Here is a 64,498-nt window from a genome sequence, read left to right on the forward strand (position 1 = left end):
CCATATCTCAGTGTTATAGTACAGTAAACAGATATTAGAAATAAGCGCAAAGCAGTTATGGCTATGCTCTACACCTATGCAGTTCTTATTAAAAACAAATTATAAATTATAAATTTGTACGGGAGCCAACTTATGTACATTTGAGAATATGCCGACTCCATATCTCACCAATTAAGTGCAGAGTGAGGGCGCGTAATCCAATTGCAAACTAGGCAAAACGCGGAGTTGGTTATCTCTGCAGACATGCCGGGTATACGCAATACGCTACTAGTGTAAGGATGATGGATCCGGACGTTTCACACGATTTAAGCCCCATGAAACGTCATATGCAGGTCAATATAAAAACCCATCTAAGCCAAACTCACTAATTAAATACTTAATGTAATGAGTATGTAAATATCCGTTAACATTATGTGTACTGTGCACACACCATAATATAGTTACATTTAATTTAAAACACACAACATTTCACAATTTCACAATTTACTAACCACGCAGCAGCATTCGCGCAGCATTTTACATCTAAATTCGAGTTACACGCAAGAGCTAATATAAATGTGACTAAATGCGATTGTGTTACTACTGGCTTATCAACTTTCATTTAACAAAAGCTTACTTTAAATAACGCACAATAAAATTACGCATTTTCGGACATTTGCATTCACCGTATACGCAAACCGTTGCCATGGTATGAGCATTGGCTGTGTTGATTTTTATCATATGCTGAAATTATATAATGCATTACCAATAGGAACAAAAATGCAAAAATGTGTAGAAATCAGACACAATTAAGAGAAATCATACGATGTTATTGTTATTACTAGTGAAATAAATAATATATGTATGTTGCACAGTCTGGCAGTACATTCAGAATAAATCCCACTATTGCTCAATCGCAATCCTGCAATTGCTGATTGGCCGATAAAAAAGCTAAGAAAATGGGAGCAGTTTAGCAAAGCGGGAGCCGTGTGCGCAAAGAGGCATAACGTGAATAGAGGGCAGAGATAAGAATTATTTTTTTTTAATCTTTTCGTATAAAGTTAAATTTAATGAATAAATTCTTTACGGATTCTACAACAGAACTAATTTGTTAATCCTTTTGTATAGAGTTAAATTTAATGAATAAATTCTTTACGGATCCCAAAAAAATTTTGTTTTAATACACATACACTTAGCCCACAAAGTCTGCGTTCACCTCACTAAATATTATATGTTATATTAATATACAGCACTTATGTATTTTACAAAACAATGCTTTTCGTTTATTTATTCTCTACATATTCAGTTGCAAAACTGTGAAAAAATTGTTCAGATTCGTGCATGCATATGCGAGATAACGGCATTTGAATGTCGCGACAACTAAATACAACCGCCAAAAAGTCTGCGTTCAGTTTATTTGTTTAAATGATACCGTTAGTTTTAAGAATGCTTCTTGCTTTTTATTGCGCAGTTTTTATTATTTGCATATTAGTCAGTTGTTTAACGCACCCAATGCTGCATCTTGTTTACGGAAAGGATTAATTTTTAAGCATGGAGTCAAAAGGAAAAGAAATTAGTGTTGGAGAAAGAAAAATAATTATCAAATTATGGAAAGAAGGAAAATCCTTTCGAAAAATAGGCCAAACTGTTGGAAGAACGTATTCCTCTATACAACGCGTTATAAATAATTTTAAAGCAACTGGGATTTTAACATCTAAGCCGAGAAATGGTCGTCCAAAAAAATTATCTTTTCGAGAAGAACGCAAAATAATATGCATGGCGAAGACAAATCCGCGAACTACGTCCACAAAAATTGTTGAAAACGTGCAACAGACGTTCAATAAAAAAATTTGTGCGGAAACTGCAAGAAAAATTTTACATAAAGCTGGGTATCATAGTAGGGTAGCCCGTAAAAAACCATACATTTCACATGTCAATCGGCGTAAACGTATTGAGTTCGCTAACGCCTATATAAATAAGTCTCCAGAGTTCTGGAAACAAGTTATATTTTCAGATGAAAGTAAGTATTGCATTTTCGGCATTAAAGGACGTCAAATTGTTTGGCGGAAACCAGGAACAGCGCTGGAAAAACAAAACCTTGTAGGCACTGTCAAGCATGGTGGTGGTGGCATTATGGTGTGGGGTTGTATGGCAGCTGCTGGTGTGGGTAAACTGAGCTTTATTGAATCCACAATGGATAGGTGGGGGTATCTTAATATTTTAAAACAAAATTTAAAGCAAAGTGCAGAAAATCTTGGATTGTCATCAACGTTTTGGTTTCAACAAGACAATGACCCAAAGCACACAGCGGAGGTTGTACGACTTTGGCTATTGTATAATGCTCCAAGACAGCTTAAAACGCCCCCCCAATCACCCGACCTCAACCCCATAGAGCACCTTTGGGATTTACTAGAGAAAAAAATACGACAGCATGTAATAACTAGTAAAGAGTCCTTACGAAATGTTCTGCAGACAGAATGGGAGAAAATTACAACAGAAGAGACAGAGAAGTTGGTATATTCGATGCCAAACCGATTGGCGGAAGTTTTAAAACTACGGGGCTACCCAACTAGATATTAATTTTCTTTTTAAGATAATATTTTTCATATTTTTCATACTTGATGTAAAACTGAACGCAGACTTTTTGGTTATTTATTTCTTTTGTTATGGCACTTATGTCACGTTATATCAATATCGAGAAGATTAATATAATTATTGTTTCTGTTATTTAAACTTAAGAAAATAAGGAATAAACTTATGGCAATAATTTGATTTGAATTATAGATTTATGTTTTATTTTCACATTACACGCAAAAAGTCTAAGGTGAACGCAGACTTTGTGGGCTAAGTGTATATATGTAGGAGTAGAGGGACAAAACTATTGTCACTTGACTTCAAGAGAAGAGAAATATGAGAGTTGGAGTGAGTGGAAGACGAGCGCGCATAACGTGACGAAGACGAAGCGACGTGTTGTTCCTTTTGCAAAATTTCGTACAATACTTTGTAATTTAATTTCCATATTTCTTTGTACTTTAATTTCCATATTTCCGAGTAACTTCAACTTAAACAATCATTAAACGTTTCATTCAATCTAGTCGTAATAATGTGTATTTAATTCTCAGTAATAAAACGTGTATTTAATTCTCAGTAAAAACAGCGTGAGTAAAGCCGAGTACATCCTATATATACACTGAAGAGCAAAAGTGGAACAATAAAATTGAGTTTGAGATATACAGATATGTTTTGATTCTATCCGAAAATTTTCGCATAATTTTTTTCAAAATTTCAAATTTTTTTCGCATAATTTTTTTCATTTTCAAATTTCCATCAAAAATAGTTAAATTTAATATGGCAGCGCGGTCTAAAGCAGTTGGAAAAAAATAACTGCATTGTTCCAGTTTTGCTCGGATGAATTTTAAATCTCATTTGACATTTTCGTTAATGTGCGGTGATTTTTTTTTTTGCAAAACGTGTTAATTTTCCAAAATGCGTTCTCTTTGTGCAAATTAAAAAACATATGCTAGAATTTTTACGTGACGGCCAGTCTGCCCGTGATATTGCAAAAAAGCTGCAACTTAGCCATACCTCAGTTTTACGGCTTGGAAAAGCAAATAATGTCGAAAGGATCGGAGTCAGCAAAGGAGGCAGACCAAAAAAAATTACCATGCGCGATGTTAGACATATTGGTATGCTTCTAAATGCAAACAAATTGTCTTCGCCGAAGGAAGGGTTATCTCTTTTGCACCAAAAAGTAAGCGTGTGGACTTTACGACGGGCCTTAAGGCAAGCAGGATACAAAGCAAAAGAGAAACAAAAGAAGCCTGCTTTATCAGCTAAAAACATTTCTGCTAGAAAAGCCTTTTTAAGACGTCAAGAGCATTGGACAGTTGATGACTGGAAAAGAGTACGGACAAATTATTTTAATTTATAGGAGCTTTCTAATTTCACATATTTTTTTTTTTTTTAAGGTAATTTGGTCCGATGAGACTAAAATTAACCGTTTCCAGTCTGACGGGAGGTCCTGGTATTAGACAAATTCCAATGGACCACTTCAAGCACACCAAGTTAATCAAACGATTAAATTTGGAAGTGGTTGTTTGATGGTTTGGGGATGCATTACTCCCTTTGGAGTTGGTCCCATTATGAAAATCGACGGTAAAATGCACAAGGACCAATACTTAAGAATTTTGCAAACGAATTTGCCGGTTGCTGTCGATATGTTACGTATGCAAGAGAAGCGTGTTATTTTTCAACAGGACAATGATCCAAAACATTCGTCAAAAGTAGTGCAAAATTGGTTGAGATCCCAAGCTTTTCAGACATTGGAGTGGCCGCCACAAAGTCCAGACATGAATCCAATTGAAAACTTGTAGAGTTTTTTTAATCGGCAGTTGGCAAATTACGCAAACCCACCCAAAGGCACGCAAGAGCTTTGGGAGCGGATACAGGAGGAATGGTTCGCGATTCCACCAGACTATATACAGAACTTGTATGAAAGCATGCCTCGTCGACTCCATGACCTAAAAAAATCGAGAGGGTTGTGGACAAAATACTAAAACTTGTGGGGCATCTAGAAGTTTTCATCCAGTGCAAAACTGGAACAATCCAGTTAATTCCATATTCAAGCGATTTTTTTATTTTCATCTGTATACTTTACTCTTTATGTGAATTTATGACAAGAAATATATTAAAAAACCGAAATATAAAATTAAATTTGAAAAAAGTTAGTTAATAAAAACAATATACTACTTCGAAAAGAATTGTTTAATTTATTGTTCCACTTTTGCTCTTCAGTGTATAAGTTAACACCAGTAAAATTCAAATTCAATTTATTACTTTCCCATAGAATTCGAGTGAACTCGATACTAACAAAATTGTAAGCAGACATTAAGCGTGCCGAAAACGCCAAGGTATTCATATCGTATTTACCAACGGAAATGCAAACGTATTCGTATTGTATTTACTAATAAGTTTAATTAGACAAATACGTTGTAATAAGAAAGTATTGAAAGTGATAGTCAGTCTGAAGTTTGAAGTGAAATAAAGAAGAGCTAAAAGTTCTAACCATTTTTTAAAAACATCAAATTAATTATAATTTGAAAACTGCCGCCCGAGCAGGGACAAGTCGCGGTTCGTGAAAATCAAGAAGTGTAAGTCTGACATAGTCAGCCGCGTTCGTGAGTGAATAAACAAAAATTAAAGGAAAAAGGACTTTCCTGCAGTCAACATTCACACCATCATTCCGGAGGACTCCTGCAGCTGAAGCAGCAGCCGGTGTAACCACTAAGCGACTGGTGGCATCAAATAAGACTCTGTAGTGCCCGTCTGCAGAGCGCTCCGCAACACAAGTTCTGTCGTCAGGATCCTTAGTAGTACAACCAAAAAGGAGACATCCTAACAGCCGGCGGAGAAATAGAATGCTAGTCTTAAGCCTAATTCATTGGAATCAACCAATGCTAGAACATAGGCATGATCAACCCTCACCTATCCAACAATGGCAACGACAGCAAAATTGCAATACACGGCCACAAATATTTAACCAACAATGGCAACAAGTTTCTCCTTGACCTTTGCACCTAAACCATTACCAAAACCTGAACCAATGGATATTGACCAAAGTATCCAAACACGAAGAGTTAATTACATAAATCGACCAGCACCGAATGCCTTTTTAGGAAAACGTCCCCCCCATCCAACCCAACAACTACTTAAGCCCAACAAATTCCAAAGGAACTTCCACCTTGGTGGAACAAGGAGCTGGGGCCAAACAAACGCAGCGTTACAGTATTCTATAAGCTGGCTCGAGTAGCCGATATTGAATCCTGCTGAGAAGAGTATAATAATCTACGACGAACATACACCAAAAAGGTGCGTAGAGCCAAGAGAATGTCATGGAAAGACTTCTGTGGCAGTATAGAAAGTACAAAGCGGCTGGATTCAGGAAACTGTTATCAAAACACCCGACGAGGCCTAACTTAATACGTTTATCCAAAGGAGACTGGTCTGATAGTTTTGAAGAATCACTACAAGATCTATCTAGTCAGTACGCATTTTCCAGGATGCATAGACTACTTAGGTCAGGAGCCTGTAAGGAATAACGCAGTAAACATCCCGAAAGTCATTATTACAACGCAAAAAATAGAATGGGCAATAAGAACTTTTAACCCATTTAAATCACCAGGTTTAGACGGATTTTTTTCAACCATGCTCCAAAGGATGGGCAATCTGTTGGTACCCACGATGCCTGAAGTTTAATTAACTGTCAATACTCTGGAAAGAAACAAGGGATGTGTTTATACTGAAAGCAGGTAAAAGGAATATAGTATTCATTCGATAGAACTCTTTCTGTTCTCCAAAACTATGTATGTTAATTGTGTTTTTGAGTTATTTGATTTTTTACTAGGCTTAGAAATGGAATACCCAACATTTTCGACAACTGCTCTTCTTTGCTTTTCATCGATGTCAAAAAGCCGCCGAGTATACAGCACGGAAATGGTTTACAAAGTTCAAAAATGGCGACTTTGACGTCGATGACACGTATCGCAGGGGGAGGCCTTCTGAATTCGATAAAGAACGTCTCAAATCACTTTTGAAGGAGGACGGTCGCCAAACCAGTCGTGAATTGGCGAAAAAAATTAACTGCGATCATAAAACGATTCTCAATCACCTTCATTAAATGGGATTTACGGAAAAATTGGGAGCCTGGGTGCTACACGAGCTCAACGAAAAAAACGAAGAAGGTCAATTGCTTCTCAGCATCTCGCCCGCCATCGAGCAACACGCGGTCATAAACAGCGCCTTTTGTACCGAATCGTCATGGGAGATGAGAAATGGTGGGAAGAGGTTGTAAACAACAACGGCGAAAATATAATTGATTAACTTATTGATATAATTATTGTTTTTGGTTTAAATAAAAGTCTTGAGTAAAAACGCTTCGAACTTATTCCCCAACCCAATACATTGTGTTCATAGTTTCTGGAGTGTAAGAGTATTGATTTATGTACGAAATGTACGTAGAAATCTTATTTTTATAAGTATTTATTTTAAATAAATTGACGGCTGAGCGAAATTTGTGAAAAAGAAAATAAAGAAATAAAAAAATGTTTACCCAAAAAATTGTAATACGATTTCGGCAAATTTCTGCCCGCAACAGAGTTCACCGCTTTTAAAGCCGAATTAATTTCTACAATGCATAACCACTAATCAACACATTGCAAGGCATTCACATATACACTGTTTTGTATTTCTATCTAATTCAGTAGTGGCATAAGATTCGAAAGGGTATTCACGTTGGTTGTTGAGTTGCAAATCACTTTTTTATGTTATTTTTTTATTGTTTTTAATACCATTATCTATGTGCAGTAAAATTTTATTAACATTTGCAATTTGCACCATAAAATTTCACTAACTATAAATATGTAGCATATACGTATCTACATATTAACTTTTATTCAATTTTTTTTCTATATCTGAAATATGCACCACAGCAACGTGAATTTCCCCCGAACGCATAAATTGTTTTTGTGCGAGAACGTAAGTGTCTGCTGCTTAAGTAATTGTCTTTTGCTTGAAGTTTATAATCGTAAAGAATCAAGTAACTTTTCTTAGCTTATTTGAAAGTAATATTTAACGTAAATTATAATTTTTTCTTATTAACTAGTAATTAATTAAAGCGCACAATCAATGAACTTTTATCTATACATATACATTAAAATTTTGCTTTAAATTTTTGGTACCGCTTAATTGTACAATGCGTTTTTGTATTTAATACTAATTATAAATATTTACCGAACTTCAAAAAGCCGGCCGTTTTTTTTTTTTTGCTGTTTTTTGGTTTTTTTGTTGAGCTTTTCTTCGTCATCTTCTTGGCTTATAATAATTGAAACTAATAAATTTTTGGTTGATATATACGCAAAGCGCAAATGACTGATGGAGACGTGCGAAGAGTAAAAAAAGAAGAATCAACAATACATTGCTTAGTACTTTTTTCATTTTTTTTTTCAAACACTTTGACGTTTTTTCTCTTTCTGTTCGATATTTCTAAAGCCTTTGGCTTTCGTTAATTTACAGTAAATTTTGGTTTTGTTTTACAACTTAATACCATTGAAATTGTGAGGCTCTTCTGAAAGCCATCTAACCTAACCTACTTTCAATACTTTTTGTATATGTATTCTTGCATATATTCATACACACGTGTATGTATTTATGCTATGACTTACCTCACTGTGCAGCTACTACATTTAATACTCTTACTTTCCTCTTTAAACTTGCATTTTTCTGAATGGTTGACATATCCACACTTCTAATCCGTCATGAGTGTGCTTATGTGTGTGTGCGTACATATAATTATTTGCTACTTCGGTGCGTGCCATTTTTTGTTGCTTCTTATTTAAAGAAAATGCGTTAAATCTCATTCGTTGACATCCTCTTCGGATGATGAGCTAGCAGGGATTGTAGAAAACCATGGTTCACGATTGTTATTTTTGATTGGACTGAAGAGATAAAAATAAAGGTACAATTAAATTTCATACGAAACTATTTTTGAAAAGCGTCCAGTATTAAAAAGTGGCAATTTCCAAAGAGTTTATAAAAAATAAAAACTCATTCACTGCACGCTGCTTGATTTTTTCAAAGGCGAATCGATTAAAGGTGGTGCTGGTAAATCAGCTCAGATTTTTTCTTTCGCCGTGTTCATGTGGCTGTCAGCTCAGAATGAAACAAAGCGAATTCATTATTTGTTTTTAGTTTCTCAATACTTTGCTGTGACAATCAAACGTACAGAACACTGTTGTTGGTCTAGCGCCACTACCTTTAATGATTGCGCCTTGATTTTACGTTTTACGTTCATATGAAGAGCGTACCAACACACTCTTTTATCGAACCGCAAAACTTATTGAACAACATAGTATACAACTTTCAATAAAGACAATTCTCACTACACTCTCGAGATGTCATCGCATTCCAAAAATAGCATTGTTTGGTGTGATTGGCACTGTTTCAGTGATTTGGCCGTGTTTATATTGCCAAAGGAATAATTTCTAAGGCTGAATCTGACCCAGCATTCATCGGACGCATCATTACTGGAGACGAAATGTGGGTTTATGAGTACGACAAGCAATCCAGACATCAAGCGATTGAATAGAGAACTCTGAATGAATCATGACCATAAAAAAACGTCATTTTCAGTCAAAAAAGAAAGAGATGCTCACGGTTTTTATGGATTACAACATTATTGTACACCACGAGTTCTCGCCAAAAGCTCAGACAATTAATAAAGATGTACCGTCGTGCAGTACCATCATTATTCGTGAGTTTTTGATCAAGAACGAAACGAATACCATCCTACAGCGGACGAATTCAGGTGATATGGCTGCGATTTTTGTCTGTTTGATTGACTCAAAGAACCCCTACGAGTTACGGAGCACGCGTTTTAACAGCCGAAGGGAAGTAATGGAAAAAGCTCCGATGTCTATACTGAAAATATAGTTCCAGAAATGTTTTGAGAGCTGGATCGAACGTTGGCATAACTGCGTTACAGTTGATGGGGAGTTGAAGCGGATAATATGACTTTTGAGGAATAAACTTGTATTTTGAATTTTCTGAATATATTCCGGGAACTTTTTGATCAAGGTATTATAACATCGACATTCCCTCCACGGCCAGGTATAGCAAAATAATAAAAAAAAAAGTTTTTAGGGACTATTTTATGTTGTTAGAACGACAAACAAAAAAAATTTTTGAACATTTTAAAGCACTTTCTAATTTTAAGTGACGCAGTATTTATCTAGCATAGGTTTGAAACCATAAATAACACTCACGCATTCTTTTTAGGATTCGTTGGTAGTGTATGTGAAATACGATAATATGCTTGCTCTTGCTCGTCCTTATTGTCATCCATCGATTTACGTTGCAGTGTCATTGTCTCTTGCGGTGCTGCCTCCACTTCCTCAGCATTCAAATAATATTTGGCGCTCTGTGCTATTTTACAATTCTCACACTCACTTAAGTAATCATCATCCAAACTAGTGTCATTCGGTAGAAAATGCTCCTTCGGATTGAGGCAATTCTTAGAGGTGGTGCAGACAGGTAAATGCTTGGCAGATGATAATGTATTTCCATCAACAACGCTGGAATTGAATTGTGTTGTTGCATTGGCTGTTGTTGTTGTTGAACTTATGGTTTCTTTGGCATGGTGGCTAGTATACTGTTGTGGATAGGCGGGCATATTACATTGCGACACTGACGTTGTGGATACTGCCGCTTTTGTCGGTGCAGATGAAATGCTATTGGAAGGTGGTGACCTATTATTGATATTAATGCTGTTACTGTTGCAGTTGCTGCTATTACTAATGTCTTGCTGTTTTTTGGCACGCAATATCTTTGGCAACGTTGTGCTACGTCCATTTGCATTGACACCCCTCGATAATGATGCTGAAGTGTCATATTTGCTGTTCGTGGCACTTACATTATTACCACAGCCACTATTGTACTCATAGAGATCGACTTCGCCACCACCGATTGGAATACTGATCACCGAAGGCACCTTGCTCACCACACTTGCAATGGTGCTATTCAACGAAACTTTTCCACCGATGTGTTTTGGCAGTGTATAGGTCACGTGGCTATTTTGCATCGGGTAAAATGTGCTTGAATTTATTTTACTCGACTTCTCAGTAGAGTGCGAGTGCGAGCCAATAGCAGTGTTGGAGCTGACACCGTCGTTGCCATTGCTGTTAATTGCAGCACCAGTGCTACTTGCCATCGCAGGTGATAGCGGCAATGTGAGTGATGGCGGTGAATTCTTGCTGGTACTGCTGGTTCCGCCGCTGTTGCTTATTGGCTCGTAGTTATTATGATGCTCCTTGCGCGTCGAATGGGACGCGGTGGACGTGGTTGGTTTACTGAGAGTGTAGATCGTCTGCACGGCTGTACAGCTCGAGGAGACAGTGGCAGTGGCAGTTGTGGTGGGGGTAACAGTAGCAGCAGCAACAGGCGCAGCAACGCAAGAAATCGCTGTTGTTGGAGTCGTAATACTATGATTGTTGTTTGTTGTTGTAGATTTTAAATTCGTTAGAGATTTGTGTAGTTTCGGTGGTAATATTGGATTTGTATCGTTGGTTTGTTGTTGTTGATGGTGGTGGTGCTGGTGCTGGTGCTGCTGCTGCTGCTGCTGTGCGTGTAAGGTGTTGAAGTGTTGTGGCTGTGGAAAGTTCAGGTAAGCGTCGCCCTATTGTTATGTATGAAGTAAAAAAATTCTATTTAAAACAATTACAACGAAAAAAATGTTAAAGCATATTGCAGAGTGCTCCAAATAACTATAAGGGTTTTCTTTTAATTTAATTTAATTTATTCAATCATTGCAATCTAGCCTGCAGCGTACAAAGTTTGTTATTATTTCAGTCAACCGAACAATAGTTCCTTACTGTCAAACTAATTAAAATAATTGTATACTAAGCTACGGCGCCGTAGCCGAATGGGTTGGTGCGTGACCACCATTTAGAATTCGGAGAACGTTGGTTCACATCTCCGTGAAGCTCGCTCCTCATAAAAACCATTTGCCGTATAAATATATATATATATACAGTACCTGTGGAAGAGACGGCTCCAAATCCGAAATATTATTCGATTCAGAAAGAATTCTCTAACGGATCATTTTTAGAGTAATTCGAACTGGGTATTCGCACATAAAACATTGAATAGTGTCTAAGGTTACGCTAAAGTGGAATCTTGCTAAAAGAGATGCATCCATTTACGATATTAATTAGATACGATATTTATTTCTAAGACAGTTCTGCTTTTCATGATTTCGAGATTAGCAAGCTGTCAACGGGATAAAAGGACAGGGGTTCTGTGAAGTTAAATGAAGAGCAAATTTTATAACAACTTTTTGTATACGCTCTATTCTGTTGATATAGCGTGCATGGTAACGTCTCTAGGTAACGACGTTAAACGTAATTCAATGTAAATTTGATCTCACTAAGGTGAGATCTTGAACGTAAAGGGTGATCAGAATGAAGATACTTTTTCCAATAGGATTTTTTTGGGAGATCATGCGTGACTACTAACTAACGTTACAAAAACGTACAATTGTCTTACGAAAATCGACGCACTATTCGGCAAGCCATCGGCAAAATTGAGAATAATTTGACATCATTGGATCGAGTATAATCGATTAGACTATGTACAGCCCGAAGTGAAGAGAATATTGCGGCTGTAACTGAGAGTTCTGCCGAAGACCCAAAAGAATCGATTCGGTACCGACTGTTTGGACCTACTTGGACGATTTTACGCAAATATCTTGATTTGAAAGCGTATAAAATGAAGCTAGTCTAAGGTTTGAAGGCAGGCAATCTTCCAAAGCGTCATAATTTCAGTCTTTCGCCTCTTCAAAAACTCGCTGAAGATCCGCATTTTGAGACCTGACCCGAATCGTGTTCAGCGATGAGGGCCATTTTTGGCTTAATGGCTACGTCAATAAGCAAAATTGCCGTATTTGGGCTATAGAGCAACCCGAAGCCAAGAACAACCATTATATTCATTGAAAACATCCGCTTGGCGCGCCCATTTGGGCTGGAGGAATCATCGGCCCATATTTCCTTCAAAGACGAGGGTGGCGCCAATAATAAACGACTTTTTGATGCTGTCTCCAGGAAGGCATTCAAAATTGACCGGATTACGGCGCAGATGTGGCCAACATTTGAATTATTATTATTATTATTAGGGATTATCTTTGAAAAATTTCATTTCATTTCATTTATTGCCCAAAATCATTTTAACATAGGAATATTTCTACAAAAAAATAATAAGGATTGCTCACCCAACCAATTTGAATTTTCGTAGTTTTATTTCACTTTAAAATGCGATACGATATGGGATCGAACGATGGCTAATATAGCATACGGATGATACGAGCACAACTGATATACGAAGAAAAATTGAATTTTCTGTCAAAATAAAGAGCTAAGGCTTTAACATCAGTTTTTTTTTTTTTGTCGGGACAACTAGCAAGTGCAGCACTCAGATATTAATTGAGCCCATTGCACTACACTTAGATTCCCTTTTAATTTTCTTTAAATCTACCCGATCTCCGAAGAAATCTGAGTAGATCTTGTGGTGCCAAGGAGCCAAGATGGTCGCTTCTTAACACATCAGTGCCAAAGACCTCAAACCTGATTCGAGCGAAGGCGGGGCAGACACACAGGAAGTTTTCCGCCGTCTCATCCTCCTCTTCACAAGCTGGGCAGAGTACACTGCCTGAGATGCCCAACCTTTCCATGTGCTTTGCCCACAGAATGTGGCCCGTCATCAGTCCAACCAGCCATCTGCACTCCCCTCTGCTTAATGACAGAAGGGTTTGCGATAGTCGATCCACAGAAGGGAGTGGCAAAACGGGCTCTGGGAAGAAGAAGAAGTTGGCCTCAGAGCCCAAAGAAGATGGCCTCAGAGCCCATCTTAGCTAAGGTTAACATCAGTTACTTGCTCGAGCCTGGAGTCGGAAATGATGTTTTAGATTGTGCGTTCCAGTGAAAGTGCAATGAGAGCACTTTTCACAATTTCGGTCCAAACGGTGTCCAATTATAGATTTTTCCTACTCTTCCCCGCTTAAAATCTTCTGGTATTGGATTACTAGCCTCACGCAGCTAGAATATGACCGCTGTAGCCCAGCGGGTAATTAACGATCGTAACAAGTCAAGCAATTCACGGAGCAATTGAATGCAAAATATCAACCATTTTTTTATTAAGGAGTCGTTTCCGTAATGTAGAATGACACTCGTAGGAAAGTTAATTGGCCATTTGCTTGGGCAGTTCCCTTGAAGATCAATGTTATGCGAGCAATATGAAACTAGTCAGGCCCTAATGGAGCCTGGTACCGTTGATAAAGTCTAAACAAATTAGTTTAAGGGGGGAAATCAGTTTGGACTGATCACAAAATCGACTTTTTTTATTGTATAAATTGAAATAAAATCCATATTATAACAAAATGCTTTGTATACTTTATTTTGACGCTCACAGTAAATAAGCGAAAGGTTTCCTACCTTAATGTGATTTTAATTTTATTTGTTGTACAAAAAATAAACCTTGCACTTGGAACACTCTTTCCTACATGCAAGTTAAATGACAAAATTTTGCTAAATTAAAGAGTAAAACGATATTTTTCTTTTAAATAGGAGTAACGGGCCAAGGTGACGCCAGTTCAACGACAAAGCTGCCGGCAACGTGGATGATAGCTGTACTTGTATACTCTGCTCGACTCAGCGGCAGCAACGTCAAGCAGCCAAAGCGGAACTGACTCAGTAGAAGTGGGCGCATCCACGACGGCCGCGCTGGGGAGTGACAAAAGCGAAGCAACAATGACGATGGTATACATTCGTTCCCACGACAGTCGGTTCTACGTAACCGGAACGACCCGGATTTATATTCGACCAAGGACTGTCACTTCAGCTGCATTCCCCGTATATGTTTATGCTGCTACAACAACAACAACAACATTGTATACAGCGAGCGAGTAATAGCAAACACGGTGGCGAGCGCGGACGCCGAGGCAGAACCCACAGTTTATAAAAACCGTTCAGATGATAATGGGAGCACGTTTAGAAAACCAGCTACGGATATTACACCTAGAAGCCGAAATCCATAGACTCAAAATGGGCAGAACAAACCACACCCTTCCGATTGAAAAAATATTTCGAACAATAGCGATGCCAATCAAATTATCGTATGCGCGTATGGACGTTATCACGAATTTTGCCCGTCAACCGTCAAACTGAGTGCTCCACTTTTCCTATGCCCACCTTAAAATTACGCTTTAATTTCTTCTGCGCCGCTATCTCCGACTTATTGGCGGTTAGGAAAGTTTACTTTTTAATCATTTTTCTTTTAATGAACAAGAAGAAAGGTATCAAATTCTTACATAGACTCCAATGCTGAGGGCTATTTTGAGTTCTTCTCTCATGCGAAATGCTACTCTGGCAAATGCATTATTTACTTCACTCCTGCATAAGCATTTTTTGAATGAAAAAAAATTAACTGTATAGCTCTTTTGCAGTAGTTTGTATCCAAAGTAAAAACATTTCGAGCATTTTCATATGTATTATATTAGTAGAAAAACGTCTATGTATTAATTTCCACCATCCAATTATTGTAGGGTTGCATCAAAGGGTATTATTTTTAATAAAAACATACTTAAAAAAACTTACTCTTATTTTCAAATATGTAGGATACATTTTCTTATCTAAGGAATACATTTCTACCCAAAAGATTTACATACATATATATTTCTAGGCTACTGGCAATGCTAGACGAATATAGTCGATGAAGCATATTTCTGGGAGAATATGTTTCTGATTTGACAAAATTCTTGCATAGGTGTGATGTTTGCCAAGTTTTTGAAGATGGAACCAATGTTATCGTTAGCAGTAAGCTCTCCAGCCAAATGATTCGTAATTTTTTGATTTTCCACGCCAACACCCAATCATCTGATTGATAAGTGATTCCAGCAAGACGGTGAAATAAGCTAAATCGTGTGAATCCATAATTGTATGGTCAAATTGTTGACAAGTATCGGCTTGTAATTGACCGCCCATGTTGTTATTATTGTAACAAATCGGTTCATTAATCTTCGAGACAATCCCGGATATATAAGTCAGTCAAGCGCAAGGACACAAAAAACCATGAGGTCGAAGTGCAAACCTCATAAAAAATCTAATCTAAGTCAGTCAAGCAAAAAACCTCAACTATGAGGAAAAAAGAGTTTAGCCTGTAATTTAGTTGATTATTCTGTAAGAAAAAACATCACATATCAATTTAATGCAGATGCCCTCTATTTACAGGAACACTTCTTTGTACGATTGGCAGTGACTAGTAAGTGGTTAAGTGGAAAATCAACTGAAGATGATCTGCTTTTAAGGCAACGCCCTTAGACAGTACAGAAAAAGTGACAAAACCTCTTTTGAAAGAAGCCCATTTGAAAAAAAAAACAAACCGCAGAAACCTTTCAAGTGTCCTCTACAACCATTTTGAACATTCTTGACGATCTTGGTATGTCTTAAATCCAGTGCCAAGAATAAGCACGACACTACGTGTCTTGTGCTGACGCCAGTTTTTTGGAGCTCTGTGTAGCTAGAATAGGGATGAACTTGGTTTCTTCATTATAAATCTAAGTCGAAACACGCGTTGATGTGTTGGCAGAAGAAGGATGAAACAATATCTAAGAAGTTCAAGTTCCCGATAGTCCATATTTAGAGCCTTCTTTTATTTCCAAAAATAAGAACTAAGTTTCGAGGAATATTTTGTATTCGTAGTGATGCTATTCTGGAAGCCGAAACAGAACATTTTTTTATTTATGATAAAAATTAATTTTATAAAAGATCTGAAAAGTGTGTTCGACTTAGGGAATGCAGTCGCGGACAAGAATAATAGAAGTGCTACACATTGCCAATTTTTGATTTTGTTAATTTTTTATAAAAATATAGTTCATACTTTAAAACCAAAATCATATATATGTATGTATACGAGTAGTACTAAAATTTTCAAACTTCTGCATATGCGATTTTGCAGCCCATTCAATTCTGTGTAGTTTGAAGTGGCTAAAAATTTAGCTTAAGTTTCAAATTTGATGCAAACTTTATGCATATTTTTTGTAATTTTGGGCAAATTTCAAAGCTTCGAATTATATGTTTTTTGTAGTAAACTTTTATAAAACGATAAAAAAAAATTAAATACAAAATAAATAGTAAAAACTTTCCAACATGTCGCGCTGCTATTATTTTGGCCGCTACTGTATATCTCTCTTTATGCCAAGAACTTTTTGAGCTCCCTAGAAGATTTTCATTACAGCTTGGCATAAACATAAAATAATAATAAGGCCCTTGTCCTAATCAAATTAACAAAATTTTGTCATACTATACTACTCGCGTCATTTTGTTTGAGGCTAAAAATTATTGCTAAAATAGATGTACATACATATATTCTCCAATTATACCTTACCTCATCTACCACTCACCTTTCCATTCAAATAAATCGCAGCCGCGCTACTCTCCAACTGGTGTGCGTTACTGTTGGTGCTGGAACGACCACTACTAGCACTGCGTGCACGCTCACGCTCCCTTTCGCGCTCACCACTAGATCGCTTTTGCACACGTCCCAGCACAATGGGCATACTCTCGTCATGTGTCTGTGTCGGCAATACAACAACGCTGTGAGCATGGTGTGCGTGGTGCGCATGATGAGCTGCGTGATGATGATGGCCACCTACTGAACTACCGTTTAGGTCTGCAGCAGCGCTATCGCCAACTTGTTTAGAAATAGTTGCAATTTTCGTATCATAACTGCCAGAGCTATTGCTGTTATTGTTGTTTTTGTTGTTATTAGTGGCTGTGCTAGTGCTGGTGCTAGTGGTGTGCATGATGCGCTTCAAAGTGCCACCTCCACCAAAGCTATTCACATCGTTGGCCGACGGTTGTTGCAAACTATTGGAGGATTTCGCACGTTGTGAGTAACCCAACGAAGTAGCGCTGTTCGAACGCGCCGAAATGCTGTTGCCATGCGAGGTGACTAATGTAGATGACGCTGAGGACGTTTGGGATGCCGCTGACGACTGGCTTGCTGCGTTCAATTTGCTACTTAATACCGAGAGAAGCGCGCTATTACTGGCACAATGCGCAGCATTGGTTAGTTGCGTAGCCGCCATATATGACATTGGCACATGTTGCACCGGGCACTGACACGTGGGTTTTTTGGGAGCAGATGTTGTAGCCGTCGTAGTATTGTTTACGCCAATGCGTGTGCTAGTATCTGATTTACACTTACCAACGCCATAAGCTTCTTTGCCACTCAACGGATCGGTGAGCGCGAAGTAACGCGGTATAGTGCGATGGTAGCGGCGTGAGGAGGAAGGGGTTTTGCTGCTTTGACTGCTGGGACTGTTGGCGTTGCTACTGCCACTTTTGAGCGTCTGTGTGTTTGTATTTGTGGGCAGCGTATGAGGACCGGCAATAGCGCTTAGTGTAGTTTGTGTAATGGAGTCACTGGTATTGTTGGAGATGGTGGCGATTTCAGCGCCCATCAATGACAGCACATCAATACTCGGCGTCGAAATGGCGCCTGCAATGGGCGATCCAACATATTGCGATGTTGTAGGCACCGTAGTCGAGGTGAGCATTTCGATTTCACTACCACTGCCACCCATACTGCCGTTGCCACTCGGTAGTGAGTGATAGCCAACGGTGGCACCGCTGATTTCAACATCAGCAACTGTTACAAATTGCTGTAACATATCATGTGCCGCATGCGTGGCTTGAATTGGAAGTATAGTGCGATGCTGTGGACGACGCTGCTGAGTTCCGGCCACAGCCGATGCTGATGTCGACGGCGACTCTGATGTGGTGCTGGCGCTTATATTGAGATGGCAATTCTTATAGCTGCACTCGTTGCTGGTCGATGGTGACCCGATCGTAGACGCCATTGCTTGTTGTAACGCCTGGCAAGCGACATTTGCAGTGAGTTGATTATGATGATGCTGCTGCTGCTGCTGATGATGATGATTCAGCGACTTGCTGGTACCCAGCATTTGTGTAGACTGAGAAGGTTGCTGGGTGCTGGAATTGGCGACTCCGCCGCCGCCGCCACCAGTGAGTGTTTGTACACAAATTGAATTACTGGGCGCGGCGGCAGTTAAGTGGAGTCGTCCACCACTGCTATTGGCTATGTGAGTGGTATTTATTAATTGTTGTTGATGTTGCAATGTCTGTGATAACTGTTGGTGATGCTGCGGTTCCTGCATAACATTGCCACTACTCTCGTGTTGCAAGCTGAAAAAAGAAAAAATCATATAGATATATTACATACATATATACATGTATACAAAGTTGCATAGTAATAGCGCAACGCCATTCTGGCTTTTAACCCGGGGTTTATCGCTAGGCAAATACAAACACAAACGGTCGCAACCGGGTAAAAATTACCACATAATATATAGGTGTATAATTAATTAAATATTTATTTTACGTTGGGGCGCATCTTTGGTTTCTGTGCAGAAAGGTACTTGAAGCGGCAGGTCACGATATTTTTTAGAAAAAAGTTAGAAGTGGTTTTATTACCTCTGTGGTATTTTTTACCCAGTAGCGACGAACCCCGGGCTAAGGGTTTGACTACTTTTTTCTTATAAAAATATAGGTTATACTACAAAAAAAACCCGTATAACGTATAAAGTTTCATACTTTGTACCAAATTCAATCACCAAAATCACATTTCCTTTAAAATTTCAAACATTTTAGTAAGAGGTTTTAGGAGTGTGAAAAATCGCGTTGCTTTTTACACTAGGGCACTTTTTATACCCGCACAAAAGAATGATTTACCAGATTTGGTGTTTTTGTACGCAAAGGGAAATTGAGAGAACAAACTAGCAAGGCTTTGCTGGATAAAAATTTGCCAGTAAGAAAAACAGGTGTTCACAAGCATATACGAGATGCTCAATTTTGGAAAATTTGTTGATAAAATCAGTCTTTAGTGCAACACTTTCAAAACGCATCCAAGGTGAGATCTACGCTATAAACAAAGCAGCAAAAACGGTAAAACGAATGGACTTACTTCCGGGAAACCTTACTATTTTTGTTGATATTCAAGCAGCGATCAAGGCACTGGCCACAGCGTTCATCAATTTAAGATGCATTAAAAAATGTAAGAGGTCCCACTCGCTTATCCAACAACACAACACCACAATTAGTTGGGTTCCCGCAAAGTCTGGAGTGGAGGGAAACGAAAGAGCGAGTGTGTGTGCAAGGAAAGGCCCTGAGCTTGATCTTCAACGAGTGATAGAGGGCATAAGCATTACTCTAAACGAACTATATACTGAGTTTGACTTGAGCGTAATCGCAGAAACTACTAACTGTGGGGTCTCCAAAGTGCTCTGGCCAAAACTTAATCTTACAAGGACAAAATGTCTGTTTGGACTCAACATATCAACTACCAGCGTCCTCACAGGGGTTATAACGGCTCACTGCACTATTGGCACCTTAGTCAGTAGAATCGGTGTACCTCACAATGACTTCTGCAGGAGTTGTGGAGATGAAGAAGAATTTTAGTCGGTACAACACCTCCTCTGTGAATGTCCTGCACTTCAAAGAAGCCGTGGAAAATATCTTGGCGATTATTTCTTCGAAAACCTGAGAAAATGTCGCACTGCAAAATGTCTCACTGGAGGGACCAGTTACCTTTTTAAAAAAATCTAAGTGGTTTAAGCAACTTAGTTAGGGGATGGAAATCAAATGCAGAAGAGTCTTCGAAAATTAGCTGCTAGGAAGCTACTGGAAAGGCATGTGAAAGCAACTATTGACATGGATGTACTTGCCCGTACTCCTATCACAATTTTGTAGCTAAAGAAATCGCAAATACCATAAGGAAATTACGATATTGCCAAAGAGGCTTAAATAAAACATGTCTTTCAGCAAGACTCGGTATTTGCTCACAATGGAAGTGAGAAGCCGGCTTGGCTCCACAGCAGCCTTCTCTGCTATCGCTATGGACCACTGATTGCAGATTTTGAGTAGCCTGATCTTGAAAGAATAGACATAGACGACCTTCATTTTCAACACGAAGGAGCCACAAGTCACCAACACAGGAACATGTTCCATTATTACAATCTAAGCTTGCCTGTCGAATGATTTCACGTAATGTGGGTATAAACTGGTCACAGATGATGCGATCTAACTTCACTAGATTCTTAAGAGCCGTATTTTGAATAAAAATAATGAAACCTGAAAGAATTTAAATTTGTCCTTGTTTTATTTTAAAACAACATCTAGGCACGCCTTTTGAAAGACTCTTTATGAACAAAATTAGGCCTATAAGATCCGCGTCACTCAACGCGCACACTTGTTGACGGTATAGGTACATCATACAAGAAACACTGTAAAGCTTTTACAAAGTTAAATATGTATACAAAAAAAATCAAACGGACGCACTTTATTCGCACTTACAACTCTTTTTGGTTCGTTTTTGATCACACTCAAATAGTCACAAATAATGCCCTATTTATTAAAAACAAAATAGGGGTTTCCGAACTTTGCATTGAAGTGAATTTAAGCCTAGAGAGGCAAACTGAGTTTTAAGCGCAATCCGTGATCCCTGCTTATGCTACGGCAAGTTATCAAAGACTATTGAAGAAATTTCACTATTACTTGTAAAAACAGTTGCACCAACACTTCTGCGCTTGTCACTCTTGCGATGTCACTTTTCTACAGCGCTAGTCTCGTACTATCTCCCTTCATACCCCTAACCAAACAAGTGTAAAACAGCTATAGAGCGATTGAATTTGTGCTCTTGAATTTTGCGGTTCCGTATATATGTATGTATGTATGTACTAATACCTAGAGCTCAAGTTTCGAGAGCTGAAAAGTTAAGGCACAAAATTGCCTTGCGCCTTCATTACAAATAGTGATGAGAGATTGAATATATTTGATTTGTTGTAAAGGGTGTTTTTTTAGAGGTTAGGTTTTCAAGATGAAATAAAACGTATATAATTTAATGTTATGGCCAAGAATTTAGCTTTATTATAAAGATAAGGGTTTGCCATTATGTTTTAAAAATGATTTCGGGCAAGTGCCGCCGCGGCTGGCTCGAATAAATTCCAGCCGAGAGGCCCAATTTTCGACCACTTTTTGCAGCAATTGGGGCCGTATGTCAGCAATAAGGCGCCGAATATTCTCTTCCAAGACGTCAATCGTCTCGGGCTTATCTGCGTAGACAAGCGACTTCACATAGCCCCACAAGAAATAGTCCAGCGGTGTTATATCGCACGATCTTGGAGACCACGCCACAGGTCCACGGTGCGAGATAATGCGCTCACCAAAAGTTTCCTTCAATAAATCGATTGTTGCGTTGGCTGTATGGCATGTAGCGCCGTCTTGTTGGAACCAAAGGTCGTCCACATCAACATCGTCCAATTCAGGCACGAAAAAGTCATTAATCATGGCTCTATAGCGCTCTCCATTGACTGTAACATTATGGCCGGCTTCATTTTTAAAGAAATATGGACCAATGATTCCCTCTGCCCATAGAGCACACCAAACAGTGACTTTTTGAGGATGTAACGGCGTCTCAGCAATGGCTTGTGGATTATGTTCACTCCAAATGCGACAATTTTTTCTTATTGACATACCCATTCAACCAAAAGTGAGCTTCATCGCTGAACAAAATTTTCTTGTGATGCGTCGCGCGAACCGAACCATTATTTTCGTAATAAATTTGCACGATTTGCAAACGTTGTTCAGGTGTAAGTCTATTCATTATGAAATGGCAAACCAAACTGAGCATAAATCAAGTGACAGCTGTCAAAAAGACCATTTACGAAAAAAGTAGTGCCAACTTGAAAACCTAACCTCTAAAAAAAACACCCTTTATAACAGTATCTCAAATTTTAAGAAATTCGAAATTATTAAATTAATTCGCCTTCATTGTAGCCAGCACGCATTTTAACTCCAATAAACCGTTTTCTTTCTTTACTTTATTTGCCGACAGGCTGAAATCAAAAGCGAAAGGCAACCTACATTAGTCCAAAGGGGGTCAAGGTTATACATCACAGGAAACTGTTAGGACAGGTGAGCTAGCTAGACAGAAGTTCCATAAGGTGGTTTGAAGTTGCCTTGACTACCTGTGAACTGCGTGAACTGGAAAGGTGAGCTTCGCGTCAACTCATTGAGCACTGGGCAAGTGCGCAAACGTGGATGGTCGCGACATACTCCTGGCCACGGGTAGATCGGAGGAGCTCGAGGAAGTCTAAAGCTAAGCGAAACTGAGCTCTTGATTATTGCGGATATCATATTAGGGAAACTTTGCACTACTGCGAGTCCCTTCCGCGGCAGATGAGATGAAATCATAACAATATATTCTCCTCAGCTGTCCTACCTTTGCGTGACTGAAATTTAGGCATCTTGGTGTTTTGGCACTTATTTTTTTTTGCTGCGCTTGCAGATAAAGAAGCAGATCATGCCTAATGGATTTCACCAGTATTATGAAGCACACAACCGTAATAAGTCATCGATCGGTCTTTTTTCATAACCCTCCCTCCTCCTTATCCCTTTCCCAATTTTTTCTCTCCCTTTTCTCCCCCAAAGTAAGAGGACCATCTCATGGGTAACCATAAAACATAGTCTAACTATAATAGGCTCTAACTCCGATAGGCTATTAAAAGTTAATAAATAATTGACGTGTACACTTCTGTTAGCTGTTTCGTTGAGTTCCTAATGTTGTTCCACAAATGGAGAGACCTACAGTTTTAAGCCGACTCCGAACGGCAAATGGTTTTTATGAAAAACTTTTTCATGGCGGAAATACACAACGGACGGCCAAACGCTATTAGGAAAAACGTTTTCTATTATTTGATGTTCATGCACGGAGATTCGAACCTACACTCTCGAATGATAGTCACCCAGCAACTCATTCGGCAAACTTCCTGAATGTAACGCCAATTTTTGGTACTCCTTCAAAAAATTCAAAACTTTAAAAACCTTTTACGATGCTCCCATATTAATCTTTCACTCTTTTGTCATTATAAAAATAGACGTACGTTATCAGAAATCGGAAGAAATATTTACAACCGAAACAAAAAATAATAAATACTAATCAATAATCTTGTGCGAGAATATCTCAATCCCTGCTTGAGACTCCCATCGTAAGCATTTACCTGTACGGCGGTTGATGATTTTCACCCGTGGCAATAGTGGTCACATTGCCGCCACTATTGATATTAATATTAATCAGGTTGGTTGTGCTTTGAGTTATTTGATTGTGTGATTGTTGATGATGTTGCTGCTGTGCTGTTGACGTCAATGCGCCAACATGATGCTGCATTGTCTGTGTAGCGTTAGACATGCCGGCAACGGGGGCACTATTACCATTTACGCCTCCAACGCTCTGATGTGACGCCGGTTGATGTAAGTGCATTGAATGTTGTTGGACCAACGTTTGTTGCTGTTGCTGTTGTTGTTGTTGTTGCTGTTGCTGCTGCTGCTGAATATTGCGCCGCATTTCGGCAGTCAACTCAACCGGTGTAACAGTTGCATTAAGGCCCATAGCACGATGCGCTGTTGTTGCCACACTAACCGTGCATTGTGCACTTAAAGCTTCCGCTTGTGAAATAGCAACAGCCTCCTCGTATGGTGGCGGCGCTTCTCCGCGCGGAAAATAACCACTTGCCGGCTTCCAGAGTGGATAGTGTGAAGCACCACTAGCGTAGGAATAATCCATGCCGCTCATATTGCCCTCCATATAACCCATATTACCGGCTATATAGCTGTAGAAGAGAAATATATTATTGAAATTTATTTGTAATGGGATTGATCTTTTGCTGGCTCGTTCACTCACCCAATGCTACCGACTATACTACGCTGATCTTCGGCATTCTGTCGACTCTCACGTGCGCGTATCTTTCGCTGTCTCAGACGATTTACCAGAAAGAAGAGTAAAGACAATGACAGAGTGGCTGTAATGCCACTGGCCACCAGTCAAATACCAAAATCAGTACTACCATCTGTGAACTGATCATCGAGGCAAATCACTTCGCAACAGTTGTTGCCGCTACCCACTTGAAAAGATTTGCATTTACTAAATGCCTCACAGAGCACCATTTTGCAGGCCTTCGGGAGGCCACTGTCACATATACATAGACGGCAAGAATCCGGTCCGGGCATGTAATGCATACCCGTTTCATAGAGTTTTCCATTGTAATCGCGACAATGGCCGCCTGGTATGAGACTCGAGCTAGCGGAGAGTGCACCTGTAAAAAAAAAAATATATAGAAAATAATTTTTGTATATTGTAATAAAATTAATTTTTGCTTAATTGCAACAGTTGTAATTTTTGGGTAATGCTGCTGAGTGCCAGTTTTAAGCTTATACTTAATAATTAAATTAAAGGGTGATTTTTTGGACGGTTTTAATATATAACATCCACTTGATCAATGGTGAGTAGTAGAATTTTAGAACAATCAAATTATTCAATTAACAAAAAATTATTATTCCTTTCGAATTCTCGACGTGATCGAAAGCCACAGAAATATGAAAAGCCTTCTTAAAGACGTCAACACGCTAATATTTGCTAGTGCGGCCTTTGCCCGCAAAGTGGTATTTTTTAATCTTAAAATTGAACTTATAATTTTTCAAAGAGCCAAGTAAAGTATTTAATTGCTGCAGAGGAAATTAGTTTCCATCAATAAGACATTTTAATTAAAGCACCGCAAGACTTCAAATTGTTGCCGATGTATGTGGTCAGGTCAATGCATACCTATGTTTGTACCAGTGGCAAACGCAAATAGGGGTTTATGGGGATTCAAACCCCTGAAATGCCTATAGAAATATTTAGAAATTTTTCTTTCATTAGTTAGTTTTGGTCTGGATTTTAACGTTTTTCGAAACTTTTCAAATAGTCAAATTGCCGTGTAGAGACAGTATACAGGGATTTGCTTGAAAAGTAATGAGCCTTCCCGCGGAGCGTCTTCCAAGCGATCAACCGAATCGGCTGGTGGGGGAAAATGATCGTTGGACCTTCCCCTTCCAGTAGAAACCGGTCCCAGTTCGCTGGCAACAGCGGTGCAGTCAACATTGCTACGCGCGTGAAAGCTGTTTTAAAAGTGTGTTAGGATTTTGCAGTAGCGAAAATGCAGCGATCGTTGGAGCAACGTTACTCGATCAAATTTTGCGTAAAGCTAAACAAAACGAGTACCGAAACCATTGAGCTACTCAAGGAGGCTTACGGGGACCAATCTCTGAGCCAGTCGCCACTACCAAAGAAGGCGCGTATGTCAAAATCCAAGGTCAAAACCATGCTGATCATCTTTTTCGACTCTCGAGGCATCGTCTACAAGGAGTTTGTACCTCCAGGAAGCACTATAAACGCAGCATTTTACAAAGAAGTGCTCCTTCGACTGAAAAACCGCGTCGCCCGGGTTCGGCCCGACCTCGTCAACAATTGAACCCTTCCTCTGCGCCTCTGCATTGGCCAAGATGGGGTTTCCGGTGCTTCCCCACCCTCCCTACAGCCCAGACCTGTCCACTCCGGACTTCTTCTTGTTCCCGCGCCTGAAAAGAAAGCTGAAGGGGAGGCGTTTCGACTCCATCTAGGCGATTCAAAAAACTGTGGCAGCCGAATTGAACGCGATTCCGGCGGATGAGTTTAAAAAATGTTTCCTGAAGCGGAAGGTCCGCTACCACCGGTGTATTGACGCTCAAGGGTCCTATTTTGAAGAATATTAGTTGTATAAGCCAAAAGGTTTAATAAAACTGCTTAAAATAAGGCTCATTACTTTCCAATCAAACCCTGTATTCACAGCTCTTTGCGCCCCGCAAATCATGGTTTTCATTTGCAGCGACCGAATTTATACATTCACGTTCTTGCAAGCTCTATCTAAGATGTGTCTTATTTTTATCGCCGAAAAATAAGCTATAACGAGAATATAAACTGCTTGAAAATCCATATTTACTTAATAAAACTTGGAAACAGAGATTTAATGGTTTAGCTTTTCTTAACATCCAAAAAGATATAGAATGGCGAAGGAAGAAATATTGAAAAAATTACAAAAAAAAAAACAAAAAAAAAACAAAAACAAAAAAAAAAAAAACAAGGCAATTTACATAAATTTGTAACTGAGGAAACATTGAAGAAATATTACTAATTTTTTCATGCATAAACACTTGAATTTATTAAAAAAAAATTTAAATAGGCATATTGGAACTCGAAACTCATAGTTGTTGGAACTGATTGAATGGAAAGAAAATATATTTTTTTACCACCTCCCCCAGAAAAAAATGTCTGCCTTCGCCCAGGGTTTGTACATACACATATGTATATGTAGCTTATTGCGATAGTGAAAAATTGACTGCCCGCATGCATAATTGCTTTAATAACGATTTCCGCTGCTTATTTTAATTAGAAGATGCAAATTATTGAAGAAAAAGTAGAATGCACTGAACAATTAGCAATGTAATGGGAGCACCACATAAGACACCCTCATCACATAACAGAAATGAAGGGGTTCGGCTTTAAAAACTAAACTTAAATTCTATTTCAGCTAAATCTTAGATACATACAACTTAAGATTTCTTTTAAATTTCCGTTTCACAATTCACACTTAAAACATGGAAAATATTTGATTCAAAAATATGGTAGCATCGCAGCAAAATACTTTGAATACATATTTTCACATTTGTCCACATGTGAAACAACTAAAGAGAGAGCGGTTGTGGTTTTTCCTTTTAATTTAACATATCACATAATTAAGTATAATTGTAATTTTTAATATTAACGGTGACTCCGTTTATTTACCGGCAATAACATAAATTTTCAAGGTAAACAAAAAGTGAAACACCCGAATTTTTTAGTATATTTTAGTAAACTATGTGTATTGCGTAACTCTTTTCATAACTGAACTGCGAAAGTTAGTTTTATTGCTCACATTTTGCCATTGACATTGTAAGCTTTTAAGAGTGAAGATGAATACGCAAACATCCCGGAGGGAAAAGTGTGCGTCAAATCGCCGAAATTTTGAAAAAACTCAAGTCTACAGTATTTAATATATTGAGTGGTACTAGAAGAGTTTTCAAAATTAACTCAAGGAAGGATTGTACGTTTAATAAATGAGAATCCGAAAATATCTGCAGTTAATTAATATTGCCAAATCATTTAAAAATTCGTCAATTGTGGAGATACACCTACAAACTATCAAAAAATGTCTGCACAGTAACGAATACAGAGCGCACACTCCTAGAAAAGTGCATTTCTTTCAAGGATTAATGTGAGTAAAAGCTTGACTTTGCTAAAGAATACGTTAGCAATCTAAATAAATTTTGGAGCAACTTATATTTCACCGTAGTTTTGTCTGGAGAAGGGAAGGTACGGCGCTCAATCCGTCTAACGAGGCTGGTACTGTGAAACATGGTGGCGGGCACGTTTTGTTTTATTGAAGGCACTATGACTAAAATAAATTATCGGGAAATATTGAAGGAGAATATTCCCAAAACTGTCGAAAAATTACAATTGCCAGCAACGTTTACCTTCATGCACGACGACCCAAAGCATACTGCGCTGATTGTAAGGGAATGGTTGCTTTACAATGTAAAAAAGTATTGCCCCCTCCTCCTCAGAACCCAGATCTCAATCTCATTGGACTCTTGTGGGCCCACATTGAAAGAACATTGCGCAAATGGCAAGTTACGGGTAAAAATTACCTAAAATTAACCATTGAAGAGACATGGGAAAATATTCCAGAAGATGTCACCAAAACTCTAGTAGACTCCATGCAACGACGTTTACAAGTTGTAAGTAGTGAAGGGGATACTGCACAAAATATTAGCATATCAATTTTCCTTTCTTTTCATTACTGTCCCACTTTATGTTTGAGTTGTAAAATTAAGTTATTATTTTGCTTAGTGGAACACCTCCAAATAATTTAAATTTCCCTTTTTTATAATAAAATACTGTATTGAATATTGAATATGGGAATAAGTTTCCGTCCTTTCTTAACCAAAGTTACGAATTATTTAAACAAATAAATAATAGATGATATTATGTAAGTATGTGCCATTGGTAGCTACAACTTTACTCCATCTTTCAGGCAGCATACGGATTCCTCTGACGAAAAATTCCACTTCTTTTGCCTTGATCCATTCATTGATCCAATTTGGGATGCTCTCGTAAGAAGTGAAGCGCCCTCCAATGAGGGCTGACTGCATTGATCGGCAGATCAATTTACTATTTTTGTTTAAAATACGCCTCTCAACAATTATATGTGAAAAATGAAATCATTTAAATGTCCATAATGAGCTGAGCACGTCTCCAGGTAAAATCCGCCAGTCGATTCATGACTGCCTAATTGTTAAAAACGGCCAGATATCGATGTTGAAGGTTGTTAAGCAACACTTTGCGCTTAAGCAGCAATAATCTCAACAGAACGATCAGTTTGGTCTGCCAATCCTTCTTCTATACTCGACAGAACCAATTTCTTAAATTTTTTTCACCAAACTTTAAACTGTCGACTCATTCGGACGATTTTTGTAATAGTTGTTCCTAAAGATCGTCCGTTTTCATAATATGTTTCAATAGTTTTAACGCTTGTTCCATCGTGTAAAATTGTACATCTGTCTAGTTGACAAATGTCAAAGATAACATAAAAAAAGGTACCGTCTAGGAATTATCCTCTATTGGCATCTACAGCCCCTTTACTGTATTTAGTTTGCTTACTGATTCGAAATCTGTCACGAAAATTTTTTTTATCATATATTATATTTGAAAAAATCGTGGACGGTTCACCATGGTTCTTCGCAATACACTTTTATTTATACTCGGAATCACTGCCTTGACGCAGATGTTCACGACTTAAGTTGAACTTAGGTTATTTCCAAAAAAGGTTGGTTCAATGCAAATATTAAGGCCGACTTAAAAGTGCAATGTAATGCTAAGCCTAAGGAAAAAATATTAATTTTTAATTAATTAAAACTAAATTTTAATATAAAAATTTTACATTATAGCCAACTAACAGCCAGTCTCACGAAACTAATTTATTTGAAAAATGTTGTTTTCAGTTTCAGCTTATAACTTAAGATAGATAAAAGTCCGTTTATTAACTATATAATTTATTAAAGAATAGTAAAATACAAAAAATATACTACATTTAAAATGAACATACAGCATTGACCTATTGAGTCGTTTGCCAGAAAAAAGATCAAAATTATTCATCTAATATAAATTGCCTACATTGTAAAGTACCAATAACAAAAAATTAAAATCAACGAAATTCTGTGCCTATTCAAATCGTCCCTAAAATAATTATGTCCTGTATTATGATTTAAAAGCTTGTATATCCTGTCAGTACTATTCACTGCATGTTGCCACATTGATTCTTTTTAATGCTATTCAGCATTATTTCGCATTTGTCATTCCAATTTCTTGTGTTCAACATTTCCTATTTTTTGGCTGAATATGAGGCAGACTTTTATTCTTCTATTCGATTAATGTCTTATGTACATACATATACATATATAGTATATAAAAAAAAGCACCACATAAAAAATATTTGCCTTTCGGTGTCGGTCCCTCCATTTGTGGAACAATACCAAAATGCGCACCACAAATAGGAGAAGGAGCTCGCCCTAACACCTTACACGATTATTATTTCTTTTCCCATGTACTTTCACTTTTCTTCTTGTCCTAACTTCCCCCCTTGTCTGAAAACCATTATTACCGGTTTTGCAAGATTCACCTTCATTATCCATTTTTCGCAATGCCTTTCTGAATTCAATTTGACTTTAACTTAATTTTCATTTAAATGGGACTTCATCAAGGGCTTCGACAAAGCAATACTACCCTTGCAATCGGTGGATAATGATAACATATAACATTTTGTGTATATAACAACTTATGAGGAAAACATATACAAGTAATACGAAATTTCAAATGTTTGTAATTTTTATGTATCAAAAAAACGTAGTATGCAATGGTAGGTGTGCACTAAACTTACACTACCTATGGAGATAAAAACCGCAACCGCCGTAGTTGTAAGTGGTCACTGCTGCGCATAAATTTCTTTATACCCTCTTGACCAACTTCTAATGATGCATTGAAATTGGACAGGTGCAAAGTGACAATGCCGCTAAATCTAGCCGTTGCACATTTAGCAGGCACGGAAAGCACAACCAGTAGGTACAACTGCATGAAGTGAACTTACATAGAAAAGAAAAACTAGTTTTTGTGTTATGTATACAAAAATTATTGAAAGATAAAAATATTTTATGGATGTTTTGACACTGGAAAATTCTCTTTTGATGTTTCAAATTCATTCGCGGTCACACGGGCGAAGTCGTTTTCGGCAATATTCGTTGCTTTTGACGTTAACTTCTTTAAGTTGGACAATACGAATAAGAAGCACAAAGACTATCGCCAAAAACCCTATCTCTTCCCCTTATCCCACAAACAAAATGTTTCCATTCGAAATGTTTCCCTGTGTTAACAGGGACTAATTAACATAGCACAGGGACTTGTCCACAAGTTTTGATATTTATATTCTATTTAATAATCGGGTTGGTGTCGAAATTCTGTATGTACAAAATTCTGCTTTTTAAAATTCTGCTTTTTTAAAATTCTGCTTTTTTTAAATTCTGCTTTCTAAAATTCTGCTTTCAAAATTCTGTATTACAAAATTCTGTATTAAAAAATAATGTTAACAATGTTAAAGAGGTAATGTAATTCTTTAATTTATTATTATTATTATTTTTTATTGTTATTCGAGATATTAAATAAAAAAAAATAATAATAATTTTTTCCTCAGTTTCGATGGAATCCACAGTATTTTTGCGTAGTACTTTTTTCGCGTGGGCGGCCTTCGGTCGCGCTTCAAAAAAATAACCCTCATCAGTTCAACTCCGGCTACGCAATCCACAGTGTTTTTGCGTACAACTCTTCTAAAAAACGAACCGCTGCGAAGGATTATTAAGAAAAGAAATGAATTAAGTCACACTAAATGTAATTGGCTAAACTAAAATATTGTTATCGCTTAAACATATACATATGTATATTTATGGAATAAATGTTTATTTTGTTACTTCTTGTATGACGAAAATCACAAAACTTAAATAAAGCAGAATTTTTCGCATTAAAATTTTGAAAAAGCAGAATTTTAGAAAGCAGAATTTTAAAAAGCAGAATTTTAAAAAAGCAGAATTTTAAAAAGCAGAATTTTTTGCAATTTACAGAATTTTGTCATCCAGAATTTTGTAATACAGAATAATGACACGCTCCCTAATAATCTTGTGTTTTTTTAGAAAATATAGTTCATTATCCTGCAAAAACCATGTATATAAATAAAATTTTACAAACTTTATAAAAAAATTTAACTAATTTATAAAAAACATTAAACAAATTATCGTTAAAATTTAAACTAGTAACAATAGGAACAAAAAGGAAATATTCATGTGGTCATTAAAATTGGTACGAAATAGAAATAGATACGACGCAAAAAGAATTTAGTGATTTTATTAAAATTTCTGTTTAAGTTGTAGACGTTTAATAAGTAACCACTGTGTCAACCATGATAGTCAATGACTTTTTGTATTCGATTTGGCATACAATTGCTAATCCTGCGACACATTTCTGTGGAAGTGGAATACCATAGTTATTTGATTTATTGCAATAAATGCCGCTTATTTTTACTGTTTCCTTCCCGATACGCTTCTTTAAATCTCCCCAAACTTTTTCAATGGGGTTTATTTCGGATGACGGACTTGGCCAATCCATAACTTTAACATTGTGTTGACAAAAAAAAAAACCATTCACGTGCTAGCATTGAGGAGTGTTTTGGGACATTATCTTGCATACAAAGCCACCGAAGTGTTATATTATCCTCAGCAAATGATAGCATAACTTCTTGAAGTATGTCCTTGTAAATAAATTAGTCCGTTTTATTGGTTAGGAGGTGCTTGGCTGTTCGTTTTTTCTTTTTTTTTTGTAAACCGCGGTGAAAATTCTTCTCTTTTGGACGTCTGACATCTCGCCCTGTATCATTTCCAAATAAATTTATTTTTATTTAATTATATTACTCTATGGTCCACACCACGACTTGTGCTCTTAAGCAAAACCCTTTCTCTTCTTCAAATTTGCTTATTTCAACAGAGGAACTTTACCAGCCATTTAGCCTGGTAGGTTCATGTTATTCAAACGACGCCGTACATTTCTCGGATCCCAGAAGGATTCCGTTTGGTAAGAGTCACAATCAAATTATCAGTAGTACAAGCCCTTCTTTTGTCACCATGTCGTTCTGTGGATTTTCTGGGCTTAAGTGAATATGCAACAAAATTTTTGGACCATCTAAGTGACTCAGCAATAAATTTGCACAATTTTTTTGTTTTCGAAGATTTACAACAAGCCTCCGCTACTCAACAGTGCAATGCTGCACACGACCCATCGTTAAAAGAAAATCATATTAGTTATTAGATATTAAATTCGCTAATTAGTTAAAATGCAAGAGTTAACCGCAAGGTACCTGTTTAATGCTCACGCTGAATTACACTTTATGAAAATAACCAAATCTGTGCAACCAATAACGGAACTTTTAAATTCATAACTAAGCAGAGATGCTATTTTTAAGAAGTGCAAATTTTCAATAATAGCCTTAAATTTTCCCGAGCGGCACAAGGAAATCTTTAGATAAATGCAGCTTACCTACCTATTTTAATGACTATATATGAATTCAAACATTTTTAAAAGATGTGGTCTTTGTAATAATTTTACGCAGTATTTATTTAAATAACTTACTTTATTTTATAAATCATCGTTTCAATTAGTGTTTAAAATTATTGCTGTATCCATTCCAAAACAAATAACACACTTCTTTACGCTCTAGATATTTCGACTTTAATCAGATCGCTTCACTTTTAAGACTGAGCAGAATAATTTTATTTGCAGTGACTCTCCTTTTGTGCATTATAGTTATTGAGAATTGCACAATCGGTCGATAGCTTTTTCGTACGCATGAAGTTTAATGTCTCAATGTTTCATTCAGTCAACTCTAGCAGGTAGGTTTTGTGAAGATTTAACAAACCTTTCGAATCAATTTACTAATAGACCATTGTCCTTATCGTAAAACCGAATATGTTTATATTCCCTCTTAACAATGTCTGCACAGTCGAACTCATACAACTCATCATCTAACATTTACTAACGTTATAAATCACCGAACAACATGGCTAGTTTCCAAGTGCAATTTCGCAACACTTCGGCCCACACCATCTTACGCAAAACTGAAACCCCAAAAACCAGGCAAACAACTATATGTTCAACAACAAAATTAGAGATTTCCATACCACTCGACACACCCATCATTTCATTTGCACCCAAACGACTCCCAGCGCCCCATTTAAATAGTACACTGAACATACAACACACCTTATTGTTGTTAAAAAGGTGTTGTTGCACTTCTCCAACCACTTCACAAACATGCACGTTCATCTGTACAAAATATGTAGCCATATAAATATGTATATACATTTTGTTCGTCCTGCTCCATGGCCTCCTTCAATCGGCAGCTTCGCTTTAGCAATCTATTCGTATTTGCTCCTGATGCGCTTCGTGCATAAATTAATCAGCACAAACGAAAGTACCCGACAGGCTTCACATTTGGAAGTCAAACTAGTCGAGTCTAACATCAAACAGGCGAACGATATGACGAAGATGAACACAAGGCAGAGATGAAGAAAATGGAAGTTGAGACAGTACCACGACGCAGCGCTGCGCTGCGCCAGCAGAAGAAGTGCCCCATAAATTTGGGACTCCTCAGACGTTGGCCATGGACCATTCGTTCGTTCTTTTGTTGTTGTCAATTGCGAACGCAATGAGAAAATATGAACTGCTGAATATTATGCGACGAAAATGCAATTGACACCATTACTAATATTTTACGAGCTATTTTTTATGCTATAAGGCAAATGAGTGTATATGTATATACATCATCATCTCATCAATTTCTCACAATTTGCACTCATGGTTTTTTTATCACCAATTTCCTACTGCACTCCACCAACAGGGATATACATTTGTACATGTACATCTGTAGATTGGTATATCAATATTCCACTTTACCTTGAATGAAATTAAACGCAAGCACAGCAAAAACATTCATTATCGCGCACTTAACACAATTTTCTTAAATTTACAAACGGTTTACTTCTATTTCCAACTAATTAGCGCTCACAATTTCAAAGTTAAAGCACACAAATCTTTTTCTTGTCCTATTTTTTAGCACACTCGCCCCGAATATTTTCGTTCGCAAACTGGACTCAGCGCAAACCAACAACAAACAAGTGCTACCAGACCAACTTTAAATTTAATCGGGGAAATTCGATTTATAGTCTAAAAGAATTGGAATTCCATACGATTTATTATTGCATACGTAACTAAATATATTGTGAAAGCAAATAATTCGGCTGGAATTTAGAACAATGCCGATCTTGGAATTTCTGGCAAACTATAATGTTTTTTTTAATGAAACTTGGTGGAGATGTTAGTGAGGTGTTAAGGAACACTCTTTATAACTTTAAATTAATCGGGAAATAATAATTTTTTAATTATTTACATTCAAAATGCCCTTGGGAACATCAGTATAATTTGCCACATTACACTCTATATTTTTTAACATTTCACTATAAATCACCAAATATACACTCACACGCGTGTTTGTACCGATTTTTATGCTAATATTCTAATTATATCTATTAAAATTAAATGCAAATTCATTTGCCTATGCAATCACATTCCAATTTTAAGCGCGAACAAGAAGAAGATTGGAATTACAACAGTATGGTGTTGCCGGATGCCTGCAAATGAAAACAAAAATTAAGTACTTGAGTTTAGTGTTAATGATGGGAATGGGGGTTATTGTGCCTGCTTACTACATACACGCATATGACGTTTTAATTTTGGGTTCAATGGTTTTAACACGGAAAGGAGTTTTACGCAAAAATACTGTGCATTGCGTAGCCGGAGTTGGACTGATGAGGGTTATTTTTTTGAAGTGCGGCCGAAGGCCGCCCACGCGAAAAGGAGTTCTACGCAAAAATACTGTGGATTGCGTAGCCGGAGTTGGACTGATGAGGGTTATTTTTTTGAAGCGCGGCCGAAGGCCGCTCACGCGAAAAGGAGTTCTACGCAAAAATACTGTGGATTGCGTAGCCGGAGTTGGACTGATGAGGGTTATTTTTTTGAAGTGCGGCCGAAGGCCGCCCACGCGAAAAGGAGTTCTACGCAAAAATACTGTGGATTGCGTAGCCGGAGTTGGACTGATGAGGGTTATTTTTTTGAAGTGCGGCCGAAGGCCGCCCACGCGAAAAGGAATTCTACGCAAAAATACTGTGGATTGCGTAGCCGGAGTTGGACTGATGAGGGTTATTTTTTTGAAGCGCGGCCGAAGGCCGCCCACGCGAAAAGGAGTTCTACGCAAAAATACTGTGGATTGCGTAGCCGGAGTAGGACTGATGAGGGTTATTTTTATGAAGCGCGGCCGAAGGCCGCCTACGCGATAAAGAGTTCCACGCAAAAATACTGTGTTAATTAATTTAATTTAATTTTAATTACTTTATTATTTTTTGTGATACGCTTAATATCATTGTTTTTAAGTTTAAATGAGTTATATGTTTTTATTTTCAAATTCATTTCTCAACTTTAAATTACAGCAAAAAATACTGCAGTTTTACAATGAACCTTCCACTGAACATCCCTGCGTGCGAACTTCGTTTTCATTTCAGGTGTATGGCAACACCAACTTTTCGCTAAATTATAGAACTTTAACATTAAATTACTTAAAAACTATAAGCCTCCGGCAGGTTCTGTTTTCAGTTTTAAGATGGGGATACACCCCTCTATCACCCCCTTTTTACCGTTTTTTCCAAAGCGATCGGCATTATACTAAATTCTAGCCAATAATTCTCTAAAATTATTTCAAAAATACGTAAACTCACTCATAACGCCAAAAATTTCAACGAAAACTTTCTGAACTTCCTGCGTAACTTAAAACTCTGGCACTACTACAGAAAATTTCTGGTTTGATGCAACAATTCAGCGCATCGAAACTCAGCGATGAATTAATGAACTGGTGTGGTTGTCACTGCAGAAAAATTCATTCGCTCAGCTGGAAAGATAACAGTAGACAAATATATTTAGCATATCCGGCGCATTGAGAATTTACTTAAAATTGTACGTTATTTAACTTTTGCTGGTGCAATTTGATACGCCTTCTGAGAGTTGAATTCAGCTACGTCCATCTTGTGGATTATTGTAATACTATATATTTTAAAATGCTTCGTTAACAATAATAGGAATGCGAGAATCAATAGGACTGGGTCGAGCTTCTCCTCGAATTCGTAATAACAGATTAGTTGATGAAATTCAATTCAAATTTTATGATAAAAATACATACATATCTATAAATTGCTGTAAATTTGTAAACTTAGATTGGAACTGAAGTCTAATCAAATCAAAAAGGGAGTAAGATTATTTCATGAGCTATTGAATTTTAAAAGAAAATACGGTATATGTAAAATATGTTTTGAAAAAATTTAAAATTAAATAGATAGTTAAAAGATCTATATAGGTATACAGAATATAAGATTTCAGGAACAAGTTAAGTGCGTCATTCCAGAAAAATCAGTATCGACTATTCTTCTAGAATTTGCAAAAATTTAAATAAAAAATAGCTAGCAAGATTTGAACTTATTAAAACACTCATATTTCTTTTTATTTGAGTGACTGTGTTCAGTATAATTTTAGTTAAAAGCTGTTTTTATAATGCGTATTATTGACTAAAATATAAAACTTGCTTTAAATTGAAAAAGGGTTTTACTGAAAACTTTAACTACGGGCCATAATCGTAAAAGTTAGTTCACGCAACTTTAAGAACTAAAATGTTTTGGTATGGTTCTGCAAATTATATTAAACAAAGTGAAATAAATATACGATATTTAATTTTTCTATAACCGGCCGCCGTACGCGAATGGGTTGGTGGGTGACTAACATTCGGAAGTACACAGATTCGAAACGCCGGGCACGAAAAACAGCTGATAGAAACCGTTTTTTTGTAGATTTGTAGAAAATATCAAGACACACACCACAAATAAGAGGAGGAGGTCGACCAAACACCCATACACATATGTATATATGTAATATATATATAAACATGAAGTTATATGAAGTATTAGCTGCGCAACTAAGTTCTCGCTATCCTCACACGGATCCTCATTGAGCAATGCCTCCAATTCCGCGGGCTCGAAGGTTTTTGGGCTTCCTTCATGCGAACGGTCGTCAACATTAAAATCACCGTCTTTGAAGCGACGGAACAAATCTCAGCCCGTTGTTTCACTTAAATCAGCATCTCCATAAACTTTTTATAGCTCTCGATGCGCTTCAGCCGCCCTTTTTTTGCAAATGACGATTATTCGGCACAAAATCAGACATTTTCACAAAACCAAAAGTATGTGATACCAAAACAAAATCACTAATGTGTCGAAGCATTTTGTTTACCACATGTATAAGCTTGGCTTGGCACACACTGCTGACGGCGTCTATTGACAAACCGCGAGAACTTAGTTGCACACCTAATAAATTAGAAATGTTCTTATTTCAGAAATAAATCACAAATTAAATGAGGGTTTTTAAAAAAAAAATGTAATGCTACGCTATTAGGCATGAGCTATTATGCCAAATTGAGCACTTTAGAAGTGATTAGCTCTTGAAATCCACTGAACACCTTTAATTAAATTTTCATCTCCACCACTGTCATGTTCCAAACAGCAAATGTTGTGAAGAATACATCCATTAGAATTTAAGCGATTTATTTTCCTGGAAATTCAGTAATCGTCTGACTCTTGTTTTGAGTATTTTGATTGCATTTTCGACCATTCTTGTAGAAGAATGTAATACATTTTTTATGTTTCTTCTAATTCGTACTACCAAAACAGAAGTTTTATATCAGAGCTGCCAACACTATAACTATTATACAAATCGTTCCAGTGGGAATTGATCGTGATACAGTAGCTCATTTCTCTAAGAAATTGACAAAATTTTCGTCAAAATTATAATGACGTCAAAGTGGTTCGATCCAAATTGCTCGATTGGTCGAGAAAAAGTGTTTCTGTACTCAATAATCCACAAAATGTCGAACAGTGAGGGAAATGATATACTAATCAACGAGGAATGTTTAAATTTGAATCAACAATTGGTTATGGCAACATTTTGTAAAGTAAGAATGAAAACCAAAACGTGTATACAAAAATTGTTATATTGACTAGGCATCTTCACCCTAAATTTATGATTGCGTTCAATGGTCAATTTGAATGAAATTACCAATCGAGACAACAAATTGAATGAATTTGACATTTCATGTCCCGAAATACTTTAGGCCATATATTGCCAGCTTCACATTGGCAATAAAGCCATTCATTCAGACTTACATACTCGTTTCATAAAAACTGAGATTAAAAGATTCAGTACAGCATATTTGCAAAGGATAAGCTATCATGAAAACCCGTTTGCAATAACTCTCTTAGATGAAACCAATGAAATAATAAGACTGAAAAGACAACATGTTTTAGATCTCCCATTTCGTACCTAATCACTATTATTAATAAGTTTACAACATATTCATAACATCAACATAACGTTATATTATCACATGTATAGCCTTAACTTGGTATAAATATATGTATTACATATAAGTATATTATTATTGTTTTCACTGGAGATCAATAATACATGTCAAATAACCACAATGTTATATAATTTGCTTATTGTTCTTAGAATAGATTGCAAATAAAAGTATTAATAAAAAAAAAAAAAAACATTGGCAGCATCTTTCAAAATGTTTATCTTTGCAGACTATGAATTTCCCTTCTTTACAAAAAGGAATACATGTTTTAAATGTGATAGATAGCTATTTATTCTTCTCCAAAAATGGGGGAATAATTATGGAAACAGGCTACAGTGCTGGATTACTCAAAGAAACACGCTAAGTTAGTAAATAACTTGATATTCATTCAAGTTAATCAAAATGTCCTTTCCCCATACCACAAAATAATAACTTGAATATTTTGTCAATAGCCCCTGTTTTAGCCTAAAAGCGCAGATTCGTATGCACGTACATACACATTTACATACATATACTTATGTATGTATTTACTTTCCAAAATTAAATAAAAAAATATTCGAGGTTAAATGAATAAGTGCATAGGTATGTACATATGTATGTATGTACAATAAATACTCTACATTATCGACAAAACGATTTGCATAAGTAATTTTTAAATTAATAAGTAATGATCCTATTTAGCTATTACAACAATAATCAAGACCTTTGAGTTACTTCTAAAATTTACTTGCACGAATTTTTTTGGTCACTTCATATTTTTTTCATTTTCCCTATGCTTTGTTTCCGACTTTGTATTATTTTCTAATAGCAAAAGCTCAATTAAAAGTAAGGAACTCGCTTTTTCCAAATTGTTTTACACACAAAATACACACAAAAGCTTTTAGCTACTTAAATATCTATATGTATGTACAAACACATTAATTTATTCAAGTGAAATCAAATTTACTAAATTCGCTGCAGGGAAACCAGTAATTTAAAACTGTTCTCCTGCATTCGCAAAGGGAGCGTGTCATTATTCTGTATTACAAAATTCTGGATGACAAAATTCTGTAAATTGCAAAAAATTCTGCTTTTTAAAATTCTGCTTTTTTAAAATTCTGCTTTTTAAAATTCTGCTTTCTAAAATTCTGCTTTTTCAAAATTTCAATGCGAAAAATTCTGCTTTATTTAAGTTTTGTGATTTTCGTCATACAAGAAGTAACAAAATAAACATTTATTCCATAAATATACATATGTATATGTTTAAGCGATAACAATATTTTAGTTTAGCCAATTACATTTAGTGTGACTTAATTCATTTCTTTTCTTAATAATCCTTCGCAGCGGTTGGTTTTTTAGAAGAGTTCTACGCAAAAATACTGTGAATTGCGTAGCCGGAGTTGAACTGATGAGGGTTATTTTTTTGAAGTGCGGCCGAAATCCGCCCACGCGAAAAGGAGTTCTACGCAAAAATACGGTGGATTGCGTAGCCGGAGTTGGACTGATGAGGGTTATTTTTTTGAAGCGCGGCCGAAGGCCGCCCACGCGAAAAGAAGTTCTACGCAAAAATACTGTGGATTCCATCGAAACTGAGGAAAAAATTATTATTATTATTTTTTATTTAATATCTCGAATAATAATAAAAAAAAATAATAATAATAAATTAAATAATTACATTACCTCTTTAACATTGTTAACATTATATTTTAATACAGAATTTTGTAATACAGAATTTTGAAAGCAGAATTTTAGAAAGCAGAATTTTAAAAAAGCAGAATTTTGTTTTTAGAATTTTGTACATACAGAATTTCGACACCAACCCTTCGCAAATCATGACTAGTTTGCTTCCTTCTCTTTCTATACTTCTACAAACGACAGTTTTATTATATTTTACTCTTGAATGATCTAAGCAATGCCAGTTGTCTCCCATTAATACTTCCCATTTGAGAAATGATGCAGTTATTTAATTCAACAAATGGAAACAGTACTGTTATTTTTCTAACTTGGTGAAAATGTTCTCCCTAACACGAACGCCTACTTTTCATTCATGCACAAATCCTAACTCTACACACATACATATGTACTTCAATCATAGAAATGCATGAAAACCGTACATGAGACGGCCAATCAATGATTTGCTGAATTCAGTGTAGTGAACACAACAACAAATCAGCGCCACACGCATCTTAAGCGGTCGCTAGCCAGGAGCGATTAAGGGCAGAAGAGTAAGAGGTTTACCTCCAGGTAATTTAATTTAATCGTTCCTTCAAAATAGATAAATATCATATTATCTGTTTTGTGAAGTTTACAGTTAAATGTACATGTGCATATGTATCTACACTAATGCACTTATATGTATGTGCATGTGTAGCGGTATGGACGGCATGCAAGTACTAAATGGGGTGAATGGAGGTAAAAAGTGCTGAAGGTACGCAGTTAGCCCGTGTATGAGGAAAACCTCACTTACTTCTAATTATAGGTGTTTAAAACGTAGAGGCAAGTTTTACTACCAATAAAATATGTGACTCGTCAACTCCTAAAAGTATTCGCAGCGGTACTTGTTGTCGTTGTAACACATAAAAATTTCTCATACATTTTTCGTTGATGTTGCTGAAATTCTAGTACCGTAGGAACGACAGTCGTTTTCCGTTGTGAAGAAAACATAAGACAGGAGAAAGACATGGTCCCACTCAGCACTTCTAATAGCCATCAGTCAGCACAAGGAAGAAGACACAAAAATATCAATGCAGGCTGGACTGGTTCAATATGTCTTTCTTCTTCAAAAGCCTCTCATCCAAGTCCGCGACAATCTCCCTCTTGGCCCAGTTTTTGACTTTAGATGAATAAATCTAAACCATTGATGGAGAAATTTCTTATATCAGTCTAATATACGATTATGTACGTATATTATTAAAAAGAGTTCAAATATAGCTTCAAAACCGAGAAATTTAATGCAAATTGATTCAAGTGCATTTTGTAAAAAGTCCACTGATATGTTTACGTATAAAATAGTCTCCTTTATGAACAACCTAAAAACTCCTTGCTGAAAATAACCCTCTTCCGAAGTTTGGTGATCTGTCACTGTTTATGTTGGGAAATGTGTTGGCATGCAAACTTGTTGACAACCCAAAATAACTATGGGAGGTATTTTCAGTTAAGTTAAGTACGCTAATTTAGTTTATTCAATTTAATACCCGCGCGTACTTGTGCCCATAGGTATTATAATTATCTTCACATAACGGTTGTATGTAACACCATAAGGTAATCGACATACTAAAGACATAGACATACGTATACTCTATACTAAAATATTTAGAATCAGCTTCTGTCGATTTAATTAGGTTTGTCCATCCGTCTAACTCGAGCAAAAATTAATAAATGTCAATGAAACTTGGTACACATATTGTATTATTCTTTGGCCGAGGTAGGTTTTGATTGAAAATGTACAAAATTGTTCAATAACCGCGCCTACCTCTCATATAACGATAATTTTCAAGAAAGAGAAATCGTGATACCTCTGTTATAAATAAAGCGGAATTACTCAAATTTAGTACAAATAGTAAAAATAAAATTCCGAAAAATTGGTGGCCAATTTTGACTGAATAATACTTGGTACTTGAATAGATCCGACTTAAGTATTATCGAGAGCGGATAAAAACCACAACAACTTTTCCTTACTTGCGCTATTTTTGTTTTAGTTTTAATTTTATTTGTTGTACCTAACTTTAATTTATTTTTATTTTTTTAATTTAATTTAATTTAGTATATTATTTTATATAATATATTTTTCCTTTATTTTAGTTGTTTTTATTTCCTTCGTAAAATAAAATTTATTTTCTTCTTTTTTTTCAATTTTATTTTAATTATTTAAAAATTTCACTTTTAGGTTAGTATTTTATTCCATTAATTTCTGCATATATGCACACTCAAAATGCCGCATATAGCGTAATAACTGTTAGCACTTGAATGAAGCCATATACATACACACAAACAAAATAGGTGCAGGCACGCTAATTTAGTGCAGTTAATTTCAAATCTAATTCAAATGGGAATGAATAATTGTTGTTGTCTATAGTTGTATTGATTGTTGTTGCTGTGGGTAAATTGTTTTTTTTTAAGCAAAAGCTTTGCTAGCCATTTTTTGCAAGGAACCACGAACACGATTCGCCAGTAATAGTCAGTAAACAACGTATGATACTAACATTCTTTATAGTCAACGGAAAGATCCAAATACCTACATTTTTCTTAACATTCACATCGGGTTTGCGAAGTTGATTGGTTTTCTCTTCAAGTATGTAGTATGTATATATGTATGTACTTATACATCTAAGATAAAGTAAAACATTTGTGCGAGATGACTTCGAAAGTGACAAATGTCACGGCATCACAAGCCACAGCTTTGAAGGGTGTTATGCGCAATAGCAGTTACGTTATACCAGGATTATACGATCTTAGTGTAGAGGACACAAATTGGGTACTAACATCATCATTCATAATTTTCACCATGCAAACGGGTAAGACATGGAGCAGTCGTGAAATTTGAAAAAAAAAATACCATAACATAAAAAAGATGAAATAGCAACTTTAAGGATATAGAAACATCTAGAAACAAATCTTAGGAGTTTACAACATAAACAACATAGTGCTAATCTTGAATATTTAAATATTGAAAGCACGAGGATGGGTGTAGGCTGAAAAAACAAAGTTGATTTTCCAAGCATTTTCCATTTTCACACCAGCACTGACTGCATCAAAAGCAGTCAGTAATTGGTTTATCGATAATATTTATGGTATATACACATAACGGTGTACTATAATCAGTGACTAAAACTATTTGTACTGTTTCGTTTTCAGTTTAATAAAAATAATCTCGCCCGACCTTTTCAAAAAGCAGGCAGTTATTCTTAATATTACGAAAAATCCGGTGGATACCGTCTCCGTAATAATAATAGTGCAATACGACTCCTATAAAACTCACCAACAGCCCATTATACTTAACACCAAGTGGAAAGTTTTTGCTTTGCAGACGATTCGGTTGAATAGTTTTTTTTTTTTTTTGACAACTCCAGGCCGCAAAAAATCGTTTCGCGATAAATCAGTTTAAAGTTTGAGGTACAGGAGCGGGCGGACCGCTCTCTACATAGTTAATGGGCTGTAGAAGCTATAATATTGGGAGTTCCAGCATGAAAATTTCACAGTATATTCTAAAGATACTATACTTTCGAAATATCGAAAAAAACAAAAAAATATTTTTTGAAATTTCTAGGCTACCGGGTCCTCTGAAGACATTTTATGAAGCAGCGTAATACAACATTAATAGGTTTAGACTGAGTACCAATCTCACATAAAGAGTTCTAAAACTTTATATCTTTTCCGACCGGCAAATTTTCCATGAGAAGATTTTTCATTGTATTAATGACATCGAAGGTTTGTGTTTTATATGCATGAATATGCATGTACGGCTTGATTCCCATAATTTACAATGCAATACAAAAACTAATTTTCCTAGTTTGTAATTTCGCTCATTGAAGGACTTTACTGTTCGATTGCCTGTTCTGTCTAAAGAATCACTTGCGCGTAATAGTGAATATTTATTGAATGTCAAAACTGGCATTTTTACCGGGGTTAATATTAGGCGGCCGCCGTAGCCGAGTGGGTTGGTGCGTGACTACCATTCGGAATTCACAGAGAGAACGTTGGTTCGAATCTCGGTGAAAACACCAAAATTAAGAAAAACATTTTTCTAATAGCGGTCGCCCCTCGGCAGGCAATGGCAAACCTCCGAGTGTATTTCTGCCATGAAAAAGCTCCTCGTAAAAATATCTGCAGCTCGGAGTCGGCTTAAAACTGTAGGTCCCTCCATTTGTGGAACAACATTAAGACGCACACTACAAATAGGAGGAGGAGCTCGGCCAAACACCCAAAAAGGGTGTACGCGCCAATTATATAATATATATATAGTATATAATCAGTCTATCAGCTTCCGAGGATTTGTTGAATTGAATGATGCGCTATGCTGCTGCTGTTGTTGTTGTTGTTCTTGTAGCAGCATAAACATGCCCCATACTTACATACGGGGAATGCTGCTGGAGTGGCACTCCTTGGCCGGATATAAATCCGGATCGTTTCGGCAACCTAGAACCGACTGTCGTGGAAACATGCGCTATGCTATTCGTAGCTGCTTATAGTCTGAAAATATTATACGAGTATGGTATATTGACAATTACCTCGTCAATGTTAGGATTTAGGATTTGATTTAGATTCTTAATCTTACGTGACTTTTTCAGCTATGTGTGTATATCTTTGAATTTCACGAAAATCATTTCAAATTTTTTTCTCTCTATCCCACAGGATTTGGCATGCTAGAATCGGGTTGTGTGTCAATCAAGAATGAGGTCAACATAATGATGAAGAACGTCATTGATATTGTGCTAGGTGGCTTCACCTATTGGCTGTTCGGTTATGGAATGAGTTATGGACGTGGACCACTATCCAATCCATTCATAGCAGTCGGAGATTTTCTACTAGACCCGCCCGTGGGTGATCCTTTGATGGGGCAAATTTTTGCTGCCTTTCTATTTCAGTTGTCATTCGCCACAACGGCAACAACGATCGTTAGCGGAGCTATGGCGGAGAGGTTCGTTAATATGGAATTCACTAATCAGAATCTGTACACAAAAAAACTCTTTTCACTTGTTAACTTTTTCGACTAAAATTAGTCGGCACTTACGCAACTATTTATTTAAAAAAATATTTTGTTAATATAATAACTTTTGAACGGTTTAAAAAATTCTCTAATATAATATTACTATTGGGACCAAAATGCGTTGTTTGCCACCCATGTTTTTAACAAATTTTGGCACCTGTTCGGTGAATTAGCTAATTATAGAAAATGTAGGATTATAGAAAATGATGTCGCGTTCTAGCAGCTCTGAACTTCAGCACTTCTGAGTGAATGCCACTACCGACCCTATTATATAGTCTGGAGCCGTCAGTGAAGACGGTCCTTGAACCTGAATCAAAGTCCTTAACGTTATATCATTCACATATTTCTTGGACTCTTTTGGAAAAATTAATTTCAAAGCAGAATTGTGGAGCAGTGCAATCTTGCTCCCGGAAGAGTTCCGAGAATTTTCGAGTACCTGAATCTGATATCTGTCCAGGGTAGGCATGGATACGGTCAGATTACGGGGAGATCTATGGGAAGAAAGCTTAAAAGAGTCTCAAGAGCCTTGGTAGAGGTGGAAGGCAGCGTTCCGGAGACAATCATGGAGGATGTCCTTCATACTCTTTCCAGTTTGCTTGCAGTTTACAATGCTGGCCACCAAACAGCGACCCTGTAAAAAAGTTTTAAGAACCGGTTTTAAGCACCGCCTTTCACCTATAGCCGTTTTGCACGCAGATAGGACTGACCGCTTTTGTGGACGTGTCCGCGATGTTTCAGTTCCAGGTAAGAGGACCCTGATAACGGAATCCGGATACGAACTACTTAGTATACATTCGTTGAAGACAAACCTCCTTGCCTGTAGAGCTGTGCCCACGAACCTGTTCTTAGAATATTCGTGCCGATACGGTGAAATGAAATTCGGGAAGATTTATTGTCGGATGTGTATATCCATAAATATCTCAACAATTTTGAAAAGAAAGTAGGGTGAGTCTTTTTGGCCTAAAACCCTTCTGAGAAGCGTGTTTGTGGAATGAAGCTAACAGTGATGCTTTGGATTTCCTTCAGTCCATACTCCTCCTATTTCTGTAACATGAGAGGATGGGAGCTTTCAAAAAGAGTTTGAACGTAATATGGAGATGATCAGAGGAGCAGAGCTCTCGGCAAGCATGCCAGTCATTGATACAATCTAAGAGAGTGCTGGAGACTTGCGTGATATATAGGACTTGCTCTCTGTTAGATTTGGCAAAAGTGGACTTATTCCCGTGGTTATATATATATAATTGGCGTGCACCATGTTTGAGTGTTAGGCCGAGCTCCTCCTCCTATTTGGGGCGTGCGTCTTGATGTTGTTCCACAAATGATAGTTCCTACAGTTTCAAGCCGACTCCGAAAGGCAGATATTTTTTATGAGGAACTTTTTCATGGCAGAAATACACTCGGAGATTTGCTATTGCCTGCCGAGTGGCGACCGCTATTAGAAACAAGTTTTTCTTCATTTTGGTGTTTCACGGAGATGCGAACCAACGTTCTCTTTGAATTCCGATTGGTAGTCACGCAACAACATTCCGCTACGACGACCACTCTTCCTGTTGCTTGTAGCAAAATAATAAATTAGTATAATCAAGAAGTGACACATCTTTGTTTGTGTCAGATTTGCTAGAACCCCAAAGTGAACGGTAGGAGTTGGAGTCACCATGGGGATGTTCCTACTGTTTGCTTATTCTACTACGCCTTTGTCATATATGGTGACCCTAGCTAGATTGGTCTTCTTTCCAGCTCCATGCTTTTGCGCACTGTAACTTTGTCACGGCATTGAGAGGTTGGAAAATTAGAAAAAATAGGGAGGTCAATCTTCATTCTTCCTAGGATGCCAACCTCAGTAACTGTCCTAACAATGGAAAAACTAACATTAGAAGTTGAGAACGGTTTTATTTTATTCTTTGAAGCGCTTTGTCCAATCGCATTTCCAGGACGTTTTTGAAATTGTGATCGTGATTCAACGCGAACACACCTCCTTTACTGTCGTACTAGTGCCCAAAGATGCCTCAATCTCACGATATGTATCATGACGATCTTGTTTACTTATTTCGGGCACAGCATCGATTTTTTCTGGTGCAACAACTAAATTTTGACGACCTTTGTGGAATTGATCGGTGAGCGAACTATATTATAGTATACCGCTTTGGTGTTAGATCTATCAATTTAATCTGATCTAACAACATAAAATTTCCAATATTTTCAGAAAGTAGTTAGTATTTGTAATGGTTTCTTAGTGTTCCTGTAAACATCTGCCGCATAAAGTATGAAAAATGTGATTTGCTTTTATTTATTTTTTTTTTTTAATCGTAAGAAATGATAAAGTCCAATAAGCGCAGCTACAGCAATATTATTATTTCTCACTAAGTTGGACAAATTGGATGTTATCATCTCTTTTGATTTATCATAGTAACAAAGGTTGACGATGCTGCTCGCCGTATAATGATTTTAGTTCATCGATGCATTCTTGCCTTGTTAATTCACGTCGAAAATTGTGGCAAGTATAATTCCTTCTTTTTGCCGAGATGATTTTTAAAACCCCTGTAAACAACACATCAAAGCGTTCTAAGTGCGTTTATGGTAAAATATGTCAAACTTTCCCATGGAAACACCAGCAGTGTCTAATGCCAGAAATTTAAATAGCAACCCTCGTACATATGTATATCGTTGTATTCATCATATCCATCAGATCCGCCATTAAATGACCCCTTGACCTGTTTAAATGGTACGACCCACCTTCATCCTGTTTAACCTCATTTTTCCAGATGCAATTTCAAAGCGTACTGTTTATTTTCGCTACTCAACACGGCTGTCTACTGTATACCTGCCGGATGGGTGTGGGGTGAGCATGGATTCCTTAATAATCTTGGTGCTGTGGACATAGCGGGAAGTGGTCCGGTGCATTTAATTGGTATGTACATATTTATACATATATGTATGTGTAAAACACACTCGTATTCATACAATTAAATTTATATCGCAGGTATCGATTGAAATACTTGTTGTTGGTTTACTGTAATTATTATTGCCAAATAGCGTATAATATGTAAATACGATTGTGTGTCTGTATGCATGCATTTATCGCCATTAATTACTTCGTATCTGCCTTGATTTAAAAAAATAGCTCCTAAAAGTATACTATATTAATATGTGCACGTTTTAAGAACTATTGAGTCGGAGGCTCGTCAACGGGACAGTTTAACAAACTTTGAAGAAGTAGATATTGATCCATGGAAAATAAAAGAAGCGCTCCAATATATTTATTCGGTGCATAGCATTTGCCTACCAGGAGGTACGATTGTAAGGCGATTTCTCTATTGAAAAAGGCTGCATACGGACTATCAAATCAGCAGAATTTCCCAAATTTATGTGTAATGTTTTATTATGTTACAATACATAATCTTGGCAAAAAGTATAAAAAATTAGAATTTAGAAAACTGGAATTGTCCGCCATTAAGTTGGTTGATGACCCAAAATAAAATGAAAGCTGACGCCATTGTCATTCTAAAAGTGCCTGGTATACGACAAGACAAACATAGCAATTCATTGGGCCTCGTAACGCCTCCTAAAGTTACCGCTTGTGGAAAAATTTATCTTTTATTGGAGTTTTTTCTGGACTGTTTGGACTGTTTTTTTCAGTCGAAAATGCCTTGACGGAAAACAGGGACGCATTGTCGAGTATATATATATATATGTATATATAATATATGTAATATGTACTTTGTCCAAAGTAGCGCTTGTTGGCAAGAGAGATTCTCCGTTGGATTTCAAGGCTGACATTGTAAAGGTGTTAATGCTGGTTCCGAAATAAACGAAGTCTCTTAAAACCTCGAATTCTTAACTGCCAACTATGACGTGGTGCGCCGACTGTTTGTTTGAAGACGGTCCTTCACTTTGTCCTCGTTCACTACCAGCCCCACTCCTGGGCCGAATATAAATCCGGATCGTACCGGCAACGTAAAACCGACTATCGGGGAAACGTTCTAAAAGCAGTCGCCGCCCTCGGATGGCAATGGCAAACTCCAAGAGTTATTCTCTTATGAAAAAGCAGGTATTATACAGGCATGGATTCCTTCGATTGTATGAAGACATCAAAACGCAAGCCCGAATTTCAACGATGTATGCGTCAGTCAGTTTTAATCGACGAAGAATGCGGTGCTCCCCCTACAGTCACGTCCTTCAGCAAAAATTTGTGAAAAGTCTTGTGTTCGTTACAACAATAATAACATAAACACAAGAAATCCACTACTCAGCTCTTCATTCCTCTCTCTATTTAAGAGCAATTATATCCAACCTGACATTCCTCAAACATTGAATGATATCTCATTGGCTTGACGAATGACCGCAGAATTCAACTGAAAATACCTCTCGTAGTCATTGGCTGGAGCCAAGAATGAAATATACAATCAGAGCTGGGCACTTACGGTATGATTGCAATCACACTTCAATTATGATTGCTGTAATCGTAGTCCCTAAATTATTTTATATACGACTACGACCACTTTAATTGTAATCATCATGATTACCATTACGATCATAATAGTAGTAATCCTAAAAGATTTAAGGCTACCTAATCATGGAGTGCATAGCAATTCATGTAATTGTTATTCAATTAAAGTAATCGTAATCATATATTTAATATTTATCGTATTTTTATTATTTATTTATTTAATATTTATCGTAATCGTAATGGTAAACACTTTCTTCATTATAACTACAGTAATCGCAATCCTAAGTAATCAAAGTTCAAGCGGAGTTCTAAGAGCTTAGCTCTGATTATAGCATTGGAACATCCGTGAGAGTATGTCTGCCTGTGACGTAACAAGTGACAAACAAGAAAGATAGTGGTATAGTACGATAAGTTTCTTCGATAATAAAAATAAAAATGAAATGCCTATCATCGTGTCAGGTGGTTTTTGCCAGGAGAGTCGAAAATGGTGACCGAGGACTAAACTAAAACTAAAAGTCTCCTGCTATTAAACAAACAGTCAATTTATTTCGATCGTCCCTCTTCTAGAAAAATTTGAATTTTGAGCATTTTATTCCTTTTATATTTTCCCTTAACAAAGTGATGCCCACCAAGGAACGCGGTAAAGCTGTCACAAAATGTTTGTTGGAAAGAGTCTGGTGCGTAGATTCTGGCGCGTAGTGTAGATGAATCTGAATGATTCATCAAGAAAAATTGGTGCATACATACATATGTAAATTCATTTAAGAAAATATGAATAAAAAAAGAAAGTGTGTGGTAGTTCACGGAACCCGCACGATTGAAGTGAAACTTCTGTTATCAACAAATCAATAATTTAACTATTATTTCAATATAATGCATGCAGAAGTCATGGAAAGCATGGAATGGAATTTTATTAAACAGAATTATTTATTTATTTTAATATAAACAAAATGTTCGTGAACGATTCTATTGGTTTATTTAAGTCATTTTGAAACCAAAGTCGATCACATACTGAACACTTATGACCAAACGTGTTTCCATAAAATTGTTTATCGAATGTTTGATGAGCACTTTTAATCCTTTTGTAACCTGAGTACGGTTGCTCTGGATCTATTAAATCATCTACTGAAACCGAGGATGGACCAGCAGTACTCTCAATGAGGGCTCTTTGGCGTGCTCGGTAAGCCCGTACACGGTCAGTACTCGACGTTCTTGTAGCATTCGCTACAGAAGATTGTTGAATATGGTGTGAATCAGCATCTACTATTAAACTGGATTCACTTACAACACGTTGAGCATTATTTTCCGATGATGTACACTCCGCCATGTCCACAGTATTCAGTTCATGTAAATCACTGTCTGGATTTTCACGCGCTGCTTTTTTTCCTGCACGATATTCTCGGCAAACTTGAGCATTGCTTTTTTTCGTTCTCGTTATTGCAGGCGCATTTGAACATTGTGCTATCGGAGAAACGAAATCTCTATGAGTCGATGTTGATGGCAGTGGATCGTTTGTATGAACTATAGCTTCACACACAACATAATTAGGTCCATGATACTGATGAAATGACCGCCCATCGACTGATCGATTTACGGAGAAATGTTCTTCATCGATATCCTGATGCACAGATAAAAATTATCACTTATCGTACAACCGGAGGATTCACTGTCACGGTGTTCAACAGTAGCTCTTAATTTTTTACGCTCCAAATACTCACGTTGCCGTTCAGCACCTGTTTTCGGTTTCCGTTTTTGATTTGATGCCATATTTAACAGAAATCAATCAACAAAACAATATATGTTTGTAAGATTTGCTCAAAACTACACACACACTCTATGACGCGTCTCGCGTTACTAATGGCGACCGCATTACATTCACGACGACACGCCACGCCAGTCTTTTAACAGATGGCGCTGGCATAGCGTCACATGTCGATGAAACGCTATGGTTTTACTCCTCACAGCGTTTCATCCTTCGAGGCAAAAGAAGTTTCACTTCAAAAAACTAAATTCACATCAACTCAGCCACTTAGATCTCGTATACTCTTTTCAGGAGGCGCCGCGGCATTTGCCTCTGCTGCTATGCTGGGTCCTCGCTTAGGTCGTTACTCAGACGGCTATGATCCCTTGCCGCTTGGTAATCCCGTGAATGCATGCATGGGCCTCTTCGTGCTCTGGTGGGGATGGTTGGCTTTCAATTCAGGCAGTACCTATGGTGTAAGCGGTGCCAAATGGCAATACGCTGCGCGTGCTGCTGTCATGACCATGATGGGCTCATTCGGTGGGGGCATTATAAGTTGCGCGTAAGTTTGACTTCATATTCTTTGGACCTATTTTATGATGAACTACACTATTTCTAAATGTTTCTTTTATCATCCAACAGCTATTCACTTTGGCGTCATGATGGTCGCATGGACATCATCGATCTGATTAATGGTGTGCTCGGCTCATTGGTCTCCATTACCGCTGGTTGTTTTCTGTATCGCGCTTGGGAAGCGCTTATCATCGGAATGTTAGGTGCATTGCTTTGCGTGGTCGCAATGCCTTTGTTCGATCGGCTAGGAGTCGATGATCCAGTCGGAGCGAGCTCTGTTCATGGTGTTTGTGGAGTTTGGGGAGTAATTGCAGTCGGCTTTTTCGCAGACAATCCTGTGCCATTGGAAACAACAAAAGGACGTTCAGGACTATTTAAAGGGGGCGGTTGGTATTTGGTGGGCATACAAAGTTTATCAGCATTATGCCTTGCCTGCTGGGGCATTTGTTCAACATTCCTTCTACTCTATATTGTTAACAAATTTATACCACTGCGCATGGATCCCAATGAAGAATTACTCGGCGCCGATTTAATGGAACATCGTATACGCCATTCACAAATTGGGTTATCGCGCGCCATATCTGCACTGGCACCGATTAAGGTCAATCTTAATGAGATTGCTGGTATTCAGCCAATTGGATTAAATCCCGGACATGAGAAGAGCATTGAACAGTTACGAGCTGCAGAAAATAAACAATGGCAACAATATCTGGAACAAATGGGCCCACATCTACCCAAACATGTACAAGAACAATTTGCCGCTGAGGAGCACAACATACTCAAGACGATTCATAATTCGCCCGATCTTAAAACTCACACGGTTGGTAATGTCTTTAGTCGCAAACTAAAGTCAGTACATATCAAAAAGGATCCGGATCGTAATGTGCATACAGATATAACGCAGGGATTCTATAAGCCGAATAATAACGAATTACCGGTGATTTCAACGAAGCAAATCGACAAGGACACCAACTTCGCATGGGTCGATTGAGATGTTAAAAAAATTAGAAGTTTTATAATTACTGATTTTTAAATGGAAGAGCATAGAACGTCTAAAAATTCAGTTTTGTTTTTGTTGTTGGCTATTTAAAGCAAAGTTTTAATAAAGTTAATCAAAACACGTTACGCAAAAGTTACATGATAAATAATGGTAAAAACGAAGTAAATCTTTTAAATGAGTTGTTGGTAAATCTGTAAACTGTAACCCGCAGAACTTATTCAGGTAAATACAATTTTTTTCACGAAACACGAAATAGTGATAGCTGCGCATGTCACAGAGAAAGTGAAGATCCCGATACCCAATCGCTGACGATGGAATTGTCGTTCCGCTACCCGACCATGACGAGGTGAGAATAGCGATAACGCGGCTAAGAACAACAAAACCGCGTTCCCGACGGACTGCCGGCTGATCTATTCAAACATGGCGGCGAGGAGCTTGTAAGGTACATGCATCAACTTCTATGCAAAATATGGTCGGATGAAAGCATGCCTGCCGATTGGAACTTAAGTGTGCTCTGCCCAGTCGATAAGAAGGGCTATGCAAGCTGAACTTGCTCAATACGAGTAGCGCCGTCGGAATTAGGAGGACCTCACCGAGCCATTTGATACCAAACGAGGTTTCGAGGGACTTCTTTAACCTGATGTTGGAGAGGGTCGCACGAGGCGCAGAACTTAATCACTCAGGCACAATTTTTTATAAGAGCGTACAATTGTTGGCGTATGCCGATGATATTGACATCATCGGCCTTAACAACCGAGCTGTTAGTTCTGCCTTCTCCAAACTAGATAAAGAGGCAAAGCGAATGGGTCTGGTGGTGAACGAGGACAAAACGAAGTACCTACTGTCTTCAAACAAACAGTCCGCGCATCGGCACCCACGTTACTGTTGACAGTTATAATTTCGAGGTTATAAAAAACTTCGTTTATTTAGGAACCAGCATTAACATCTATAACAATGTGAGCCAAAAACTCCAACTTAGAATCCCTCTTGCCAGTAAGTGCTACTTTTGACTAAGTGGGCAAATGAGTAGTAAAGTCCTCTCTCGACGAACAAAACTAACACAACTCTACAAGGTTCTCATCATGCCCGTCTTAACGTATGGCGCAGAAGCTTGGCGATGACAACATCCGATGAAGCGACGCTTGGAGTGTTAGCTCGAGAAAGAAACTAGCGAGTGCAATTCGTAAATTTTAATACGTGTTTGTTTTTACTTTGCGGTGAGTCGTCTTTCTCACTTATTGTACAATTTATAGTAAAATTATAAGTAAAAATTTATCCAGTAAAAATTTGCAATTTTCCCTCAAAATGAAATATCATTTCGCTCTCTCATGTTCCCCTACTTTGCAAGTTTTTTAGGTACATAAACACCAAAACGTGATAATTTGTAACAACTTTTACAAACTAATATATTTGCTTCATGAACAGACCTATAGTTTTTGTTGTTAACAGTAATACCAGTACCAGTCAAAATGACTGGCGCAAGTTTCTACGTGATGAAAGTGCATTGGAGCAGTTCAACAATTGATAGTACTGCAACATTTTTTCGGTGCAAAATATTGTATACCAATGCGGGAAAAAATTATTCTAATGCAGTGTGGCGGCCTTTTGCTTCAACTTTATATACAGGGTTGGCCATATTAAACTGACCCATTGAGTAACCCTATAACTTTTTACTGTAATTTGAAATCTAAGGTTTACGTCAACAAGCCAAAGACACTAGGCGCACTTAAGGCCAATATCCGACGGGAAATAGCCGCCATATCGGCCGAGACGCTGGCCAAAACTATGGAAAACGCCGAAAAACGGGCACATTACGCTATACGAGCTAAGGGCGACCACTTGCGCGATATCATATTCAAAAAGTGATGTAAACGAATCTCCTTGAACTAAATTAAATGTTTTTCACAATGAAACACAAAAAAATGTTTCTTTTTCCATATTTTTTTAATAATCACATGGGTCAGTTTAAGATGGCCAACCCTGTACATATCCAAATACGTGCTAAGGGCGACCACTTGCGCGATATCATATTCAAAAAGTGATGTAAACGAATCTCCTTGAACTAAATTAAATGTTTTTCACAATGAAACACAAAAAAATGTTTCTTTTTCCATATTTTTTTAATAATCACATGGGTCAGTTTAATATGGCCAACCCTGTATATATAAAAATTCAGTCGTTTTTCGCGTTGTGATGAACTTTACGGAGAATGGCTCAACCGATTTTAACCAAATTTTTAGGCTTTGTTTGGACTATTCAGTAGATGGTTTGTGTTTTGAAATTTTAAGAATCGGATACCAGGGTCTCGAGAAATAGGCCAAAACGTGGACCCGGGTAACCCTAGAATGTGTTTGTACAATATGGGTAGCAAATGGAAGCTGTTGTTGATTTCTAAGGTATAGAGTATTTTTCATACCGTTCCGTGACCAGGGTCTCGGGATATAGGCCAAACCGTGGACCCGGGTAACCCTAGGTTGTGTTTGTACAATATGGGTAGCAAATGGAAGCTGCTGATGATTGCTATAGTACAGAGAATTTTTCATACCGTTCCGTGACTAGGGTCTCGAGATATAGGCCAAAACGTGGACCCGGGTAACCCTAGGATGTGTTTGTACAATATGGGTAGCAAATGGGAGCTGTTGTATAGAGTATTTTTAATGCCCCTCCGTAACTAGGGTCTCGAGATATAGACCAAAGCGTGGACCTGGATAACCCTAGGATGTGTTTGAACCACATGAGTATCCATTGTAAGTTGTTGATAAATGCTAATGAAAAGAGGACTTTTCTTTTCGCTGGGTAACTAAGGACTCCAGATATAGACCAATTGGGAACTCGCCTTCAGGTTAAGAGATTGAATTCTTATGTACTACAACCAGTTAAAATGGTATATTCAATTACATCTATATATTAAAAATCCAGCCGTTTTTCGCGTTGTGATGAACTTTGCGGAGAATGGCTCAACCGATTTTAACCAAACTTTGCCACATTGAAGAGACACATGTGGAGAAGGTTTGTAACTATGTTTGGTTATAATCTCCTTTACTTCTTCGTCAACACACAGTATACACGAGGCAGCGTTGTGTTTGTGTGGTTGTTATTGTAAACGGTTGCATCGAGCGTACATTTTACTCACATATGTACAAGTTAACGCAGCAGTATTTATGCCTAAATTTTCATTCCATTACATACATTCCAATGGAATGCAAACATACATACATATACATATATTCATATAGCAGTGGCTGCACGCCTGCATTCGCATAGAATAGAAACATACAAATTAGCAGGCACAGCTGTAGCTGACCGCCTGCAATAATTAATCGTAACACAACGCTGCTGTGTCTAACTTAACACTTTGCTTAAATACTTCTTCTTTGCACCCACACTTCGGGATAACCGAAGCAAAACCATTAGCTCAACGAACCTGAACAGGTCGTCGCTAAAAAAGTACTTAAGTAAGGCCGTTTTCTTAAAAGATTACCAAAGGTTATCAGTAATAGTGCATAGTGAAAGTAAAAGTTAAAACTAACAAGAAAGTGTTTTATTTGGTAAAGTGTTCAAGTGAAGCAGTTTCCAGGCATCAACCAAGGAGATAAAAAAGTGCGTCAGAAATATTTAAGAGAAGAGATTGTTTTCACATTTTCCAACGATATTTTCACGAAAAATTTACAAAATATATATTAATTTTGCAAATGATTGATAACAAGTGAAACAGTGAATAAATGGTGTGAAAAATACACACAACAGAAATCGGAAAAAATAATTAATAGTTTAGAAGTTTTTACTTAAGATATTTAAGAAAAGAGATTGTTTTCACACTTTCCGTAGATATTTTCAAGAAAAATTTCAAAAATATATATTATTTTTGCTGATCATTTCCCATTTCTGTTCTGTGTAATTTTCATTTCAACGCGTGCTCACAGTTCAATTATATTTTTAAAACATGGCGCTAACAGTATGTTAATTTGAATTCCAGTTAAGAAAAATAGCAATCAAGAGCTCAGAGCGACATAAAGAAGACCACTTTGATTCGGTAAAAGAAATGCCAAGAGGTAGAAGACATGCTAACATCGGACGTAATACACGTCACAATAGAAATGTGCAAAATCACAGACAAAATGAAAGTGAGGAAAATCATGCTGATAGATTAAGTCAACAAAGAGATCGTACTAGGTCACGTTCTCAAAATCGGCCAATAAATATCAATTCTGTAAATTTGAATGGTGCAGCATTTCAATATAATCCACAACTTGATTATTCATCTCACAAATACGTTGTCATTGGAAGTATGGATAAAATTTGCGGATTTTGTCAAGCATTGAAATTCAAAACTGAAGCACCAGGCATGTGTTGCGCTGCAGGAAAAGTTCGTTTACCAGACATACAATATCCGCCCGAACCATGAGCTACATTATTATCGGAAACATCACCCGATTCCAAACATTTTCTTGAAAAAATTTCCACATATAATTCATGTTTTCAAATGACATCTTTTGGTGCTGGAAAAATTATAACCGATAACTTCATTCCAACGTTCAAGGTAATACATAGACTTCAACGTTCAACAACATTCGCTGACACATCTAATGAATCATTAGATTTTATGGACACAAATTATGGCTTTTTTCAGATTCAAGGGCAAGCATATCACTTAATAGGTTCATTACTACCACTACCCGATCAAGAGTCAAAATGTTTGCAAATTTATTTCATTAATGACAACGATGATGAACTTGAAGCACGGTGTGCATTTTCCAGAAATATAAACAGAGTCATTATGAGAGAATTACAAGATTTATTACACACACACAATGTTTTGGTGCAAAGTTTTAAAACAACAATCGAAAGATTGTCATCTGATAATCATAAAATTAAAATTGATGCAAATAAAACGCCTGCCGGTGAACATCGTGGAAGATACAATCAACCAACTTCAAGCAACGAGGTTGCAATTGTTATATCTGGAGATGAATTTCAACCAAGAGATATTGTTTTGCAAAGAAGAAATGATACACTGCAACGTGTTAATGAAACACATCGAAAATATAATGCATTACAATATCCTCTTATGTTCTGTCGTGGTGAAGATGGTTATTCGATTGATATAAAACAAATAAATCCAGCAAATGGTCAAGAAACAAATAAAACTGTAAGCGCAATGAATTATTATGCATACAGAATTATGATAAGAGAAAATCAAGAGAATCACATTTTAAAATGTCGTAAATTATTTCATCAGTATATTGTTGACATGTATGCGAAAATAGAAACAGAACGATTGAATTACATTAGATTCAACCAAAGAAAATTACGCTGTGACGAATACATACATTTACGAGATGCAATTAACAACGATACCAACGTTAATAACATTGGTCAAATGTTAATATTACCTTCATCGTATACAGGCAGTCCAAGGCATATGCATGAATACGCCCAAGATGCAATGTGTTATGTCAGAAATTATGGGCGACCCGACTTATTCATAACTTTCACATGCAATCCGAAATGGGATGATATTAAGAATCATTTATATACTGGGCAATCAGCTACTGATAGGCATGACATTACTGCAAGAGTGTTTAGACGAAAGCTACAGTCTCTAATGGATTTCATTGTAAAACATAAAGTTTACGGAGATGTACAATGTTTCATGTATTCTGTGGAGTGGCAAAAAAGAGGCTTGCCTCATGCGCATTTTTTTCATTTGGTTAAAACAAAAACTAACCACAGATAAAATTGATCATATTATATGTGCTGAAATTCCAGATATAAATGAAGATCCAGAATTACATACTACTGTAACCAAAAACATGATTCATGGACCGTGTGGTACGTTAAATCAAAATTCTCCATGTATGGTTGATGGTAAATGCTCAAAAAACTACCCAAGGCAATTAATTGCGGAAACAATGACTGGAAATGATGGATATATACATATTGTACCGTAGAAGATCACCAAAAGATAATGGAAAAACAGTCACTGTGAAAATAAATAATCAAGATGTGGAGATCGATAACCGTGGGATAGTTCCGTATTCCAAATTATTATCGAAAACATTTAACGCACATATAAATGTTGTACAATATTCAACCGTAAAATCCATCAAATACATATGCAAATATATCAATAAAGGAAGTGACATGGCAGTATTTGGAGTTGTAAATCGAAATGATGAAATTACTAATTACCAAATGGGAAGATACATTAGTAGCAACGAAGCAGTTTGGAGAATATTATCATTTCCGATTCATGATCGCCATCCAGCTGTTATTCATTTGTCAGTCCATTTAGAAAATGAACAAAGTGTTTATTTCACTGAAAATACTGCTCAACAAATGGCCGAACGACCACCAGCAACAACACTAACTGCATTTTTCAACTTATGTGAAACAGATTCATTTGCAAGAACATTGCTTTATTCAAATGTTCCTAAATATTATACTTGGAATGCATCATCAAGGTCCTGGGTACGAAAGCAACGAGGAATACCTGTAGATGGATATCCAAGTGTTCATTTGGGTGATGCAATCGGACGACTTTACACTGAGCATCCAAGTAAAGTGGAATGTTTCTATTTACGTTTACTCTTAGTTGATATTCCCTGCCCAAGATCATTCGAAAGTTTGAAACGAGTTAATGTTCATCTTTGTTGTACTTATCAGCAAGCATGCAAAGAATTGAATTTGCTTGAAAATGATAATCAGTGGGATGCAACTGTTATGGATGCATGTGCAACAAGTTCTCCACACCAAATAAGAACACTATTTGCCATCATTATTGCTACATGTTTCCCAGCAAACCCAAAAGAATTGTTGACTGCTTACCAAGAATACATGACAGAAGATATCCTACATCAAGTACGTCGCATTACTGCAAATCCAAATTTGAATTATACAGATGAATTATACAATGATGCATTAATTAAAATCGAAGACTTTTGCCTGATGATTGCAAATAAAACTCTGAGTTAGGTATGATCGCACCAAATCGTCCGATGCATGATGCATACAATCAGGGCCGTAGAGAGCATACCCGGGCCCCGGGGGAAAATTGCAAATGCGGGCCCTTTCCAATGATGTCTAATTCATATAAATACGTATAATCTCGATTCCGGGCCCCTCTGAAAACTCCGGACCCGGGGGAAAAAGTACCCGATCGCCCCCACTCGTCGGGCCTGCATACAATGCAGAATTAAGACGTGAAAAAGAATATGATCGAAATGATCTGAACACATTTGTAACAACAAACCTTCCAAAATTAAACACAGAACAAAGGCAGGCATATGACACAATTATAGACAATGTTGCAAATGAAAGAGGAGGAATATTCTTCTTAGATGCACCAGGTGGGACTGGAAAAACGTTTTTGTTGTCGTTAATTTTGGCCACCATTCGATCACAGAATAAGGCTGTGTTCGTAAATGCAACATGACTTGCAGCATAAGCATCAGTGGCAACACTGCAAGTTTGACATTTGATACTTCTTATACAATTTTTGACAATTTGCAAATACGTTTGTTTGCATTTTTGAACGCGTATAATACTAAAATGGAAATTTTGCTGAATCTAACACTAGACGAAATTTGTGAGCAAAGAAAAGATAGATTTTCTTTAAATTTAAGAAAAAGAAGGCTATTGAAGTCAAAGAGAAAAACGTTTAGGTACAAATGTTTGTCTTTAAAAAGAAAAATACCTAAAAACAAATCGTTTATTAAAACAATAAAGTCGTTTCCCGAGGACATTTTCTATTCCCATTTCCGAATGAATTGGGCCACTTTTAAAGTAAGGTTTTATAAGTTTTATGAAAATTAATAATTTATAGTTTCACTTTAATAATTTGCTGTTGGAGGAGTCATTGAGTGCCTTGTACCATAAACTTCGCCGAAGTCCTCAAAATACCTCCAGGATGTAGCTTCTCTACCGGAAGAATTATTTCTTTTCTTAATGCGCTTGTACGTTACCAAGAGATTTAAGCATTTTCTCTGCGCTGTGGTACTGTCCAGTCTTATATTGGGATTTACATTTTTAACTTCGGTCACAACTTTCTTCCACAATACATTTTTTTTCCTTCTACCCGATTTAAACTCGTCCTCCATATTCAACCGTACTCTCAGCAATAACTGTGTCTCCGCATTACTGAGATTTTCACTAAAAATGTAAAAATAGTAATTTATACAATTATTATTAACATAATTTAACTAAATTTCAATACAAAAATTTAAATAAAACAGTTTTGCTTACTTTTCACCAGACATCGTAGTTAAATGCAGTAAATGCAGTAAACAATTTTTTGATAGAAATTATGAGTGACAGCTGATAGAATTGTTGTCTTTTTGAACGCTTGATTATTGCAGTGCTGCAATATTGGCATTTCTGAACGTTCTGTTTGTTATGCAATTGTAGTTTGCGCGTCATGTTGCATTTACGAACACAGCCTAATATTGCATTTGCTTTGGCATCATCTGGAATAGCGGCAACTTTATTGGACGGCGGTCGCACTGCACATTCTGCATTAAAGTTACCATTAAATATGCAAGTAAATGAAGAACCAACTTGCAACATTTCTAAAAAAAAAGAACTCGGACATGGAAATAAATTTTACTTTAAAAGCCAATAAAAATAAAAATTAATATTTTGTGGGAAACCCTTTGGATTTAATAGCAGCATTTAGTCGTTTCGGCATTGACTCCACCAAATTTCTGCAAACGGAAGGATCAATTTTAGCCCATTCGTCCTTAAGAGCAGCTTCGAGGTCCTTTTTGTTTGAAATTTTGTGATTTTTGAGTTTATTCTCCAAATGCGCCCATAAATGCTCAATGACGTTTATATCAGGGGACTGTGGTGGAGTTTCGAGCACTTTCGGGCAGTTATACATCAACTACAAGCGAACATCAAGCGCCTTATGCTTGGGGTCCTTGCCTTGGTAAAAATAAAATTGTTCGTTTATACCCAATTTTTCAGCACTTTGAATTAAATTTCTTTTTAAAATTGAAAGATATCGCTTGTGATCCATTATGCCATCAACAAAACCAAGATTTCCGGGTCCGGAGGCGGACATACATCCCCAAACCATCACTGAACCGCCACCGTGTTTAACAGTGGCACGCAGGTTTTTCTCTTTCAGCTCCTCATTTGGCTTCCTCCATACATACGACTGCCCATCTGATCTGAATATGTTGTTTTGCTTTCGTCGCAAAATATCACATCTTTCCAGAATTCAATGTCCTTATTTTTATAGGTTTTTGTAAAATTAGTTCGTTTGTTTTTATTTTCCTTACTAATGTAGGGTTTTTTTCTTGCGACTCTGCCATTGAGGTTGTTTTTTCTTAGAACTAATCGCAAAGTTTCTGGATTGCAGTCAATTTCAAGATGTTCTTTAACTTGTGTTGTAAGTTTTGGAGCATTTAAATGAGGACTTGCTCTAACTTGGTTTACTATCCACCGCTCGTTAGTGTCCGTAAAAAGCTTTGGCCATCCTGCTTTCACTTTGTTTTCTACAGATTTTGTTTCTTTAAAGCGTTTTATGGTGTCACATACAGTTGATCGCGGTCGATTTACAAGTTTGCCGATGTCACGCATGGTTTTTCCATTTTTATGTTGCTCAATAATTATTTTTCGCACTTCCACCGAAGTTTGGCCACGTTGTCGGCTCATTTTACAAAAAAGAAAAAAAATGCGTACTTGACCCAATTTTCTTGACACAATTTACTTCCAAAACTGTCGATCGTTCCTCAATTAACTATATATAATTTAAAAAATGGGATTCCCCCATTTAAACTATCAGAAATTACGAAGTGATGCCAGATGTCCGAGTTCTTTTTTGGCGTGAATTCTCCTCATTTTGATAGTTTTTTCTTATTGAAAAAGGAGTGCACACGAATTATCTTATGTTTTTGTTATTTCTTAAATTATATAAATAAAGCATTTAGAAATCGAAATATATTGTTTCAAATTGCCTTTATTTTAGCAGTGTTTTCTATACAAAGTTTTAACTAAGGTTTGTCCGAGTTCTTTATTGAGCCACTGTATGTTGCGAAATATCAATCAGCCGAAACTATGCAATGGGACACGATTAGCAGTGAAATGGACAATGAACAATGTAATTGAAGCAACAATTTTGAAAGGCAAATTTAAAGGTGAAGATGTTTTGATTCCGCGCATTCCAATGATTTCAACAGATTTGCCTTTTGATTTTAAGTGACTTCAATTTCCCATTCGCCTTGCTTTTGCTATTACAATCAATAAGTCTCAAGGTCAAACTCTTCAATTATGTGGAATTGACCTAACTTATCCATGCTTTGGACATGGGCAACTGTATGTAGGATGTTCTCGAGTAGGGAAACCATTGTTACTTTATATTTATACACCGCATGAAAATAAAACCAAAAATTTTGTGTATCAGAAGCCTTTAGAATAAGTTGTTAGTTTACAATCATTAGAGTAAGTCACTAAAATAAATAAAACATTGTTATTAGAATAAGTCACAAAATAATGGCCGAGCATGAATTAAATGATGAAACAAGAAAAAAACAAAGAACACTTTTCATTTATATTTTTCTTTCACCCAGCGAAGCGGGCGAGAGTCCGCTAGTTATTTACATTTAGTTGTCACCAGGCTCTGAAAATGGCAAAATGAATGAAACTTTCTGCGTATTGGGAAAATCCAATTTTCATACCTATGGTAATGCCCATAAATCTATTTATGCATTATTACAATGAATATTATTTAACTTATTTTGTCACAATAAAACTAGAACCTCGCTAAGCACTTATTTTAAGGACTAGTTTTTTTTCAGAAATAGACTAGTTTGGGATGAAAGAGGTATACTATACTCAAGTTTATCAAAAATAAAGTAGCGGTTTTCGGAAGGCTGGAACTTCATTAGGCATAATGAAAT

General features: G+C 36.9%; 2 protein-coding genes across 6 annotated transcripts; one reads left to right on the top strand and one right to left on the bottom strand.

The window, feature by feature from the left end:
• Positions 1 to 6,072: 6,072 nt before the first annotated feature.
• LOC129236190 (myb-like protein Q) lies at positions 6,073 to 36,519 on the bottom strand. 3 transcript variants are annotated; one of them, XR_008581632.1, is made up of 7 exons: positions 34,597 to 34,897; positions 24,340 to 24,751; positions 23,660 to 24,268; positions 16,982 to 18,788; positions 9,798 to 11,206; positions 8,199 to 8,471; positions 6,073 to 7,905 (listed from the first exon to the last, which is right to left on the bottom strand). XR_008581632.1 is itself a non-coding variant. In XM_054870427.1 (6 exons), the coding sequence occupies exons 3-6, from the start codon at positions 24,250 to 24,252 to the stop codon at positions 8,390 to 8,392; spliced, it is 3,891 nt and encodes a 1,296-aa protein (XP_054726402.1). In that variant the 5' UTR covers positions 24,253 to 24,268; positions 24,340 to 24,751; positions 36,471 to 36,519; the 3' UTR covers positions 6,073 to 8,389. The 3 variants fall into 3 exon arrangements, 2 of the variants coding, with proteins under 2 accessions (XP_054726402.1, XP_054726401.1); XM_054870427.1 differs by lacking the exon at positions 34,597 to 34,897 and adding an exon at positions 36,471 to 36,519 and having other exon boundaries at positions 6,073 to 8,471; XM_054870426.1 differs by having other exon boundaries at positions 6,073 to 8,471.
• On the top strand, positions 27,221 to 53,740 carry LOC129236191 (putative ammonium transporter 2). 3 transcript variants are annotated; one of them, XM_054870429.1, is made up of 5 exons: positions 27,221 to 27,317; positions 45,482 to 45,767; positions 48,599 to 48,744; positions 52,337 to 52,586; positions 52,667 to 53,740. In XM_054870429.1, exons 2-5 carry the CDS (start codon positions 45,490 to 45,492, stop codon positions 53,586 to 53,588), a joined length of 1,596 nt encoding a protein of 531 aa, XP_054726404.1. In that variant the 5' UTR covers positions 27,221 to 27,317; positions 45,482 to 45,489; the 3' UTR covers positions 53,589 to 53,740. The 3 variants fall into 3 exon arrangements, with proteins under 3 accessions (XP_054726404.1, XP_054726405.1, XP_054726403.1); XM_054870430.1 differs by lacking the exon at positions 27,221 to 27,317 and adding an exon at positions 36,680 to 36,786; XM_054870428.1 differs by lacking the exon at positions 27,221 to 27,317 and adding an exon at positions 43,321 to 43,644.
• The last annotated feature ends 10,758 nt before the right edge of the window (positions 53,741 to 64,498 follow it).

This window comes from Anastrepha obliqua, chromosome 1 (assembly GCF_027943255.1).
Source record: "Anastrepha obliqua isolate idAnaObli1 chromosome 1, idAnaObli1_1.0, whole genome shotgun sequence".
In the NCBI taxonomy this organism is placed as follows: domain Eukaryota; kingdom Metazoa; phylum Arthropoda; class Insecta; order Diptera; family Tephritidae; genus Anastrepha; species Anastrepha obliqua.

Excerpts from the sequence above, each read along its gene's own strand:
- LOC129236191 (XM_054870428.1), top strand. The coding sequence starts at position 43,485 with ATGACTTCGAAAGTGACAAATGTCACGGCATCACAAGCCACAGCTTTG. Across the intron at positions 45,768-48,598 it reads AGCGGAGCTATGGCGGAGAG|ATGCAATTTCAAAGCGTACT; the intron begins GTTCGTTAATAT and ends TCATTTTTCCAG. Across the intron at positions 52,587-52,666 it reads GGGGGCATTATAAGTTGCGC|CTATTCACTTTGGCGTCATG; the intron begins GTAAGTTTGACT and ends ATCATCCAACAG.
- LOC129236190 (XM_054870427.1), bottom strand. The coding sequence starts at position 24,252 with ATGGGTTATATGGAGGGCAATATGAGCGGCATGGATTATTCCTACGCT. Across the intron at positions 11,207-16,981 it reads CGATTTATTTGAATGGAAAG|GGCGACGCTTACCTGAACTT; the intron begins GTGAGTGGTAGA and ends ACATAACAATAG. Across the intron at positions 8,472-9,797 it reads ACGAATCCTAAAAAGAATGC|TCCAATCAAAAATAACAATC; the intron begins GTGAGTGTTATT and ends TTATCTCTTCAG.